Raw genomic sequence first — 61,197 nt, forward strand, 5'->3', positions numbered from 1 at the left:
TCGTTCCAGAGGGCAGGGGCACCCACAGAGAAGGCCCTCCCCCTGGGGGTCGCCAGCCGACACTGCTTGGCCGACGGCACCCTGAGGAGACCCACTCTGTGGGAGCGTACCGGTCTATGGGAGGGAATCTGTGGCAGAAGGCGGTCTCGGAGGTAGCCAGGTCCTATGCCATGGAGCGCTTTAAAGGTGGTAACTAACAGTCTCCTGCAACATTTCTTTTGAACCTACAAATATTCTCTTCTCTTGCTGAATGGTGCCCTTTCCCTGCTGCCATTTTTTTCTCCAATTCCTATTTCCCCAAATAGTTTGGTGTAGTGGGTAAGGCACCAGGGAGAAACTGGGAAATGTACGCACACAGCCAGCTGCCTAGCCTTGGGCTGGTCACCCTCCCTCAGCCCTAGGAAGAAGATAAGGGCAAACCACTTCTGAAAACTTGCCAAGAAAATTGCAGGGACTTATTCAGGCAGTTGCCAGGAGCCAAGGCTGCCTCGAAAGCACAACATGTTACTGTTCATTACTGATATTTAGAATACAGAGTTGGAAGGGACCTTGGAGCTCTTCTAGTCCAACCCCCTGCTCAAGCAGGAAACCCTATACTATTTCGGACAAATGGCTGTCCAATCTCTTCTTGAAAGCCTCCAGTGATGGGGCACCCACAACTTCTGAAGGCCAGTAATTCCACTGATTGTCCTCACTGACAGGAAATTTCTCCAAAGTTCTAGGTTGGATCTTTCCTTGATACGTTTCCATTGCTTATTGTCCTGCCTTCAGGCACTTTGGAGAATAGCTTGACTCCCTCTTCTTTGTGGCAGTCCCTGAGATATTGGAACACTGCTATCAAATCACATCATTGTGACATTTTGTTTTCATATCTTGTTATGCACATTTCCCTTTTTTTAAGATAATTATTTTTTTATTTGCAGAGTGCATTTGATAAATCAACTTATCTCCCAGTTGTTTTTTTTACAAATCTATAGGCCAATATTTCCAATACAGCCAGCAGGGGGCACTGGAACTCCAGGATCTTGGACTTACAGTACTACTGCTGTATGTGAGTTTAATAAGCATCAGAGTTTGTGTTCACCCTGCAAACCAATAATAATTATCTCATCTCCATCTGATGTCTATCTACCGTTCTAGCTTAGTTGGAGAGAAAGAGAGAAAAGGTCTATGTAAATAAAATTCAGAGAAAGTCTAAGTTAGGTGTCAATAACAACTCGATGGTACATAATCAAGAAAATTTCTTGGAAATGAGAAATTCAGCAGTGCATCCGATAGTAAACTAATTAGATTTTTAAGATCACAAAGATTCCAGTAATGGTGTTTCTAACCTCATAAATATTCAAAATGTCTTCATCACTCTCAGCATGGATGGATTTATGTTGGCTTATTGTGTTGGTATGTTTTTTGATCCCCCCTAATAAAATATGTTACGACTATAGCTAACAGAATAACAAAATTGAAAGGGATAATAACTACAGTTAAATGGCAATATCTCTGAAATATCCATTAATATTGCCATCAGTATTTTTTACTTTGGCTCCCCTGGTAGAAGCAGCATTAGCCAGATTGAGCTCAGCAAGCAGAAAGCAAGTCATTTGTTGACATTTTTCGTTCACTCCCAAGCAAAAATCTGACCCCTGGTCCATCCCATAATATGTATGAGATGACATCAGCGTATTTCAGTTCCATGACTGCATGAGCAAGAAATAAAACAAATGACTCGCACACCTGAAGCGAGAAAAGCCGTACCTCATAAATACCAGCCAAAAGGCCCATGGTTTAATGCAGTTTGCCAGCTAATGTTTTACAGGTAACCTGGACTCCAATTCCCATCCTCCACTACCATGGAAGAATGGTGTCCGTTCTAACACATCCAGATGTGCAAGGCTGGAAAAGGCTGCTTCAATTGACAGACTACAGCCAAGGTTCATACCTTGTTTAGATTCCCCCATTTTCTTCACAATTAAAAGGGAGACTGACTATCTTGTCTCAAATTCAACTCTGCTTTTTATCTACAGTATAATAAATACTCTAATTTCCTTGGCAAACCTATCGAGATAGCTTGCTTCAATTTTCTTTTCACTTCCCAGTTTAGCCACTGGTGATCTTCCATCCAAATCATGCTTGGCTTTTTCTGAGATCAACTAGGTCAGCTGGGAGTTGTAATCCACTCTCAAAAGTGAGGAAATATAATTGATACACACCAGGGTCTTTTCAACTTCTAAAGTTCCATTTTACTGAAGCAGAAGCCACTGCAGTCAACCAAAATCATTGGATAATACTCTTGCCTGGTGTTGGGCGGAACTAAGCTAAGCATAGGATTGAAAGATAGTGTTATTAAAATTGGGCCTTTATTTTCTCAAAATTATGATTTAAAAAACCCACAGCTTTATTTTGGATACTTGCTCCTTCTTACAGAAACATGCTGTGCTCAATGAGCAGACATGGCAAAATTTTACAAAAAAAAAAATATGGAATACAGAAAAGAGACGCTACAAAAACAGAATATGAACTATACCAAAGAACATACTAACAGTCTTTATTATGATTTTTATATTCCGTAGGCATCAACCATAACCCCAGGGCTCCTTTTACGTATCTTTCAGACATTGCATTTCATCTTTAAAATCAGAGTATCCAGATTATCATTAGGACACAGACATCTGTCCATTGCATCTCCAAGATCAGACTGAAGACAGGGAAGATTATTATCAAGTTTCAGAGAACGGCAGCAATAGAGAAGACAAGAACCTACAGTGTAGAGCAGGGGTAGTCAACCTTGGCTCTTTTATGACTCGTGGACTTCAACTCCCAGAATTCCTGAGCCAGAATGGCTCAGCTTGGAAACCTCTCTCTTTCCCCTCAGCATGGCTGGCTCAGGAATTCTGGGAGTTGAAGTCCACGAGTCATAAAAGAGCCAAGGTTGCCTACCCCTGGTGTAGAGGAAGGACGGCCCAGTCAAAACTGCCATCATAGATGCCAAGACTCAGTGCTTCAATTTAGGACCTCTGACCCAGGGATGGCCGAATTTACGTATGGTACTCAAAAACAATTTTTTCATCCCCAAGGACAGAGTTAAAGGAAAACATGCTGCTAGGCATTGCAGCCGAAACACATGCACTCGTTTTTAAAGTAAAATCATTAAAATGCAAAATGTGAACTGATTGAAGAGGAGCTAAAAATGCAAAATTTAATAGCTAATTTTTTTTTTAAAAAAATTCAAAATGAAAAAGTTCGAGCCTAGCGCTAGAAAGGGGTCATCTTGATCCCTTGGTAAAAGAGGATGTCCTAAAAGGGATATTTATGCCAGGAAGGCCAAGCCAGCCTACTTTTTTATTTTTATTTTTCAATTCTTCCATTGTTCCCCCGGGCAACAGTCTTAAGGCCTTGGTGTGCAAGGAGAGCCGTTCTGCTTCCCTATCACATTCTGCAGTAACACAAGGGCAGAGATAAAAACAAACAATCTTTCCAATTACTTTAAATCAAAATGGCTCAACACCCTGCTCTGATCTGGCAGGTTTAGAGATCTGTAATTTTTCTCTGGGTTATATGGATAAACTAAAAATTATGGACTCATTATATCCATCTCGTGTATCCCAACTGGGTATTTTACACCCATACGCCTCAGAAACACAGTCTGGGCTGGAAAACCTACTACCCACAGCAAAGGATGGGCACGTGTCCCATTAAAAGAGGCTGGTGGGAACGTGAAGATGGGGTCCTCCGTGTCTGCATCGGTAAAGGTCACACATTCCCCCACGTAGTCCAAGGACACTCGGATTCTTTGGGGGTGTTTGCTCAGGGACAAGGCCGTAACAGGGGAAGTGAGGGCCCAATGTTGGCCCTTCCACAGCCCCACAGCCCAGATCCCTTCCTCTGGGCTGAAGTCCATCATCCCCTTCTTCTTGGAAGGATCTCGGGTGACTCCCACTGCCCAGAATTCCCCATCGCCCACTTCCAATTCCCAAAAGTATCTCCCAGAGGTGAACCCATCACAGCCCAGAACCAGAGCCCTGGAATCCAATCTTTGGGGAGTGTCAGGGACATAATGTAAGGCAGGCAGCCTGTGCTGAGATTCTCCGTCTCCTGCATTTCTTTGGTCCAGGGGCAGAAGAGCACTTGAGAAATCCGGATCAAGAGTTGGAATTCCTGTGAGCAGAAAGAAGCAACATTTGTCAGCACCTCGATCTCCTTCCAGTACTGAGGCTTGCTTCTGTCTCAGCATCACTACATCTCTCTCTGTATCACTAGTAGCTATTCCTGGCAGCTTCCCCAAAATTCACGTACACTGCAACTCTACCTTGGCCTGAGATGCCCAGAAATCACATCAGCATGTAATCAGCAGGTTACCTGCATAAATCCCCCAGGCGGTTCAAAAATATGAATAAATAAATAAAAACAAGTAAAACTATTATCTACTGAGCCACAGAATCCCTGCATCTCGAGTTAAGGTGGTTCCAGGGTTGTGAGAGCTCTCTGCCAAGATCTTAAGAGAGCCATCAGGTGGAATTAGATGGATCAATAGGTTAAAGCAGTGATGGCGAACCTTTTAGAGACTGAGTGCCCAAACTGCAACCCAAAATCCACTTATGCATCATCGAGTGCCAGGTGGGCGTGGCCCATTGGGTGGGCGTGGCCCATTGGGTGGGCGTGGCCCATTGGGTGGGCGTGGCTGCGGTGGTAATGGCAGACTGGGTGGGACTAAAAAGTTCAATCAATCAATTCCAACTTTGCGAGATCTTTTTTTTTCCGCGAGAAGTTGAAATTGACTAATTGAACCTTTTTTTTTTTGCACACGGCGGCAGAGGCCTAAAGCGAAAAGGTTTTATAAAACCCAGCTGAAGGCCTAGGACTGGGGCGACGACGCACGTGCCCACAGAGAGGGCTCTGAGTGCCGCCTCTAGCACCCGTGCCATAGGTTCTCCACCACTGGGTTAAAGCAAAGGACAAGGGTTTGTTATGCCCAAGAGCCATACAACCGAGACTCTTGAGTATTACAATTAAAGAACAGCTACCTCACAGATTAGGGAAATAAAATCTCCAAAGAGTACTTTTCATTCACAAATCTGCCATATGTCTCAGATATGCAATCTTGCAGAGTTTTTTTTTAATTGTCTCATTCACACAGTTAAGAGAAAGAGGGGGGGGAATCAAGGCGCCAATCTGCTGATGACTAAAAATTAAAAGGAAGTTCTACACAACACTTTAAAAGAATTCAGAGTTTTTTTTTATAATCTCCAGCTTCAAACTGTTTCTAATCCTTGGATTTACAGTTTTGATTTTCTTTCCTTAATAAACTTGCAATCATTAGCCCTTTGGCAAAATACTCTACAAAATCATTGCGAATGCAAAACGAATAACTTGCTAAGACTTTCGCATTGATTAAGTTACACACAGTGCTGGAATAAAAGCAAGCCATGTTCCCACTCTGCATGAGCAATATATCCTCAGTAGCTGAAGCAGATTTCGTTGGAAACAAGGTAAAAACACAGAAACACTTACAAACCCAACAGAGGTTTCCCAAAAACTCACCTTTATCGTTCAGTGATCTCAGAGTTTCTGTTCTCTCGATGGCATATGTCACATTATCTAGAGAAAGCAGGCATTTGTCAAAAGTTAGCTCCTCAAACGTAGAGAAAACCGAGTTTACTGATTAACCAGTAAAACCAGAGAGACATGGTGGTGCAGTGGCTTAATGATGGTGGAACTGCCGGACAGAAATGGTCTGCATCCCGGCGGTTCAAGCCCGGCTCTGTAAGACAGGCGGAGCTCCTCTCACTCAATCCCTAGCCCCCTGCCCACCTAGCAATTCAAAAGCATGCAATATTGCGAGTAGATAAATAGGACTTCAGTGGAAAAAAACCAGCCACCTCACTGGGAAAAACTTAACTGCGTTCATGTATCCCGAAAGTGGAAGCCAGCTGTCAGCCCTGTCCCAGTTTGGGCATTTAGAAAGAAACAGCCTTGACTCCATTCGTAGGAAAAGGTATACTTTTACTAAAGCCAAGTGGTTACAGCGTAAGTAAAGCCAGGTCTGAATATTACCGCGTAAACCCAGTGATTTTTCCCTTCTCCCAGGCCCCCTTGGTTCATTTTGTTAAATGTCCGATGATATTCAAACTAGGTGTTTTGGTAACAGTTCTAAAGTTTGGCACCTTTTTGACGTGCGTTTGCATTCCATTCTCATGCCCGTGTCCTTGGATCTTTCACCTGTCACATGTTGGCATTCTGGATCCTGTCATTCCCCCTTTCTTATATACCCCCCTTTTCATGGCAGGATGCCATCAAAGTGAAGCAAGGCTGAGGAGGTATGATGACAGATCTGACACTGACACCTGGCGGAGCCCATAAGAGCCAGCAACCCGAGTGCAACTAGTTAATTAGTATAAAGCTAGTTTCCCTCTCCCCCACCCATAATGCACCAAGAATAGAGGTGCAAGCACAAAAAAACATGAACTAGCAATCTAGGCTGTCAGGACTGCACTATGTACCTAGCATGTGTAGATTTCCCTGACATTGTATGCCATACACCAGTGTTTCTCAACCTTGACAATTTTAAGGCATGTGGACTTCAACTCCCAGAATTCCACAGCCAGCATTGCTGGCTGTGGAATTCTGGGAGTTGAAGTCTACATGCCTTAAAATTGTCAAGGTTGAGAAACACTGCCATACACTAAATAAATAATTGGTTTACCTCCATCAATGGTCAATCTGTTAGTAAGGCATTATTTTATCTTCCAAAGAAAGTATACTCGACACAGCTTGCTTTTAGCAGAGTAGATCTGATAACTTGATTCCCTCACTCTAGCTGTCCATTGAATGGCTTCTAATAGCTGAATTTTATTTTCCCTCCATATTTATTTCCTCAGCACGTCCAGCTTAGAGAACCATTTTGATGTTATTCTTTTCCCACAGCAGCTTCTGCCTGCATCATATTCTGACTTAACCTTTCAACTTAACGCTTCCATTGGTCATGTCATTTTAATATATTGTGTGTATATATCAATGGTGGCGAACCTATGGCATGCGTGCCAGAGGTGGCACTCAGAGCCCTCTCTGTGGGCACGCGCGCCATGCCCGAGATGGCAACCGTCCCTCTTCAACCAGCCGCCTGCTAACTCGCCAAGGTCCCACGTGGCTGGATGCATCCCAGCACCCATGCGCTCGCTGACCTCTATGTGCGGGGGCCGATGGTCAGGCAGCCGCCGCCCCGGCCCCTGCCTCACCTTGCGACAATGGCACCCCTGCCCTGCCCTGCCTCACCTCACCCTGCAGGACGAGCCTCCTGCCCACCGCCCCACCTGCCAGAGTCCCCCTGGATCTCCTCCAATCCTGCCTGGCCCCCACGTGTCTCTCCCCACAAGCAACATTGAGGTGATCATACGCACCTTGGCCACACCCACCCAGTCTGCCATGACCACCACAGCTACAGCCACCCAGTGGGCCACGCCCGCCTGGCACCCGGTGATAAATAAGTGGGTTTTGCATTGCAGTTTGGGCACTCGGTCTCTAAAAGGTTCGCCATCACTGGTATATATTATCCTACTTATATATTATCCTACTTTTCCTTGCCCTCACTGCTTATCACATAATTTTAGAAGTAAAACAGGGTCTCCTCCTCTCTAAGCTGCCACTCAACACATTATGTCAAGATTTAAAGACCAGCCTATTTATAAATAAATAGCACACAAAATGTCTTAGGATGAGTATAGTCTCTAAAAAATTAACCAGACCCACATTATCCTGGGTTAGCAATTAGAGATTACTATTATTTAATCACTTTTGCATACCTTGAAATCTATTCATAGTTTTCTTCAGAACCACCCCTTTTCGTGACAACAGCTCCAGTCGGTCTCCCAGCTTGGATGTCGCCTCCTCAGCTGATGGGAACTGTTCTGCGGTGCATCTGAATTTTTTTAAAGAGCATATTTATACCACTTATGAAAAAAGTTCAAATTTGTCACGTTCTGCATTTTTCTTGTGCATTTCTTAAGGACTACACTGAGAAGAACATACTAGCCTAGTGTCCTAATCCAAGGAACGAAGCATTAGTGCATACCAGATTCTAGCATCTCACTTTTTATATATTTGCCTTTCTTGCTCCAGAAATGCTAACTCCCACTTCAAGTGTGCAAGCTGACATAATTGCTTCAGATGACAGGTTTTTGAGTGGTGCCAAATGACACCAGCAATAGAAACTACTGGACTTTTTCTGCAAAGCTCCAACATCTGTTTTGACAATATGTACCCTGGAGAATTAATAATACATTGTGCTCCGTTCATTAGCATTTAGTGTGGCGGCTCCAGTATTCTAAAAATAATTCTTCTTGCTTTGTCAGTTACCGTTTTTCTCTTCTTATGGCAGCTAAGCACTTGCACCCACTTTCCCTGCAAGATCAGAGCTACTCCCACTAATGTGACACACACCCCTCTGAAAGCACCTTGATTGCCCCAATTTTATCAGAGAATGTAAGAGCACCGAGCATGACCTCCCTTTTTTCTATAAGCCCAAGGATGGTGCTTTAGAATGGAAAACCCTCCCCGTGGAAAAGGGAAAGGAGGAGAACCGTACGTACCTGGCCAGGTTTTTTTTAATGTCCTAGAAGACAAAAAGAGAAAAGAAAAAAAAAAGGCACTAAGCACCACAATGCTCCACCCCTGCAGTCTATCGCTGGCTAATGGGGAGCATGCCTCAGCACCCTCGGTCTTGGGCTGCAGAGGACTCCGTGAGCGCTGTCCAAGGCATGACAGGTGGAAGCTTTGTTCTAGCCTCTGGTGCTTACAAGGCAGGGGGAAGTAGCCTGCCCCCCCAGTCACCCTCAGGCTCTTACCTGTGATCCCTGAGGTGGAACATCGGAGGTTTGCTTCAAGACAAGAGGTGGGGGATGCTCCGGTTACACACGGGAGCCTTCGGGCCACGTTGCTCTCCCTGGTGCTGTAACTGGTTCTCTGAGGAGAAGGGCTGCCCTAATTCTTTCAGCAGCCTTCTCCTCCCCGAACTGTCCGCCCACCCTTTCTGCCAGTGAGCAGGCTGGCTTTGCGCCCCCTCCGAGGCCTGCCCACCAGCTACACCTTGCTTTACCACCCACATGACCTCTAAGTGGGCTGTCTGGTAGGCACACCTAATGAAGAGGAGGGCACGGCTTTACTTCAGCCCAACCGGGGCAACTGCACCTTGCTTTGACAAGGCCAGGCCCAGAAGGAAGGACCGCCAAAGGGCCCCCGCCCCGCAATGCCCCGTGTCCCAGGATCACGGTGCCTCTTCACCATCACCCGTTGTGCCTCAGAGAGATTCTCTGCACGTCACAGGTTACCTAAAAATCTTGTCCTTGTTGCTTGTGATCAGAAAGCTGGTTGCAAAATAATTAAAAAACAAAACAAAACAAAACAAAACAAAAAAGGATTCTGTGCCAAGAGATCAAGTGCGCAGGAGGTGCTGCTCGATTTTTTTAAAAATAAACCAGCCTCACATCCTTGGAATAGCTACATATGATGTTCGCCACGGAGTGGACCACAGGAAGACCCTAAGGAGATCCCAGAAAATGCAGGCTTTTTTGCAGGCACACATACGGCACAACACCCTCCTGTTCCTTCTCCACAAAAGAAACCCCACTTGTCCTCTAGACACCCAAGTTACTTCCCCCCCCCCCACGCCCTTGTCTCTTTGAAGGCATGCACTCATCCGTCGGCCAAATGTTAGGAGCAACATCGAATTCCCATCCCGTCACTGCAGTGGCTGCAGCCCGAGAACCCAAACACCCTTGAGAGAACCCATATTAACAGGAGGACAGTACGTACTAGAGGTCTGCATGGCAGCCATACCCGATGGGTCCCGACATGAACCTGAAGGAATGGGGTCATCCAGGCCAGCTTCTCAACAGCCTTCAGGTCAGGCTGAGGGACCTGGAAGTACATCTGCCAACAGCAGAATGCTATGATGTCATAGCATTCTGCAATGGGAGGAGCTCCAGAGCTCCAACTCTTCCTTGTAAAAGTTCCAGGGGCACCACGCCACGAGAGCACAGACCAGACTAGTTAAGGTCCCCCTTCGTCTTCCCACGAAAAGGTCAACACTCTGCAAGGGTGGAAAAATGCTCCCACCCACAGCCACTGAGTTCATCTGGCTTCACCACAAAACAGCCACATCAACCAGAAAGGCCAATGCCAGCACCTGTGCAGAGTAGAAAGGGAAGGGGGCACACTTTTCAGAGAAGCCCCCATTACCTGTCTATGGCCTGTCCCCCCACTGTCGCCAATAGGTAGGTTTATTTATTTATTTTCCCCCATGAGGAATAAACAGTTGAATCCTTGTGCTGGTTCCAACAGGGATCACATCCAAGTTCATGTTTGACCAACTGTATCTAAAGGGCCAGGAATTCACAAACCTCACATCCAAAAAACCTTGGGAGCCCAATGCCAGGGCCTATGACTCATTGCTAAGCTCACCTCCAAGCCAGAAAGAGAGAGATCTTTTGAGATCGCAAAGTCTCACCTGCAAAAACTCACTCGCCGGTTGCTTGCACTTCACCTCCATCTCAGTGATGACATCGCCAAGACGAGAAAGTTCCTCTGAGATTTGGGTCATCATGTCGTCTTTCTGCTTCTCTATGTCTTTATCTAGCTCTTCCAGCTGGGTCAGCAGGCGTTCCTCCTGTTTTTTCAGGAACTGATGTAGCTGTTCAAATTCAGTGACGATGTCCTTCCTTTCAGTTTGAACCTTTTCCTGTAAAGAGGCAGGATGAGAAAGGAGTGAACCATCCCAATGAGGAACTGTAACCAGAAGATCGCTACAGGTGCAGAATGCAAAACTGATTGGTGTTATACAGCATTCTGGAATCGTGGGACCACCAGTTTGCAGCTTTCCTAGCCAGCTTCCAACAAGCAAGATGAATGGGGAAAAGAGGGATTCGCTTAATGACCATGTGCTTCACTTAACAACTGCAGTGATTCATTCAACAACTAGGTCGTAAAAATCGGGCACAACTCACTTAACAACAGCTTGCTTAGCAAGGAAAGTCTGGTCCCAACTGAGGACTTCTTGTAGGTGTTGCATAAGAGACAGTGCAGACACAGAAGAAATGGCCATAGAACACTTTGAAAAAAGGGAGAATCAAAACACACAAGGAGAATTTTTGGAGACGTGAGGGAAAGAGGAATTCAGAAAATCAAGCCCTACCTCTCTGCTCATGGTATGTAATGGCACCTACCGTGTATTCTTGGATTTTCTTTTCGCCTGTCAGCTTCTGACTCCACAAATCATTCTTTTCCTGCTTCAGGGATTCTAATTGTGCCTTAACCCGCTCCTGAATAAATAAAAATGGCTTGAGATAGGGGGGAGAAGATTAGAGGCAGTAGGATCTTGGACATTACAGCACAGGCAGCCTGCGTTCACCTAATATGCTAATCTTCGGCTAACTACATTACCTCGCTTGGCTAGTTCAGACAACAAACTAACCCGTAAATGAACCAAACCGGACTGCATACAAACTAGATTAGCCTTTCTCAACTGGGGTCCCTGAGAAGTTGCTAGGGGTTCAGCATGAGGTTGTAATTGACTTTGCAAGCCACACAATGCTAGCTGTAGATATTTATTGTATTTATATGTCAAATTTAGAAACTGCCCATCTCCCTCGTTGAGTGACTCTGGGTGATATATATATATATAATAATTTGTATGCAGGGAAACCTGAGACCTAAACATTATTTCAAGGGTCCTTCAGAATAAGAAGGTTGAGGAATACTATAGTGGATAATTGCAATATAGGTTAGAATGTTGTTGGGCCAATATTTCTGATTCACTACAAACAGTGTCATAATGCCTGTCCAAAAGAGATATGTATACAAAGTAGAATTCTGATGTCTTCTCAGTAATCCAGTTTGAATGCTCTTGGGGTTTTTTTTAGGCTTCATAACTGATGACAGCCATAAAGCTAAGTCTAGCTTTTTAAACAAAATTCAAGAGTCTTGGGCACTGATTCTATCTGTACCCAACCCCATAGTCCCAGATTACCAAAATCATACAATACACAAAACCTTGATATTGCACACCAGAGATCACAATGCTTCATTCAGCTGCAGATTTTATTTCATTACAGCTAAAAATAGAGAAGGCCCTAGTGCAAATGTTCTTTTAGAGCAGGGGTATCAAACTGCCGGCCCGTGGGCCAGATGGGTCATGCTGAAACTGCGCCCACCCCAGCTCCGGCAATGGGGAGAAAGTCGCGATATGCCACGACACGTCACGTGACGTGGCGAGTTTGACACCCCTGTTTTAGAGCCTAATGTTGGTGACAGTTGAATTTTCAAATGCTTGCATGGATTTGTGAAGCAAAAATTGGGTTTTTGTTTTTTTAAAAACCTTTCAAAACCTAGCGTACAGTTCTGGGATCCTCTGACAATCTTTCAGCTAGGTACTAAGCTCTAATGCTACTTAGCCTTTTCATGATCAGATAGTCAAATCAGATGCTGCTAACCTGTAAGAACATAGTGCAGCAAGCATAAATAAATAAAATAAAGCAAGAATTTCTCTTCTGAACCCGGTCATGTCAAAGAAACATAGAATAATATTAATAATTAATGATGCTGATGATAATAATAATAATAATAATAATAATAATAATAATAATAATAATAATAATAATAATAATAAGCTGAAATGGACCTTGGAGGTCATCTAGTCCACCCCCCTGCTCAGGCAGGAAACCCTATACCATTTCAGACAAATGGCTGTCCAGTCTCTTCTTAATGTTAAGCTCTATCAATAAATATGTGAGATTAAGCTACAAACAGAAGTATGATTATTTAAGATGTTGTGCATTCCATATAATAAACTGTTATGTATATGGTGTGTGTGTGTGTGGTGTGTGAGCTTTAAGTGCTATAAAAAGGGAACACTAGAGAAACATTGGTAGCTTGATAGGCAATTGCTGTCACTTTACTTGGCCCAAACAGTAGATCCTTTGATGAACATAATAAACAAGCAGGTCAAAAAAAAGATAAATAGCAATACAAGTAGTCATCAACTTACAACCATTCATTTAGTGACTGTTCAAAGTTACAATGGCACTGAAAAATGTGGCACATGACCATTTTCCAGACTTACTGTTGCAGCACCTCCATGGTCATGTGATCAACATTTGTATGTTGGCAACAAGCTCATATTTAGGACGGTTGCAGTGTCCCAGAGTCACCTTTTGCAACCTTTTGACAAACAAAGTCAATGGGAAAGCCAGATTCATTTAACAACCATACTAAATTAACAACTGCAGTAATTCACTTAACAACTGTGCTAAGAAAGGTCATAAAATGGGGCAAAACTCACTTAACTACTGTCTTACTTAGAAACAGAAACTTTGGGCTCAATTGTGGTTATAAGTTGAGGACTACTTATAGTGTCATGTCTTCCAGATCATTGCACAAACATGTGCAATGATCTGGAAGACAATTTCTGAGATTGCTGGGTACCCTTATTTATAACCCTGTTGTCAACACAGCAGATAGCTCGGTCAAATTAACACTTAAATGACCATATTATCAATTTACAATTCATTCAAACCCTGGTCACTTCATATTTAAATTACTGCAATGTGCTTTACATGGGAATGCCCTTAAAGACCATCTAGAAACTTCAGCTGGTTCAAAACACAGTGCTCTGAACAGTAATGGGGCGTTCTTGTCGGTACTGCTAGTGAGCTGCATTGCCTGCCAGTTGGCTTTTGAACACAATTCAAGGTGCTGGTTCTTAATTTTAAAACCTTGTGTGGCATAGGACCTGGTTTCCTGAGGGATCATTCTTCTCCCATTGTTTCTGGCTGGCTGGTACCTTTGAGTTGTGCATTACCTGGTACCTTCTATTAAATGTTGTCATTTTATGGCACCTAGGAAAGGTGCATTTTCTATCATGGTCAATAATTATTTTAGATAGCTTCTCCTAAAGACACAAATGGAACAGCCTGGGATTCTAAAAAGCCCTTAAAACCTAGCTTTGGTCCTAGGCTTGGGGTTGATATATAGGGGTAATGCTGTTTTCATAGTTGTTTTTAGTCTAGGTCAGTGTTTCTCAACCTTGACAATTTTAAGGCATGTGGACTTCAACTCCCAGAATTCCACAGCCAGCAATGCTGGCTGTGGAATTCTGGGAGTTGAAGCCCACATGCCTTAAAATTGTCAAGGTTGAGAAACACTGGTCTAGGTTGTCTTGTTTTATTTTATTTTAACCATTTTAATTTATCATTAAATTTGTAAGCTCAATCGAGTCCACTCAAATGGTGGCTCTATTAAATCATCATCACATTATGTTGGGAAAACATATTGTAAACTGGAAACCACAATCTGAACAGACACTGGTGCTTCTATTTGGCATTCCCGATCTGTAATTTTTCACAGCACCCAAAAAGACTAAAAACAAATTATTTTTTAAAAAACGAAGAGAGAAGGTCGTTCAGACGGAGGGCCCCCTGGCTCGCCCTTACCCTGTAATCCCGGGCTGCCCTCTCGACGTGGAAGATGGTGTGAGCGCGGTGCTCCTGGGATCGGTCGCAGTGCGCGCAGATCGGCGTTTGGTCTTCCTCGCAGAAGAACTGCAGCACGTCCTGGTGGATCTCGCACAGCCTCTCTCCGTTCCCATCTCCAGCCCCTCCGAGGGCGACGGGCGCCCTTTTCCCTGTTGGGGAGGCAATGGGGAGAGGGGCCGGGGGCGGCGTGGACGGGGCGGCCGGGGACGTCGGGGTCGGCGAGGGAGCAGGGAGCAGCGGAGGGGTCGGCGGCGTTGGGGCCCGAGGTGGCGGGGTGGCGGGCGTTGCAACGACGGGCGCCGGCGGCACGACGGTCGGGGCAGTCACCACCGGCGACGGCGCCGCGGGTGCTACTCCTACGCTCGGCGGGGCGACTACCGTGGCTACGGCCGCCGCCGCCGCCGCCGCGGCTCCGGGAAAGGAGTCGAGCCTCTGCCGCTTGGGCCTCTCCACCACCAGGTTGGCCAGCAGCGGCGGCGGCTTGATGGGCCGGAGGTTCCTTTTGCGGGCGCTGGCGCCGCACTCCAGGCAGGAGATGTTGATCTTCGGCTCGCCCAGGCGCTGCCCGATGCAGCCGGTGCAGAAGTTGTGCCCGCAAGGGAGGCACACCGGATCCGGGCAGTAGACGCGGCACAAGGAGCACCAGGTCTCGCTGGGGTAGCGCGGGCCGGCGGGGATCTCGGCGGGCGTCGTGCCGGGCGGGGGCGAGTCGGGCGGCGAAGGAGGAGAGAGCAGGCAAGGCGGGGCGGGCTGCAGCAGCGGCGGTGGGAGCGGGCCGCCGACCGACAGGCCCGGGTGCTGCGCGCCTCGCAGGCGGCTCCGGAGGAGCCTCTGCTGCAAGAGCTGCTCCGCCGTCATCCCGCCCAGGCCTCCGCTCATGGTGCCGGCCGACCGCGCACGATGCGCTCCGCTCGCGAAGACGGCGCGAGGCCCTTCCGGCGGGAGCCCCGATTGGCCGCGCTGCCTCGCGGAAGGGGCGCGGCTGACGCGACGCCGAGGTAGACGACGGGAGTCGTTAGGGCGGTAACGCTTCGCGCGCCGGAAGGGAGAGCAAAAGAACAGGAAGTCCCCTCTGGCTGGAATTTCATTTCCTGTTGCTTTAAGTCGCGCTGGCTGCTGGGGCTACCGGAAATTGCGTCCCCCAAACTAACGAGGCGGTTGTCCGCTTATTTGGATCGCAAACGAATTAGTTTCAATAAAGGGGACTATTTGGAGCTCAGAGTTGAAATGAGGGATTCTGGGTGTACTCTCTGCTTGCAGACGTTTCATTATCCAAATTCGGGTAACATCATTGGTGCTAGTAGGGAGTGGTGGTTGCTCTCACTTTGTAAGCCAGTGGCTTGCCCTGTCATAGAGTTTACTTTAGTATTGTAGGAAGTCAGCACACACACCCAGAGAAGGAAATATTTTGGGGGATATTTAAAAAAAGGCAGAATATTATATTTCTCCAAAGGAGTAATAGAAAATCTTAGGCAGAAACAGCCTAGTCTTCCCCAAGCAGAAACTCAGCAGGCCAGCTCTGTAGAAATGCAAATTTGATAATCCTGTTCAGAAAGATGGCCAGGAAAGTTTGAGCTGATGTTAGAAAAACAAAAGACTCCCAAGGACAGAATATAACCTTTAGGACGTAATAGGATTAACCCATCACCATTAGAATACCAAAAGCTCAGGTCAAAGTTCATTGCACAGGAACAGAAAGAACCTCAAATAAAAAACAATGGGAATAGAAACAACTCCAAACACAAAAGCCCAAGAAGGTATAAACACCCATCGTTCCCAGCTTCATTTTGTCAGCTTTTTCAAAATTGCATGATGTTGCTGCTGTTCTTCAATAAACTGAACCTTCTTTCCTAAGCAGCCTCCATTTTGTTTATTCCCAGCTTGGACTGGACCTGAATATTTTTCTTTCAAAGTGCATTGTGCAGCATTAGAGCGCTGGCTAATTATAATTGTGTTGTATCACTAAACTTGTATCACTAAATTCTAAACTTATAGCAACCCAAAATTGAGATTTACTACCCTTGACGTTTATGGTCTGTTTCACATATCCTGCTGTAAGGGTCAACAGCAACCCAAAGAACTTGAGGTTCCAAAAGGGCAAATCAGGAGACTCACACAGAGGCTTCCAAGAGAAACAGAACTTTATTTGGTCAAGTGAAGTTGCTGGGTGGAAAACTATCTGAAACACTGGCAGCTGAGTTCAGAAGTGCCATACACTGGTCAGTTAGGCACTTCTTTATATAGGCAGGCAATAACCAATCATAAGGACCTACACATAATATCAGCCAATCACATTTCATTCCTTTCCCACTCTTTTCCTTATCTCTGGGTCTGTGTATGTGTTCTTCCTGCCTTCACAAAATGGCGTCCCTAACGCAAGCACGGTTTACAGAAGCAAAATGTCGGTAATTAGGCTAACAACAAGAATACCCTTTTGTACAATCCCTACACTGCTAAGCAAAAATATGGTCTAATTTGTGATTTGTGTCCTAATATTTGTAAACTTTGAGTTATAGATTAAAATACAAACACAATTCACTGTTATTTTATAAACCATGAAGCAAATGGAAGAACAGCATTACTGTGATGGAATATAAATGTAATTAAGCTAGATATGTAGTATTGAACTTAGCTCAACTTTTATTCATAAAGGAATGATCCCGTTTCCTTGATGATTTTTCTGCAGAGCCAACAAAAAAATAGCACATGTTTTGGATGTTCTTTTCAGAGCAAAATCCTGAAATAGAAAGCTGGGTGGAACTTATGAATCGACTATCAGATGTATCAATTCAAGGGCAGGGCCTGATATTGTTCCCATAACACTTAAACCATATTGTACTGATGTATTGTAATTTCTAGTTTTGGTCTGGATATATATGTGAACCCAGCAAGTCAATTGTGACTTAAAACCTTCCTTATGCAACCATACTATAATGGAAGTGTTTAATACAGGGATCAGCAAATTTCATGTGATCTCCTGAAATCTCCATAGAGAGATTTCTGCGGAATCCTATTTAAGAACATCTACACTTGATTCTTGATCTGCTGAATTCTAATCTTAGTTCCAAATCAGTTAAGGGCATCCTTAATATTATTAATCAATACATGTACAAGAATGTTCATTTAAATAGATTTTAATGCAATGACACAACTTTTTCTGAATTGAACGTACAAATCTATTAACTCTTAATAAAGGAACGGCAACTTACAAAATGTCAAATTAGTCAATATAGATGAATCTAGAACTTATTTACAATGCTGTCAAATATAATTTTACCTATCAGTCCAAAAATATTTAAGTCATTCCCATATATTTCCCAATATAACAAACTTAGTTACAACTGCAACTTAATTCAACAAAATATACCTTATATTTTGTCCATTTCTAGCCAATGGATCTAAACTGCAATGCCTTTCTCAGCTAGTAACAAAATTATATCAAATTATGCTTGAGGCAGGAGCTACTTGAATAGGTTGATGAAGATTCTCAATCATCCAGGTAAAGTTGTTTAGAAGTTGAGTTATGGCAACTGGACCTTTCCTTGCTGGTTTGAAATGTTTTACTGCTTATCCAAGTAACTCCTTCAATCTGAGCAAATTGGTTATGGGGGCCCCATATATGTCATCCAGGTTTCGTTCCTCACCTAATCTGGATGGGCAGAGAGTCATTAGGATGTCAATATTCCTAAATCCTTTACTCTAGATGGGTTATTAAATGTGGCCTCCCTAGTGCCCCTGGTAGTGGTTTTAATCTTGGGGATTAATGAGAACAACATAAAAAATGGGAAACGGGTTGTGTCTTATACTTCTGCTGAGGAAAGAATTTTCCACTTTGGCATAAATGGATTCCTTCACTCCTCTTTCATCTTCCTTGTCCAAAATGTCAACAACTGTCCTCAAAACAGTGTCTTTTTTTCTTTTCAATGAAGGTATACTGCTGATTCTGGCCCTGTGGTGTTGCTTCTCCTGTGTTGGGCCATCCTCTTGTGTAAAGGTTGCTTGTTTGTAGAGCTCTGAACACTCTTCACTGCACTGGATTGCATACAATAAATTACTCTTCTTATGCTTTGGTGTCCATTCTTTAGGATGGACAAGCCTTTGTCTCAGTGTGTGGTGGGTTTGAAGAATACAAATATGTGGTGTTTTCCAAATATCCATTTTAACTACCGGTCATATAAATAAAATCAAGGATGACTTGAAAGAGCCTGGTTTCAAGATACGGTTTTTTTAAAAAAAAAACAGTTAACGTGTTGCTATCTTAAATATTCTGAAGCAAAACAAAGACAAATCAAAATACCGAGGATCTATTTCTAAATAAACGTTAACAGGAAAGATGATTAGCATAAGTAATACAAAATTGGATACTTGAGAAATATATATTTTAAAATGTATATTTTTCACTTATTACTAGGGCTTATATGCTAGTGCAATCAGTATGATTCTGAATGGCATATATTTCACAGTTGAGTAAACCAATTGAAACAAGGCTCAGAATATCCAACATTGCAAACCCCCCATAATATATTGTATTAATATTTCATTTGCAGTAAAAAAATAATAAAAGTGCAGAATAGTCTTTCAAATTATACATGTAGTCCTTGAGTTACAACTGTAATGGAGCCTGCCCATTAGAATTGAAGTCAGAAGATTGCTCTCCAATCTCTATCCCTTTTAAAAACTTTACCTTCACTCCAGGCTGAAGAATAGAGGAAAGAAGCAAGAAGGAAAGAAAATCTTCCTGCAACTTTTTCTCTTGACCTGGAGGGGAAAAAAACACTTCATCTCCAAAGGTTAGCCAATTACTGTAGAGACTTGTGCAACAAAATAAATACTGGGGTCTTTGCAAGCTTTAGCTATCCAACTGACTGACTGTAGAGCCTAGCAAGGACTTAAAGGCTCGTCTGTAGATTGTCCTTTACAGGCAATCAGATGGACAACTAAAGCTTGCACACAGCATTCTCGATTTTGTTGCACAAAATTTGGACATTAATATTTTTTTTTCTCTAACTGTGGGGTCCTGTTGCAGTGGGATGGGGGTGAAGCGATGTGGAGTGCTACAACATCCTCATAGTCTGCCATAAGGGCAAATGACCACAGGGGCACTGCAGCTATCATAACTTTGAAACAGGGATGTATGTAGTTTTGGGGTGGTGGTCGTAACTTTGAACCATCATCAAGGAGTGTGTGTGTATAGAAAGTTTAAAAAAAACAGATTAAAAGTCCTTATATGCTCCCTCCCCTCCTTTCTTGATCTCCTCTGTTGTCAGGATAACCCAGCTGCCAATTAAACAGCATCACTGGGCAGGAGGCAAGGAGAAGGGAAGACAAAATGGCTGCCTGGGAGCTCTGCCACCACAATCCTTGTAAGAAAGAGGCTGAATAAAGGTCCTGGAGCTATAACAGCAACCGAGACTACCAGGATTGCTGTCACTAAGTGATGTGGTGACATGACATTGCACTTTAAAACTGCATAGCTCATGGGTGTCAAACTCGATCGCATCACATGATGTATCATGACTTATCATGGTGTTTTTTGCCTTTATGGAGCTGGGGTGGGCGTGGCCTGCACATGACACATCTGGCCCATGGGCCGCCAGTTTGACACCCCTGGCAGAGCTTATCAACAGCAATTGCATAAATACAAACTGTCTAGATGCTGCAGAATGTTTAGCTGATTCTATGACATTCTACAAAGTTTTTTTTTATTTAAAAGAGTTGCTGGGCAACTCACAACAAATGCTGCTTCTTGCCAAGTACCATAACATAAATAATGGAATACTGCTCTCTGACTCCTTTCTAATTAGAAGTCCCAATAACTTACCATTTAATTAGTTTTGTTTTGGCTTAGCATGTTGTGTGAACTCATCCACCCTCCTACAGCAACAACCTCATTTTCCTCCCTTCTTCCTTACTATCATCATGATTAAGCAAACATGATTTAGTGCAATATGTATCCAAAGCAAACGTCAGAACTGAGTAGTAGAAATAACTATCTCCAATCTCATCAGCCTGGCTCCTGCTCTCCAAATCTTCTTTGGATTCTTTTAGTTTTTCTCTTCTTTTCCTTCCGAGCTTTCACGTGGATGGCAATCTTTTTCTGAACAGAGAGAAAATATTTGTTTAGGATGCGCTTAGATGTTTTTGCAAAGGCAGTTTGCAATTTCTGTATAATGTCTCAGTCTTGAACACCACACATTACTGAACACACTGAGTTCAGCAATATTGACATTCATAAAAGTGTACCTTGATCAGAGCTGAAAAAGTTCAACAGAAAAAATTCAACATAAGGTTTTGATTACCTCTTATTTGGGAAATTGTATTGATAACAGTATCTTCATTATAAAAGTAATGTGGTATCAGTTTGTGGCGTCAACCATTAGCCAATTGACATGCTATTAAGTGCTGTCCTTGGGGGGGGGGTTGTGCTGTTGATATGCCACTCTTAGGTGGAGTGTTTATAAATAGGGGGGAAGGGAAGTAAGCAAATGAAGCAAAACAGCACACTAGAAATTAAAGTAACCAAAAGTAACCAAAATTCAAAAGAACTGTCAAAAAGAAAAAGAAGAGTCAAAAGCAAGAATGGAATTTGAGAAAATATCTGAGACTTTACTCTCCCTTGTTCTCTTAAAGGTGAAGGCAAAGAAGGGAGAGGCACATTCAGACTAGTTAGTAAGATTGTGTGATTAGCATAATTAGCATTTACAACTTTAGTTTTCTGTCTGGGTTACTTCAAAGGGAGAACATTTTAAAGGAGATCCCACCAATCTTACAATAGGTCTCCATGCGGATTCAGTCTCACTTCCCTCCTACATACAGAAAAGGGCCAAAGACCGGCAGCACGGTGTGTTAACCACTAGACCAGTGCTTTGCATCCTTGCATGTGAGCTGGAGGACTGGAGGACTGAGGGAGTTCAAGTTCACCCATTGTTGCTACCGTTGCCAAACACCGTTCTGGGTCTTGGACCTCCTTTCGAGATGGAGCTGGGAAAGACCATCTGCTTGGACGAAGAGTGGGGCTCCCCCAGTCGACGGATCCCTTTACCTTGCAATCTTGGGCCGCCTCTTCGATGGGGAGCATGGGGTCAATTTTATGCACTCGGGATTCCCTGCAGATGACACGGACGGGCATCTCGTCCTCCTTGCATAAGAGTTTCAGCGGCTCCCGGTGTTTCTTGCAAAACCTGGCCGGCCAGCGAGGTGGCGGCCTTCTCCAGTCGGAGCTGCTTGGTCACTTCCACCACGTTGCCCAGCTCCCGGTTGGACTTGAAGCTCCTCTTGCGAGACCACCAAGGGGCACTTGGGTCAGGAGGGGTTCTCGCCTTCCGAGCGGCCCCAGCACTGGATGATGCCCGACTGGCAGAAATTATGCCCGCATTCGATGGGAAACGGCTCCTTGAAGTAGCTCAGGCAGATGGAGCAAGTGATAGCCCACTGCAGAGTTTCCAGGGGACTCCCGGTAGCCATGGCTGGAAAGGGAAGGGAGGCAGGGACGCTGGTTGCACTGGCCTCCTTCGCCGAGTATTTTCTTGCACGAGTGCGCGGCTCTGTTCCTGTGCAAAACGCTCCCAGCGCCAGACCGGACTTTTCCACTGGGCTTTGGGGAGGCTTGATCTGCGCGCCAGGAAGCGTCTGTCTGGGCGAGGACTCGAGGGGTTCCTTCCCCCACTAGAAAAGACCGGATTCCCGAGGAGGAAGGGAGAGGTGCCTGTCGGTCTGTTGCAACGCCGAGAAGATGGCATTATTTTTTACACTAGTGTACAGTATGGAGGAAGAAATGTGTTCCGTTTATAAGATTTTTTTCACCACCAATCCAGCTCTGCAGAAACAAGGGAGAATATTTAGAGAACCGCAGCGCGCATCCAAAATAGTTTAGACAAAGGGGAAGCACACTTACTTTCATTTTCCCTCACCGTCATAATATAATCGCCCCTCACCCCAAACACACCAATTCTGGTGTGCTGCCTCATTGTGGCTGTAATAGGAAATGTTCCTGGGAGTGATGTGTGAAGAACTTCAGTACATGCTAAGAGTCTTTATCCTCAGTAGGGTCACTCAAGGTGTGAAGCTCATCCAAGCTACCCAGCTTGAAGCAAGCAGGTGGCTATAACTGGGCAGCAGCACACAAACGACCACACGCGGTGACAGTGACAAAGTCATCAATTCATGAAGTGTGAAAGATGATGCTAAACCATTCCTGTATTTTTACCAAGAAAACCATATAGATAGAAAATATTGTCATGGAGAAATCTATGTGGTTATTAGCATATGAAAATGACCAGATGGCACATAAACAATATAACATAGATCACCATACATATTAACTGCCATTTTATGTAAAAACCTTCTTTTCCAAATGGTCCTTCGAAACAAGGTTTCATTTTTTGTTGCCTATATAACAGTGATGGCGAACCTTTTAGAGACTGAGTGCCCAAACTGCAACCCAAAACCCACTTATGCATCGTCGGGTGCCGGGTGGGTGTGGCCCATTGGGTGGGCGTGGCCCATTGGGTGGGCATGGCTGCGGTGGTAGCAGCAGACTGGGTGGGACTAAAAAGTTCAATCTTTGCAAGATCTTTTTTTTTTCCGCGAGAAGTTGAAATTGACTGATTGATTGAACCTTTTTTTTTTGTACATGGCAGCGGAAGTCTAAATCGAAAAGGTTTTATAAAACCCAGCTGAAGACCTAGGACTGGGGCGACGCCGCATGTGCCCACAGAGAGGGCTCTGAGTGCCGCCTCTGGCACCTGTGCCATAGGTTTGCCACCACTGCTATATAATGTGTTTATGTAGGCACATATGTTTGCATGTTTGTAAATATGTTCTCTGCTCCAATGGTTGATAATGCAAGTGATGTATATCATTTTGTATTAGTGAAAGTCAAGGAAAAAAAGTCAGTGAAAAGTTCACAAAGGAAATCTTGCTTTGCCACAGAAAAGACATTTGTAGTTTATTCCTCCAAATTTTTCACAAGACACCAAATCTCCTAATACAGGATTACAAGTATTGAAGCACCTGCTTTTTTAATGTTTATTTTATTTTAACATTTATGTAAAAGGACAATCAGAAAACAAAAGAAATGGAATAAAAAAAGATATTTAAAAGCCTTGTGAAACTGAACAAGAATTTTCAAATTAGATTAGTACTAACGTATATAAAAATAATCTTATACTGATATTAATAAAATCAAATCAGTAATTAGCAGAGGCAACTTATAAAAAGTCATCAATCAGAATAAACAACATGAGTTTCTATCATTAGAATCAGACAAAGTCAAGTATGTTGAAGCCTTATGTAAAGCACTTATTCTTCTGTCATTTTATTTGACTCCATTTATTATTTTCACCTTGTTTTTCAGTCCATAGGGTCCAAAGGCATCAGATAATGTTTACGACATCTTCTTTGACAAAATGATAAAGACCTATTACAACAAGGAACTGACGAAGGGACAAGACTACACAACTTTACAGGCTACCATATAATTAAAATCAGTTATTCTAATCCACTTCCTAGATTACAGTGAAGACATCATCCACGTTCAGTGTCATATACACAATAAGTTATCTCACTGATCTACACTAACTACATCTGGAGAACCACTTCCACTTTTTAGTACTTGCAACTATTAATGCAGACCAGAACTCCATTCAACATGCATAATTCTTCTTTTAAACTCCTCTTAAATTCAGATTTGATATAATGCGGGTGCATCTTCCTCAAAGGAAGCTCTTCAGCCATCCAGCGTCAGCTGAGCAAGCAACACCTTAAAAAAGGGGAAAATCCTCTCGCCAGCAAATGATGCTGAGGGGAAAAGGAAGATGGAATCTTTTGTATCGGCATTGAAGAATTCTACTTGTCCCCTTTCATAGTCCAGAAATACTCTGATTCTCCTGGGAGTACAAAGGAGCGGCAGAGCAGTTACAGGTGAGGTGAGAGCCTGGTATTGGCCAAAATCTCCTTGCAAGGCCCAAATCCCTTCCTCTGGGGTGAGTTTAAGTTCTATCTTCCTCCTCACAGAGCCCCTGGCTACTCCTATCGCCCAGATGCCTCCATCTTCCACATTGACTTCCCAATAGTGTCTCCCAGATGTGAATCCTTCACAACCCAGCACACAACAAGAGGACTTGAATCGCTTAGGGTTATGTGGCACATCAGTCCGAGTCACATCCCATCTTGCACTTTTTCGATCCTCAGAAATTATGACTTGGGGGTTTGCCGTGTCTTTGTCAAGGGTTATGTTAACTGCAGGGAGAAAGAGGGGAAGGATGAATGAGATCATTGAAATGAAAGCACTTGTTTGTTTGTTTTTATTAATTTTTCAAATTTTAACAACCAGCTAATTAGGAAGCAGCGTGGTGATAGGGTAATCAATAATCCAATAACAGAGTGATACATAGATATCTCAGTTTACATCAATAAAGGTTCCCTCTCTATTTCCCTTAGGTCAGTGATGGCGAACTTTTTAGAGACTTAGTGCCCAAACTGCAACCCAAAACCCACTTATGTATCGTCGGGTGCCTGGTGGGTGTGGCCCATTGGGTGTGTGTGGCCCATTGGGTGGGCGTGGTTTCAGTGGTAACGGCAGACTGGGTGGAACTAAAAAGTTCAATCAATCAATTCCAACTTTGCGAGATCTTTTTTCCCCATGAGAAGTTGAAATTGATTGATTGAACCTTTTTTTTTTTTGCACACAGCGGCAGATGCCTAAAGCGAAAAGGTTTTATAAAACCCAGCTGAAGGCCTAGGACTGGGGCAACGGTGCGCGTGCCCACAGAGAGGGCTTTGCGTGCCACTTGTGGCACGCATGCCATAGGTTCGCCACCACAGCCTTAGGTATTATATCACATTCCTATTAGTACATTTCTAGCTAAAGTTCAATCAATCTATACATTTATCAATAACATTTTAGTTATACATATCCAGGTCCTGTTTTTAGATTTTATTTAATTCCAGTTATCATATTCCAATTTAGCCTTTTATAAGCACTTGTTTTATCAAAACAATAATAATGCAAATAATCCTGTTAGGTAACAGCAGCTAAACACCTGTGACTGATCTTGGATTCCCTGTATTGAAGGTAAACCTACAGCACATCCAGGTTCATGCAATATTCACCCGGACAGAATATTGAGAATTTAAAATCAAAAGTAAAAGCATCAAGCTTAATCTGCTGCATTAAAGTAGCTAACATGTCAAATCTTTCTGTAACCAATAGCCATCATTTCCCTGCAGAGCCAAAGAAGCATAAACAAACTTTATTTCAAATGTCACATACTTACCCCATTCGGTTCCTAGTTCTGAGGGCAGAGTATCTAAAAAAAAAAAAAGATAAAGGGGGCATTTCATTTTGAAGAAGCTGTTAATTTTAAAAATGACTAAAATGTTAGAATTTGAGCACAAAGTCCCATGTGCTTGCAATGAATGACTGAAGACATTCCATTTTGGTAGTATCGAAGAGCAAAGTTTTCCAGGAAAAAAGCCTATACTGTTTTATTGTATTAAAACTTAGTTGACTTTGGCTAATCTTTAAACAGGGGCAGTGTGTCAACAGAAGACTATCAGAAATCCCAGGTTATAGACTATGCCAGGAAGTTGAAAAAGATATCCTAGAAAAAGGTAGTGCTAAACCACTCCATTATTTCTACCAAGAAAACAAACAAATATATCACTCTGTGATGAGCTTGATTTGAGAGAAACTATGTATATTCCAAAAAATACTGTTCAGAGATTTGGGTAATTTGTGATAATGGTGGTATTTTTAAAAATATTAAATTATTTTTTTAGTTGATTTAACTGATACATCTATTTTGCAAGTGGCAATATTGATTTAACATTAAACACATTTATAATATTTATTCAAATTAAAATCACAGATTTTTAGAGTGCTTCTCGAAGACTAATTTCCAGGATAATAAGCCAAAAGAAAAAAAAATGTAAATCACTGTAGAAACCTAAAAGGTTTATAAATAGAAATTACACATAACCAGAAAGAAATTGGCAGTAGTACCAGGAAATTGCATGGAAAGAAATGAATAAAATCCAAATATGTCATAGATTCTTATTATCATTCACCAGGAAGCTCTAGAGAAAAATAAATATACTGTTCTGTTTGAGCATTTTGTAATACTTTCAAAAGAAGTTTGAAGCCCGATTATTTCCCCCCTGTTGTTCTGTCCAATAGAAACTACAAAATACAGCTAGTGAGCGCTAACTAGATTGTAGTTAGGATATGACTGCAAAAAAAGAGGTGTCAACAGCTTCAAGGGACCTCCAAGGTTTCAAGAAATATACTACAGTGAAGTCAGAGTTTGACCAGAGAACCCTGAATGCCTACTTACATGTAGTCCTTGACTTATGACCACAATTGAGCCCAACATTTCTGTTCCCAAGGGAGACAGTTGTTAAGTGATATTTGTCCCATTTTATGACCTTTCTTGTCACAGTTGTTTAGTGAAGTAGGACAGTTGTTAAGTTACTGTAGTAACATGGTTGCTAAATGAATCTGGCTTCCCCATTGACTTTGCTTGTCAGAAGGTCGCAAAAGGTGATCCTATGATCCCAGGACGCTGCAACTGTCATAACTATGAACCAGTTGCCAAGCATCCAAATTTTGATCATGTGACCCTGGGGATGCTGCAACGGTTGTTGTGTGTGAAAACCAGTCTTAAGTCACTTTTTTCAATGCTGTTGTAACTTTGAACGGTCACTAAACAAATGGTTGTAAGCCAAGCACTACCTATAGCTATCTGAAGGTAGCAGAGGAAAAGGCAGAAAAACTGGAGGAAACATCATAGAGAATCCTAAAAAAGTAAAGCCAGCTGGTTGGGGGAATCCTACATATGTAACATTGTTTTGCTGCTGAGTATAATTGTAATTCATATAGCAGATTTTTTTTTTGTACCTTTGAGATTCTTCAGCATTTCTGCAAGCACCGTATTTTTCTCCGAAAACTCTTCTAGTCTCTTTTCCATCTTGAGTGGCATCCCCTCTGGGACTTGGAAGGGCTCCTTATCAAACCTAGAAAGAGAAGGATCAGATCATTTTTCCCTCATGGTGCTGATGTCTATGGAGATTAAGATGGTTAATATTGTCAGTAAAGGTTGCATGACTCTTGTTTAGAAAAAGAGAATTTTTTCTGAAGTGAGTCGAGCTGCTTTACTAACAGTATTAATATTCTAATATTCTAATGACAGTCTTTTCTTTTGCAACCCTACAGGATCTACAAACCTGTGAACCAAGTTTTAATAAATGAACTGCCCCACCTTATTAACAGATGCTGTACATCAATTAACATCATCAATACTTTTTTGGGGGATGACCAGCAGTCTAGATCCAAGGAATTGGATTGACTATAAATTAAATTGATGCCCATATCAATGTACTGTTTGCTTTCTAATTTTTTTTTTACCATCCTATCACTGGCTTGGATCCAGAACATTTAAAGATTTATATGCTACCTTTTTCAAGCAGTTTCCCCCCTACCCCACATTGACACATTGATTTGGTATGGTGGGTTAATCGTGGTTAATGGGAGTCCCAGTAGTAAAGGCAGTGCATTTATTTATTGAATTTGTTAAGGCACTACTACGGGTAGTCCTCAAGTTACAACCATAATTAAGCCTTGAATTCTGGTCATAAGTTGTTGCGATTGTAAGTTGAGGCATCATGTGACTGGGTCTGATTTGGGGGGGTGACAGTCATTAAGCAAATCTATATTACCCAATGGACATTATTTCCCAGAAACCAAAAATAAACACCAGAAACGGGCAAAAACAGTCAAAAACCAGTCACATGACTACAAGAAGCTGCAAACAGCCATAAAGATGAACCAGTAGCCAAACACCCAATGCAATCATATGATGCAGGGGATGTGGTATGCAGCCATTTTAACTCCAAAATCAGATCATAAATAGCTTTTGGGGGGTGTCCATCATATCTTTCTACAGTTACTAAGCAACTGGTTGTAAATAGAGGACTTATAAATCTAGATTCAATGCATTATTGAAGCTGGTTTTACAACAGTAGAATTTTGAGGCACTATATAGATCCGGGCAAACTGTTGTTGGATTCGGCTATTATCTATAGTTTTTACCAATTAGTTAGGCTCTGTTTTTTTCATTTCTTGTTGCACAAGGGCAAAATATGTCCGTTACTTTTTTAAAAAAAACCCAAATCAGGAGTCTGGCAGCACCTTTTCAGACTAGTACGATTTATTAAAAGGCATAAGCTTTCATGAATGTAACTCACTTCATCAATTGGATGGAGTGGCTAAATCAGTGTTTCTCACCCGTAACAACTTTAAGATGTGTGAGGAATTCTGGGAATTGCAGTCCGTACATCTTAAAGTTGCCAAGGTTGAGAAACACTTAACTAAATTAATATGGATTTAAATTAGGGAGAGGGGAAAAAAAGACAGTGTTGTTATGCAAATGCAGGTTGCAAGTACCTTATTGATTATTGAAATGGGTTATAAATCGATTGTATATGTTAAGATCTGAGATTGCCTGAAAGCTTTTGATATATGTGACCCATAATCTCCTACTCAATTATGCTGATGGAGTTTGTTTCAGAACAGCTCTGGGAGGTTAAAATGCACTGCTATAGTTTTGCACTGGTTTGTACACCAGAGTCAAACATGCATTTTATTCGTTCTTTTGCACAATCTGGCCTGTTTATTCTACACAGATGATGATACTTATCAAATAGAAAGAGCATGTGATAGTACCCTAATCCTGTCTTTAAAGTTATTTGGGGCTAGTGATGGTGCTATTGATATAAATATGGGTGCTAAATAGATGTTTCGATCTAGTTCCCAAGTTGATGCCATTTTCCTGCTGTTTCTGTTTGCCTGTGAAAAAATGCTTCAGGCAGAATAGTAGTTTGTTTGCAAGTATGAGCTGTCACCCAAGGCCTAAGAAAGTGCCATATCTTTGCCCAGTGTGGGCTGTAGCTTATTTATTTGTTGGTTTGTTTACTTACTTTATTTACTAGATTTTTATCCCATCTTTATTACTTTATAAGTAACTCAAGGCAGTGAACATGCACAATACTTTTTTTCCCTTATTTTCCTCACAAAAACAATCCCTATGAGGGGGATTGAGCTGAGAAAGAAAGACTGGTCCAAAGTCACCCAGCTGACTTTCATGCCTAAGGCGGGACTAGAACTCCCAGGCTCCTGGTTTCTAGACTGGCATATAATAATAATAATAATAATAATAATAATAATAATAATAATAATAATAATAATAATAATAATAATAATAATAATAATAATAATAATAATAATAATAATAATAATAATAATAAAGTTGGAAGGGACCTTAGAGGTCATCGAGTCCAACCCCCTGCTCAGGCAGAAACCCTACACCACTTCAGACAAATGGCTGTCCAGTCTCTTCTTAAAAACTTCCAGTTTTGGAGCATTCACCGCTTCTGGAGGCAGGTTGTTCCACTGGTTAATTGTTCTAACTGTCAGGAAGTTTAACCATTGCACCATGAAAAGGAACAGTAAATAATTTCTATGTCTTTCAACTAATAACTTCCTATCTCATGCTATGCTGTTCTTCTATATTTTGGCACAAAGTAGAAACTGACACTACTGTATTTTGAAAGAGGCAGACTTTGTCTCTGTATTGCTAGCACTTAAAGGGGGGAAAAATATTCCAAACAATAGAGACTCTTCTTCCTGATTATCCATCATAATGACATTTATAGTTGCTGTGGGTAGAATTGGTGTTTTTCTCAGTTAATCTACATAACGCATCCTTTTTCATGTCTCTTTCATCTGTGGCATTGTATCATTTCTTCATGGCTCAGTGCATCATTTTGTACCTAGGAAATTTATTAGTGAATATGTGGATAACACATGGTCCTCCCTTGTTTCCTGTGTGTCCTGCTTTTTCACCTATTTTTTACTTTCTGCCCAAATGGCGGCATATACACTGCTATTAGTATGAAATTGAATTGTAGTCTTAATTAGGATTGTTAGGACGTTGATTAGAACTGTGTGGACATGCTCTCAAAATGACCAGCAAAACTTCCCTCTCTCCAAAATTTACTCATCTAGGCCCGAGTACTGTATAGCAACTAGAAATGTTTGACAAGAATTCTCTGAAATGCCATCCTGGTTATCTACCTCCCAGTTTCTGGTTATCTTTTTTCCCCATATTACAGTAAGAAAAACTTCCTCTTGTGCAGCATGAGGAGCTTAGAGACATCCTTCAATGGAGTTAGCAGAAGCAAAGAAGCAAAATAGGATAGCCATAGCAAATTCAAAATGGCGACTCCAGAGATAGAACTTGTACTTTGAAAGCTCAAACTCCCAGGTTATTCTAGACCAGGGGTAGGCAACCTTGGCTCTTTTATGACTCATGGACTTCAACTCCCAGAATTCCTGAGCCAGCACCATGAGTCATAAAAGAGCCAAGGTTGCCTACTCCTGTTCTAGACTCTGTTCTTAAAACACTTGTGGCTGATCAACAGAATCTCTACCTAGTTACAGTAGTCAGAACTGACAAGAAGGACCCATCTTTGTGCCTCTGCACCAAGATCCTTTGCTAACCTGTTTTTCAGAACATATCCTAACAATGCTGCCTTCCATCTCATTTCAGTCCACCATGAAGGCAGTTGATATCTTATCTAACTGTTCCCATTTTAGTTTTCCTCTTTCCAATGTAAGACTTGCTATAGCAATAGCGTCCAATGCTTCACTGCTTATGTTGGTGATGGTAGACTCATGAGCTGGGATCTGCCTAGCTCCTCTTGGCCATTCTAGGCTGCTGCAGACATATGTTCTCCCCTCTGGCCACTGCTCTTCATGGACCTTTGGGCCACAGTGTAGAAGAGGGCAGAAGCCACAGAGGCATCTGCTCCCTTACTGCCTGACTGGGCTTTACAGAGACCTCTTACATAATACTGTGTTTCCCTGGAAGAGTTCTAGGCCATTTTAAAGACTACTGATTTTTGCAAGAGTACTAAAGTTGTGTTTAAAAAATGGACTAGCCTATTGGTTAATTTAAAGGAAAAGGATTTCTACCAGCTGGTTTTGTCCCAAATGAATGTGTTACAGGTTTTCTGCTACTTCTGCTGATAAGGGATTGCACACAGGTTTTATTGTATGTGTGGCAGGGAGAGCTCCATGGCCTACTTCAGAGGGCTGATGGTACACAGTCTCTTGCTGCACTTTGTGGCACTTATTAACCTGGGACACTGGTGGGGTGAAATTGTCAGAGACTTCTGCCTTCGGCTTGAGCGACAGGTCAGACACAGGGGCTGCTGGCCACAATCAGGTACCAACCTCCCTTCCCTTTGCACTCCTTACTGATTGCACCCTCCTGCTTCGCCTGACAGACGGACAGGCTGCATGCACAGCACACGGCATAGATCAAAGTGAGAGGCTACTCTCTCTTGATGTTCCCCACATCCCTCTGTTTGCCCCGTGACCTGTTAGTGAGTTACTTTTGAATATGGGTCTAGAGCTCTTCTAGAAGACAGCTAAGCCATTATCCAAGCAATAGCCCGGGTATCAGGTCATGTAGAAAGGGAAGGAGCTTATGGCAAAATGGAAATTCACTCCCCCGCAGTGCATGTGCAATCTATCAGACAGACAATTTTGGAGACACTGGTTTAGTGCCCTACCAGAAATAGCTGAAAGTGATAGGATACATATGTAGAGAAAATCTACTGCAATGGCCTATCACTCAGGAAGCTTGAAAAGCAGCTAAATCTTCTATCCCAGGAATCTGTCCAAGCCCACTCATCACATGTTAAGAATACGGTGGCCACTTTCCCTTAAATTGTCCCACATGAAAACTCTTTAAAGGCAGAAATAGCCACCAACCACATCACTGAGGCAGATTTTTTTTTTTTTGCCAGGCTAGATTTCTGCTGGTCAAGGACCATGCCTATGACCATGCCTGTAAAGAACAGCCTTTGTATAAGTCAGAGGTCTTCAAACTTGGCCCTTTTATGACTTGTGGACTTCAGCTTCCAGAATTCCTCAGCCAGCGTGCCTGGGTGAGGAATTCTGGGAGTTGAAGTCCACAAGTCATAAAAGGGCCAAGTTTGGAGACCCCTGGTATAGGTCAACGTCTAATGCAGAAGCCAAAAGCTTTCAAAGGCAAACTATCTGCCCCCCAAAAAGCAAGGGCACCTTTGAGGAAAATGTGCCTCTAGTTGCGAGTGTGAAGCCACATACCTGCACAATGTGCTTCTGATATCCTAGAGAAAGAGAAGTGTGGGTGGGGAGAGAAAGACAGGAACTCTGCATGACAATGAATATAACAGTTGATTCTCATTAGAGCCACTATATCTGAAGAACAGAGAAAGTATATTTGAGAAACTGATGCAACCGCTTTTAGGTTGTCCTCTAATCATTATAAGGAAAAGGACCCCCATGGAAAAATGAATGAATCGGAATGAAAGCATAGGATAATACACAGTTCTAGGGTTGGTGATCATGGGGGGACTTGTAGAGCAAATTTTAGCAAAAAATACATCTAACAATATTGTTCGCTATTTCTATAGTATGTTCTCAGATGGTATGAAATGTTAAATGCATACAATTTTGAACTCCCAACAACACATCAATACAAAATATTATACTGCTTTGCGGGTCAGGAAGGAAGGATGAGGTGAAACATCAAAAGTTAGTCTCAACAACAGTCATGTTCTAACTTTTTTCATTCGACATTATTGATGTTACACATTTAAGCATCCAAGGAGTGTGCATGCACAAAAAGAGGTTTCGCCAGAGAGTATCTGCAATGGACTGACATTGATTGGTAAGTAAAGATAGGGGAATTTTTGAAATCAAAACAATCCCCAGTTCCATTTCTGATCTGAAATATTAGCAATGAGTTACACAGCAGGGTTTCTGTAACTTATTCTCTCCAAGAATACAGATATACTAATAATAAACAAACACAAAGGATTAAAAGCTTTTGCTTTCGGGTTATTAGCAGATTTTTTTGTAAAAAATACTTAATGAGGATTTGGGGTAAAAAAACACTGCATACAAAATGGTAGTCAAGACAGAATGAGATTCAACTTCTGTTGCTTAGGGATTTGGGTGGGTTAGGAAGGAGACGGGATAGTCACGGAGGTGCCTATTTCTGTCTGTGCTTTTAGAATATAGATTTTTTTTTAATTTCCAAAAGTATTTCTTTGTGGACTTTTCTGTAGGAACTGAGAAATAACCTCTTCAAATCGAATCACAGCCTATATCAAAAACCATTCCTTCAAGTGGAATTCTCTATTTACTTCTTTATATAGTAGAATCGTAGAACATATAGATTGAAAGGGAGCTTGAGATCATCTAGTCCAGGGGTAGGCAACCTTGGCTCTTTTATGACTCATGGACTTCATCTCCCAGAATTCCTGAGCCAGCCATGCTGAGGGGAAAGGGAGAGGTTTCCAAGCTGAGCCATGCTGGCTCAGGAATTCTGGGAGTTGAAGTCTACGAATCATAAAAGAACCAAGATTGCCTACCCGTGATCTAGTCAAACCCCAATCCCAGGGCAGGAATCTGCAATTACAGTATCTCTGACAAATGGCCATCCTGCCTGTTTTAACACCTCCGGTGAAGAGGGTCCACCCAGTCACACAGGGCAGTTATGTAAGGCTTCCTCACAATGTATCTGGCACACCTTCTTTTCAAGGTTCCCCTCTGAAGCCCACCCCTCTCACCTGAAGGAATTCACTGTCTGGCTGCTCCAGCTTCTCTTCTATCTCATCAATCAGGATAGTAAGAGCAACAATTTCATCAGAAACCTTCGTGTCATATATTTTCTGATGCTTGACAATCTCCCTTTCCATCTCCTTCAGCTGAGCCAGCAGAAGCTTCTCCTGTTCATCCAAAAAGTGGTGCATTTGCTCAAATTCCATCACCACCTTTTGCCTCTCGGTGTCTGTTTGATTCTGTAGTGTAATAGGGAGATGGATGTGAGAAAAGGGCAGGGAAAGGCTTTCAGGAGATAAGCAGTCACTGGATGCCCGGATGCAATTTCCTAAAATAAGAGGCAAGGATCTGAGTTATTGGGCCTTGAACCCAGCTTGTCAAGATGGACAAAGCAGCTGGTCAGGCCAGGTCACAGTCAGGATGAGAGACAGCCCAAAACTCCAAGAATTGTACTGTTTTCTTTTTAAATGTTTTCTTAAGTTTTATTATAAGATAAAAATATAGAAGAAAGAAAAGTTTTTAAAAAACGGGGAAAAGGAAAAAAGTGCAAAGAGAGAAGCAAATGATAATGACTTCCAATTTTCTTTGGTGCAGGAGATTACAAAAATATGTAACTTCAAACTTTTGCTTTATATTTCACGGTATTTCAAGCCATTTCTTTAATTGCAAAACCTAAAATCAAAGTTTTACTTTTTTACAGTTTCAAGCAAAAAGTCCAAAAGTGGTTTCCGAGTAGAAACAAAACTAGATTAAATTCTTTTCTTTAATTAAAAGTCAATTTCACCATCTTTGCTAACTCTGCCACCCTTTCCATCCACTCTTTCCACCCACTCAGAAGTTCTGGGTACTCCAATACTGGAGGTTTTTAAGAAGAGATTGGACAATCATTTGTCTAAAATAGTATAGAGCAGTGATGGCGAACCTTTTAGAGACTGAGTGCCCAAACCCCCACACCTCCCACACTGTCCCTGCCCCGCAGGCCATCCACCGCCTCCACAGCCTACCACAGATCGCCCAGGTGGCCCAGCAGCACCATGGTGGCCACGCCCTCTGCCCGCAGCATCATCTGAACATGACGGGGCGCAAGGGCAGAGTCTTGTCCCCGCTGCCTGGCTGCCATGTCCTTGGCTGCGCTGTTCTGCGTGGGCCACACCCGGGGGCGACTCTCCTCTAAGGGTGCTTCTGGTGAGGAGGGGGCCGTGGGAGGAGGCAGGGCTGGGGTGATGGTGCCATAGGTTCACCACCACTGGTATAGAGTTTCTTGCTCTTGAGCAATGGGTTGGACGAGAAGACCTCCAAAGTCCCTTCCAACTCTGTTATTGTTATTCTTCCATTGTGGGAATTAGTGTCTTTCCATCAAACTGTACTGTTTCCAAAACATAAAGAATTCAAGGGAAAGGAAACCTGGTGTTACATAAACAGAACAACAAGCTTCTGGGGTGGGGGAGGGAGAAACAGAGTAGAGAAAGAGCATTTGGGGAGGAGGGAGGGGAGAATTTAAGCATCCAGCAAGCCCCTGAAATCTGACAACACAGTCTATATACTAACCAGAGATTCCTGATGTCTAACCTCTCCAGCCATTTTTAGTCGAAGAAGTTTCTCTAGTTCTTCCTTCAGTTTCTGCAGACGGCATTCAATTTCTTTCTAAAGAAAGAGAATCTGAGTTTTAAATATTTAGTTATAATTAATTGTCCCCTTTCCTCCTCAGATTTGTACCTAGCTGTACCTGGCTGAAAATGTTATGCAAAGTAGAACTTGTTTAATAGGTGGCTCAGAGACCATCAGATAATCACTCGTGGTGAGTTTGTGACTGTGCATCACATGAGGAATTAGGTGGTTGAGCATGGGAAAGATTTCTACAACTTCAAGAAGCAGCTTGAAAGAAATGTCAAGGGCAAAAAGGTGGGGTTATCTGAAAAAGCAACATTGGACAATACCTGAATATTGCACTGAATGAAGTGGGGTTATGACACATCTTTCTTTGCAAGGGAAATCTAAAATGCCAGCCTGTCTTGAGCCATACCTAGAGGGGCCTCTTATTTAAAATATATGGGTAGTCCTTGACTTACAACCACAACTGAGCCCAAAATCACATCACCTCATGACATTGCAACCATCATAAATACATGCCAGATGCTGAGCATCCAGATTTTGATATGTGACCATGGGGATGCTGCAATGGTAGTTAAATGTGAAAAACAGCCATAAGTCACTTTTTTCCGTGCACTGTAACTTTGAACGGTCACTAAACAGTTGTAGGTCGAGGACTACCTGTAATTTCTTATCTGTAATTAACAAAGGGATCAGTATTTTTTTTCCACTGGAAGTGGCAAACCTAGCTGTTAAAATATTACAAGAGTTGTTTCAGGCTTCTAACACATGCTAAAAAGATCGAGGCAGGATACAGGCAGGAGAAATAGGGGCAGAGTTCAGATGAAGATTTTGCTCTCCCCCAGCCTCCAGGGATTTTAAACGTGACCTGGAGATGCCCGGAAGGAGAGCAGGCGCGCGCAAACGTTGCGCGGGGCAGAGGGCGGGCGCGCGCGCCTCCTGATACCTTGTAGTCCTGGGCGGCCTCTTCGATGGGGAAGACCGTGTGGCTCCGGTGGGCTCGCGCCTCTCTGCAGATACAACAAATGAGGCTTTCTTCTTCGCTGCAAAAGAGCTTCAGCGCCTCCTGATGCTTTTCGCACAGCGGCCTCCCCTCCTCTCCTTCTTGCCCGGCGGCGCCTTGCAAGGCGTGCAAGCTCAGCCGCCTGGTGATTTCCACCACGTTTCCCAGCTCCCGGTTGGGTCTCAAATTCCTCTGCAGGGCAATTTCCCGGCATTGCGGGCAGGAGAAATTGGTGCTCTGGTCCTTCCAGCACTGGGTGATGCAGGCGCGGCAAAAGCTGTGGCCGCAAGGAATGGAAACCGGGTCTCGGAAATACTCCAGGCACACGGAGCAAGTGGCTTCCTTGTGCAGGCTTTCCACCGGGTTCTCCATGGCGACCGAGTGGTCCCCTTCTCCTTGTCCCGGATCAACTGTACCGGTAGCTCTAGCTGCAGATGAACAGAGCTATGGAAAGAATGGCTCTGATCTGCGCGCTCCGCCCGCCGGAGAAACGTCACCTTCTCTGTGCTGCCGCCGAAGGGGACTTGGTCAGGCCGTCTATTTACCCTGATTTCCAAAATCGGGATCGATTTGGGTTGGGAGGGACACCAGGTGGCAGAAGGCGCAAGCTGCTGCAGTTGCTTCCCCCCCCCCCCTTGAGTTCAGTCAGGCGCGTCTGGAACAAGGCCCGAAGCCTGCAAAGCATCTCTTTGCGGAAACTCTCGCAGCGCCCGCCTCAGCTCCGCACGGCCGATGCGAGGGGCTCGCAGCGCCAATGAAGCAGCCGCGCTGCCGAGGTCTGGGGTGGGCTGACCCCTCTGTTCGAGCCCCCGGAGGAAGAGCTTGGTCGACGTCAAGCCGCTACCCAGTTAGGCGGCTGCGCGTTCCCGTCCTCCATCCCGGCTGCCTGCTAGAAAATGGGGATGGGGCGGTGGTGGTGATGAAGAGACTGGCCAATTGCATTCAGAACAGAACAGAATAATAGAGATGGAAGGGACCTTGGAGGTCTTCTAGTCCACCCCCCTGCACAAGCAGGAAACCCTATGCCATTCCAGACAATTGGCAGTCCGGTCTGTTGCTAAAAGCCTCCAGTGATGGAGCACCTACAACTTCTGAAGGCAAGCTGTTCCACTGATTAATTATTCTCACTATTAGGAAATTTTGTCCTTAGTTCTAGGTTCCTTCATTCCTTCCTCAGATGCGGGAGGGGCAACTGGGGGAGTCTGCTCTCAGCATTGCCAATTCTTCTTCTTCTTGTGCCATATCCGTTATCGGACGTTGGCGATCATGTTGGCGATCCTGTTTTTATCAGCAGCCACACGAAAAAGTGCTGCTGAGTTTTGTCCAAACCAATCCCTTAGATTTCGAAGCCACGATGTTCTTCTTCTGCCTGGACCTCGTTTGCCTTCAATCTTTCCCTGGAGGATTAAATGGAGTATGCCGTATTTTTCTGGATGTAGCATCACATGTCCGAAATATTCTAATTTTCGTTTTTTAATTGTTTCGTTTTTTAATTGTTTGTTTAATTGATTTCCCTTGGCTTTCCCAGGCGACTTATCACCTCCTCATTTCTGATCTTGTCAACCCAGCTTATACATGACAGCCGCCTGTAAATCCACATTTCAAATGCTTCTAGTCTCTTCAGGTGGCCTTCTGTCTGAGACCAACTCTCTACTCCATAGAGCAGGATAGAAAAAATATAGCATCTGACAAGCCTGATTTTCAGTCTTAGGCTTATGTCCTGACTGCAGAAGACCTTTTTCATTTTGAAGAATGCTTTTTCTATCCTTGTTTTTACTTCAGTGGTCATGTCCCAATTGCCAATAGGGGGACAGGATGAGGTCTATAGTTGTTGGAGAAAAATCTGTGGGGGGGGGGAATTCTGTTCCATCCCATTTGCAACTGACAGGTTTTCTCTCCCTTCCCATGTTGGGGTTCATTTTGACTACTCAAGCAGTTCTACAGTTCTTCAGTCTCCCAACACTTGAATAGTGGTTAACATGTTGGCCTAGAACCAGGAGACTGAGTTCTACTCCTGCCTTAGGCATGACAACAGATTGGGTGATTTTGAGCCAGTAAGTTATTCTCTTCCTCTCAGGCCAGTCTACCTCACAGTGTTGTGGGGAAAATAGGAGAAGGAAAGACTGATGTATGTTTGCTGCCTTGAGTTATTTATAAAAAAAATATAAATATTTATAAGTAAATAAAGGCCTTGCAAAGCCAGATCAAGCACATCGATACATTCAAGCAAATACTCCATTGGCAAGATACACACAAAGCAGTGTATTTATAGTCAAGCCTCAAGAATATACAAAATTATTAATGTGATTGGTTAGAAATTAGTTATAAAAAGACCGTGTTTTAAAATAGACCCAAGTTGCTATGCTGTACCCACTAAATGTTGAAGCACAACTTTAGCAAGCTCTGCCTAACTTTATCTTGAAGCATAACCATAAACAGAATATTGAAAGTGTTCTGATGTGTCTATTTGCTTTTAGTTTTGCTAAATATTTACTTAAAGCACTTATTACTAGAGGAGTGGCTTAAATCCTTTCATATTTCCTCTTTAGCCAGGAATCTGGAGTTCTGCCAATCAGCCCCAACAAAACCTCTTATAGAATAGGGAGGACCCACCCTGACTTCTGATACATGAATCACCTTTTCCAGCACTTCCTGATACTTCTGTTCAATTATTTCTTTTTGGGTTCTTGTTTGAGCCCATAATACATGGCTTGCACTTTCCATGGCAGATTTTAACTTTTTTAACTATTTTTCTCTCTCTTTTTTTTTCCATGTGAAGTTCTGATGTCTTCTGCAGTCGGGTTAATTCAGAAGTTTTGTTAATGTTGTTCTTGTTTGTGTAAACCTTGAGGACAAAAGAATCTTTATTTTTTTAGTGAAAGCAGTGAGAACATAGCACGGTTTTCCCAGAGGGATATCCAGCAACAGCAGCAGAAAGAAACAGTGTTTAGCACAGACAGTCATCATGTCCACAGTGGAACCGATAAGAAGACTTAAAGAAGAACTGTTCTGCTTCATTTGCTCAGACAGTTTCCGTGATCCAGTCTCCATACACTGTGGGCACACCTTCTGCCGAGCTTGCATTACTCAATATTGGGTTTCCATTAAAAAAAATATTTCCAGTGTTCTCAGTGTAAAGCAATCAGCTCGAAAAGAATCCTAAAGCCCAACCGAGAGCTGAGAAACATTGCCAGAATTGTCTCAAAGCTGAACAAAAAAACCAAAGAAAAAGAAAAGACAAAAGAGGATATGCCAGAAGCACCAGGAACCACTGAAACTTTTCTGTAAAAATGATCAAATGGCAATCTGCGTGGTGTGTGACAAATCAAAAGAGCACAAGGACCATACAGTGTTTCCTGTGGAGGTAAGATCACGCAATGTTAGGTGGCATATTCCTTGCTGTGAGAGCTAAAATGTAGGCCACTTTTCATGCATTCTTCATTTGTTGTCTGCCATGTTTGGTATACTAGCTTCGTGGCTTTCTGCAGACGGGGGGAAAAAATAGAAGTTGGTTGGTCGGCAATTAGTAATGGTTATGTGATCATACTTCGGGTGCTTGGCAGCCCACCCGCACTTATGACCACAGTGGTGCACCAATTCCTTTCCCCCATCCACTTATCTTTCACTCATCCTTGCACTTTTGGTCACCCTGCACAGTGGTACTCCTTGAAGGCTGAAGTAAAGGCCCAGGCAATCTCAGCCAGCTTCCACATTTGTCACCCAGGGCATCTACTTTAGCTCCAGATGCTGTGAGCTCCTTGGGATTCAATGATGAAGACATTTATCCATGGCAAACGTTGTATTGACAGGTAAAGGAGAATATCCAAAACATCCAGTTTTGGTCACCACGATGTAAAAAAGATGTTGAGACTCTAGAAAGAGTGCAGAGAAGAACAACAAAGATGATTGGGGGACTGGAGGCTAAAACATATAAGGAACGGTTGCTGGAATTGGGCATGTCCAGTTTAATGAAGAGAAGGACGAGGGGTGACATGATAGCAGTGTCCCAATATCTCAGGGGCTGCCACAAAGAAGAGGGAGTCAAGCTATTCTCCAAAGCGCCTGAAGGCAGGACAAGAAGCAACGGATGGAAACTAATCAAGGAGAGAAGCAGCCTAGAACTAAGGAGAAACTTCCTGACAGAGTCAATTAACCAGTGAAACAACCTGCCTCCAGAAGCTGTGAATGCTCCAACACTAGAAGTTTTTAAGAAGAGACTGGACAGCCATTTGTCTGAAATGGTATACGGTTTCCTGCCTGAGCAGGGGGTTGGACTAGATGGCCTCCAAGGTCCCTTCCAACTTTATTGTTGTTATTATTATTTCTTTCAAAGTAGAACAGCTGAGGATGATGTTAAGGCTGTCTTAGTTCTGTGTTGGGGATGAGACAAAAGCTACAACATATGAATGTGGCAGAAAAAGCAATAATCAAGACCTATTTTTGCAGGGACATATATAATACCCTAAGAAAGGGGCACATGACTGTTAAATAGAGCACAGGGTGAGTTCTGCGCTGGGTTTTTTTCTTTACATTTTCTTGGTATCTGACTAGAGATCTCAGTGCTGTGTTTTTTTCCACACACGGGAAACTTAAAAAATTAGCCAGAATGTCTGTTTAATGCTATGTGATAACAGTCTTCAAAAAAAAAACAAAGCAAGCAAATAAAGCCTGTGCGTGTGATCTACAGCAGGCCCTTTTTTGGTTTTATTATCATTTTTGCTGCCAAAAGTTTCTTCAAATGATCTTGGGGATTCTATAATGTAAACCAAATTTTCCCATAGTTGCTTTTGGTCTTCAACAATCTCCCAGGTATTGCGCAATCCCAGCTGGTGGATTTCAAGAGCTGAACTTCAGTACAGGCTTGACTATTCATAGTTAAAGGCCATGATTTATGTCTTAACAAGTTTATAGTTTCCATATTATTTTTGAAAGTTGAACATTGAGGGTGATTAAGTCTGGAGTGCAGATATATTGCATGAGTGGCTGGGTTAATCTTAAAAGTGCTGAATGGAAGACTCGGCTCAGGAATAATTAGCTGGATTAAGATGCTCCACATAGGGAGGGTAAGGGGGCTTGTTAAAGATTCATTTTGTAGGTATCTGAGGCCGCAAGGTATACTAAGTCAAAATACTAATCTTTTTTTTTAGCAAGAATTCCAGGACCAACTAATATCTTTGAAGAAAAAAAGAGAAAAACTTCTTAAACTTCAGGCAATGAATGTAGCGAAGAACAAAAAAGCCCTGGTACGTTCTTCAATTTATCTACTACCAGAGGGGAATTTGCCCTCAATCTGTCTTTCAGAGCAGTAACCATGTTTCCCTGCTGGAATGTATTGCAGAATACAATCAGCGGTGAGATGCAGAAAATGTCATTGGCCTTTCAGCGGATTTATCAATTCCTTGAGGAACAGAAGCAACTGCTGCTGGACCAGTGGAAGTCACTCCAGACAGCAGTTAAGGAACAGGAAGTTCGTACTGCCACAATTTCAGAGGAAATTTCTTGCCTGGATAGCCTTATCACTATGGCAGAAGGAAGAGGGCCAACAGTAGAGCTTGAGTTTTTACAGGTTAGAAAGTTGACATTATTTTCTTCTGGGGTAAATGATCGTTATCTTACCAAAGATGTGGTGGGAGAATAGCTCTTGAAATCTAGAGCAGGGCTTTTCAACCAGTGGTACGGGTACCACCTGTGGTACATTGGCACCTGGCAGGTGGTACGCGACCATCCTAGAAAAATGGTAGCGGGGGAGGGGAATGAGCTGAACCGGTGGCAGCACCGCACAAGCCTGAGCGAGAGATGGCTGGAGCTGCAGGGCTGTCAGGGCTCAGCGGAAGCGCCAGGATCGGCGCTTCTTTGGGGCTGTCAGGGCTCAGTGGATGCACCAAGATCAGTGCCAGGCTCCAGCTGGAGCTCAGCACTGATCCTGGCACTTCTGCTGAGCCCAGAAGAAGCGCCCATCAGCTGGAATGTTGCAGCATCTCCAGGGTCTTGTGATTTACATTGCTTGGCAACTGATTCATATTTATGACGGTCACAGTGTCCCAGGGTCATGTGAAGTGACCAAAACCTGCTGCAACCACCCAGCAGACGGGGGGAATAAAAACCAAACACCCCCCTGGCAGGTGTCTTGCTCAGCTGTGGCTTGGGGGGCACTTTTTTCAGTGCCATTGTAACTTCGAACGGTCACTAAGCGAACTGTTGTAAGTCGAGGACTACCTGTACTTTATCACTTTTTTTCCTTTTGGGGGGGGTCATCAAGTTTTTGACACCTTGCTAGGCGACTGGTGGTACTCGGATGTTGCCATATCCTAAAAGTGGTACCATGGGTGAACAGGTTGAAAAGCCCTGGACTAGAGAACCAAGAAACAGACAGTCCTTGTTTTATGGGAGATCTCTCTTTCCCAAACTAGTCCCACTAGATTTATTGGTTTTGCATATTCCTAGCACCATGACCAGGAAGGTGCATTGGGGGAGGCAAAGATAGATAAAAATAGCTTAACAAAGTCATTGTTTCCCATGTGGGATACCTGTGAGAGAGGCTTACAAAGTGATATATGTCAGGAACAACTCAAAGAAGCAGTGCAAGATCTGAAGAAGTGGAGAGACCTGGCCCATAGAATCGCCAAGGATCAGACGTGACTAAATAGATAACATCATCATCATATGATAGAAAAAAAAGTCGGCTTCCTCTCCCATATTTCTAAGGCAAGGCTGGATTCACACATTGTTTTGACTTATGGTTGTGGTTTTAAAATTATGATTGACACAGTTATGACTTATTCTACAAACCATGGTTAAAACCAGACAGTTAATGTGCTATGTGCTAATGAAAATAGACAGTGGTCTTTGAAAGGGCATCATTCCCATAATAGAAAAAGCATCAGAAAAGCTTGTGGCAGTGTTTCTCAGCCTTGGCAATTGTAAGATGGGTGGGCTTCAACTTTCATAATTCCCGACCAAGCATTGAAGAGTTGAGGTCCATCCGTCTGTCAAATTTGAAAACACTGGCTTAGGGGAAGGTGAGAAAAAACTCAAAGGAGACTTTGCAGACTCCATAACCACAGCATGCTGAAGGTCTGTTAAAAGGGAAATGAGATGCCAAGTCCTGCGGGAAAATAAAACATCTTGGAAGAGAACTAGAGGCTCCAAATTAGGTAGCAAGATTTTGTTGTAGACTCTGTATTACATAATGCTAAAATACTTCTTATCTTCCTTTCCCAGAAGATGCAGGCTGCATCAATGAGGTATTTGACTTTTTATCTTCTGATTAGGGCTGGATTATCTAAGAAATGCATAAAATAGAAACTAAAATGAAAGCTGATGAGCAAAACAGTGGTGCCATCAGCTCATTAAAAGATCCATTCCTTCTTAAGTATAATAAGATAGAAGCTGTTCTCCTGTTGTTGAAACTAATCAAGGAGAGAAGCAACCTAGAACTAAGGAGAAATTTCCTGACAGAACAATTAATCAGTGGAACAACTTGCCTTCAGAAATTGTGAATGCTCCAACACTGGAGGTTTTTAAGAAGAGACTGGGCAATCATTTGTCTGAAATGTTATAGGGTTTCCTGCCTGAGCAGGGGGTTGGACTAGAAGACCTCCAAGGTCCCTTCCAATTCTGATATTCTCTTATTCTGTTGTGAGATGGTTAACACAAGCAGCTGAACTATTGCAGTCTACAACTCTCCTTTCCGCAGTTCACAAAGGCCCCTGTGATCAAGCATGCACAACATTGATGGCTACCATTTTGAGATGGGGAAATCAAATGAAAACTAGAGTGTAAATCCATGTGCAAAAATTGTGTAGCTGGCTAAACCTTCCCTAAAACCCAGCTCCTCGTCTGTACTTTGGCCCAACTTAGCATTCAGCTATCTCCAAATATTCCATAATATCTTTGACCAAGCAGCAAGTTTATCCCTTGATACTTTATGACTTCCTGATATACGTTAGGGCAAAAATGATAGGAATGGTCTATATGGGCCTCTTTCAGCTTAAAATCATCCACCTGATCTCCATATAAATGTTTTGTCAACGCTGCTAATATTGAATATTCTTGCTTTGACAAAATATGCAGAACTGTCTGGTACTTTTAGAGTTAATTCAGATGAGAATGAGGGAGGAGAGAAAAGCCCTTCAAACTAATTGGAGAACGTAAATCATGACAGCAAAATAAGGGAGGGGAAATGCTAGCAAAAGTAACTGCTGGGGGGGTGGAGATTTCAGATCTTAGCATCCTTTCATCATGCCGTGCCAACATTTTGTCACATGAATAAAAAGACTTTTTAGGATAAAATGCCTGGAAGTTCTTTGAAGTGTTTCATTAGTCGGAACCTTGACATGTTTCCTTCCTATTTTAGGCAAACTAAATGCCAAGAGTTAGATGGTCTTCTTCCTGAAGTGGAAAAAGGGCTTGCTAATCAAACAAGACAAAATGAGGTTGTCACACATACTCTGAGGGAATTCGAAGGTATGAGCTTAGCTGATAATGTTTAAATATACATTTAGGAACAAGTTTTTAAACAGAGAGATCCCTTCCATGCTGTTGGAACAGAAAGGAAGCTTACATGCAGGCTCCTAAAAGTACTGATTTGTTTTGCTGTATTCTAGTTCCTGTTTCTGAAGATAGCATTTATTTTTGGAAAGAGGTGAGTCCTGCCTTTCTATCATGAGAAGCTTTCAAAGCAGCCTGAAGCACTACATTAAAACAGCAGCTAGGGCAAGAGAGAAAATGGGAAACAGAGAAGGTGAATAACAGCAATCCAAGCAATACAACAAGCTTCTATTAAGGTTGTTTTATAATAATAATAATAATAGTAAAGTTGGAAGGGACCTTGGAGGTCATCTAGTCCAACCCCCTGCTCAGGCAGGAAACCCTATACCATTTCGGACAAATGGCTGTCCAGTCTCTTCTTAAAGACTTCCAGTGTTGGAGCATTCACCGCTTCTGGAGGCAGGTTGTTCCACTGGTTAATTGTTCTCACTGTCAGGAAGTTTCTTCTTAGTTCTAGGTTGCTTCTCTCCTTGATTAGTTTCCACCCGTTGCTCCTTGTCCTGCCTTCAGGCGCTTTGGAGAATAGCTTGACTCCCTCTTCTTTGTGGCAGCCCCTGAGATATTGGAACACTGCTATCATGTCCCCCCTCATCCTTCTCTTCGTTAAAGTAGACATACCTAATTCCAGCAACCGTTCCTTACATGTTTTAGCCTCCAGTCCCCTAATCATCTTTGTTGCTCTTCCCTGTACACTTTCTAGAGTCTCAACATCTTTTTTACATCGCGGTGACCAAAACTGGATGCAGTATTCCAAGTGTGGCCTTACCAAGGCATTGTAAAGTGGTATTAATACTTCACGTGATCTTGATTCTATCCCTCTGTTAATGCAGCCTAGCACTGTGTTGGCCTTTTTGGCAGCTGCAGCACACTGCTGGCTCATATTTAGGTGATTGTCTACACATCTGATTGTTTTCAGTCAGAGCAGAAAATATTGTCTGGGTCTGTGCATTTTTTTAAGCCACAACGTAGTTTAACACATGAATACCCACCAATAATGACTATTAAGGTCCAGTAGTTAGGGCACCAGGCTAGAAACCAGGAGACTGAGTTCTAGTCCTGCCTTAAGTATGAAAGCTGACTGGGTGACTTTGGGCTAGTATCCCTCCTGCACAGGGTTGTGGAGAAAATAGGAGGAAAAAAGAGTATTAGGTATGTTAGCCACCTTGAATTACGATGTAAAAAAGATGTTGAGACTCTAGAAAGAGTACAGAGAAGAGCAACAAAGATGATCAGGGGATTGGAGGCTAAAACATATAAGGAACTGTTGCTGGAATTGGGTATGTCTAGTTTAATGAAGAGAAGGATGAGGGGGGACATGATAGCAGTGTTCCAGTATCTCAGGGGTTGCCACAAAGAAGAGGGAGTCAAGCTATTCTCCAAAGCGCCTGAAGGCAGCACAAGAAGCAACGGATGGAAACTAACCAAGGAGAGAAACAACCTTGAACTAAGGAGAAACTTCCTGACAGTCAGAACAATTAACCAGTGGAACAACCTGCCTCCAGAAGCTGTGAATGCTCCAACACTGGAAGTTTTTAAGAACAGACTGGACAGCCATTTGTCTGAAATGGTATAGGGTTTCCTGCCTGAGCAGGGGGTTGGACTAGATGACCTCCAAGGTCCCTTCCAACTTTATTATTATTATTATTTATAAAAATAATAAAGGTGAAATATAAATTCAGTAAACTATGGTTTGAAAACCATAACTTAGTCATTGTGGGCAAACTTTTTTCTGTCAAGGCTTATCCAGCAATCATCTACTGCAGTGGTCCCCAACCTTTTGGGCTCCAGGGACCGGTTCTGTGAAGAGAGGTTTTTCCGTGGACTGGAGGGTGCGTGGTTTCATGTGCTGCCTGCACCCCGCAGATGGGGCTTTGCTTGTTTGCGGGCCCGGTTTCTGGCATGCCGTGGACCGGTTGGGGACCCCTGATCTAGTGCTAGGTACCTGATGCCCACAGTCTGACCTCCCCCACCTCACTTTTTCCCCCTGTTCCTCTGCTTGTATTTCCCCCATCCTTGTGAGAAATTGAGACCTCTTACCCAGTAGAGCAGTGGTTCTCAACCTTTTTAATGCCGCGACCCCAACCGGTCGTAAGTCGAGACTAAACCGGTCGTAAGTCGAGGACTAAACCAGTTGTAAGTCGAGGACTAAACTGGTCGTAAGTCGAGGACTACCCAACCGGTCGTAAGTCGAGGACTTTCCCTGCCCGGGAGTGCCGCACATGCGTGGTTCCGCCCCCTGTGCCGGCCGAGGCGTAGCTGGCAAGCGGCAGAGACGGAGCAGGCCGACCACCAGCTGGCCCAGCCCAAGGGAGGTAAGGCACCCGCCGGAAAAGGGGGAAAAAATGGCGGACAAAAAAAATGGCGGACAAAAAAAATGGCAGACAGCCTTGCTTGGCGACCCCCATGAAATGGTCGATCGACCCCAAATGGGGTCCCGACCCACAGGTTGAGAACCACTGCAGTAGAGGAAGTGCTGTACTGCAGAGTGCTTTTGAAGTCAGGTAAAATCAGCAGATAGCTTAACCCGTTTCTCACTGTTCAACTTGCTTATCAGTGGCGTTATTGTCAGAAAAACAATTTACCTGTGACTATAATTAATTTGGTCAGCTAAGCATCAAGCTTAGCTTGCTTGTTTTAATTAGCAATAATTTGGATTCAACTGCAAAAAAACATGATTTAGAGCTGTGTTTCTCAACCTCCGCAACTTTAAATTGTGTGGACTTCAATCCCCAGAATTCCACAGCTTAACTGCCAAAGTTGAGAAAAACAGTTTTAATGAAGTAAAGACTAGGATAGAGAACGCTCAAACAGCATTGTTCAAAATGAAAAAGGTCTTCTGCAGTCACGACATAAGCCTAAGACTGAAAATCAGGCTTGTCAGATGCTATATTTTTTCTATCCTGCTCTATGGAGTAGAGAGTTGGTCTCTGACAGAAGGCCACCTGAAGAGACCAGAAGCATTTGAAATGTGAATTTACAGGCGGCTGTCACGTATAAGCTGGGTTGACAGGATCAGAAATGAGGAGGTGATAAGCCGCCTGGGAAAGCCAAGGAAAATCATCAAAACAATTAAAAAAACGAAAATTAGAATATTTCGGACATGTGATGCGCCACACAGAAAAATACGGCATACTCCATTTAATCCTCCAGGGAAAGATGGAAGGCGAACGAGGTCCAGGCAGAAGAAGAACATAATGGCTTCAAAATCTAAGGGACTGGTTTGGACAAAACTCAGCAGCACTTTTTCGTGTGGCTGCTGATAAAAACAGGATCGCCAACATGGTCGCCAACGTCCAATAATGGATATGGCACAAGAAGAAGAAGAATGTTTCTCACTTAAACGCACACAGTCCATCTTTTCTCAGGATTGCACAGGATTAGAATTGACTTTCTGTAGCTGGTGTATAACCTGGGGAAGAAATGTGTGCAATGTGGTGTTGCAGGTGTGCCCCTTATGTGCTCCAAAGCATATTTTTGCCTTCAAATGAGGAGCACTGCACTGCCCCTCTCCTAGCTAATATTGTTGTGATGTCAGAACTTTTTTTTTGCAAAATCATAACTGATTTTTTTTTTCTATAGCTACTCTATCTTCTGAACTACAGAGAGATCCTTGTAAGTTTCCAGCAAATTATGGGAAAAAAACTAAGAGTGGTAGTAAGTTTTTCCTCTACTATACTGTTCTATACTGGGGAGGAACTAATAACTACCTACCACAGTGGTTCTCAACCTTTTTAATGCCGTGACCCCAACCGGTCATAAGTCGAGGACTAAACCGGTCGTAAGTCGAGGACTAAACCGGTCGTAAGTCGAGGACTACCCAACCGGTCGTAAGTTGAGGACTTTCCCTGCCCGGGAGCGCCGCACATGCGTGGTTCCGCCCCCTGCGCCGGCCAAGGCGTAGCTGGCAAGCGGCAGAGGCGGAGCAGGCTGACCACCAGCTGGCCCAGCCCAAGGGAAGTAAGGCACCCGCCGGAAAAGGGGAAAAAATGGCAGACAAAAAAAATGGCGGACAGCCTTGCTTGGCGACCCCCGTGAAATGGTCAATCGACCCCAAATGGGGTCCCGACCCACAGGTTGAGAACCACTGACCTACCAAGTGAACAATAGATTTGCTTAATGACCACAGTGGTCACTTAATGACTGTGGCAGTTTCTTTATGACCAGAGCATTTGCTTAATGACCACCATAAAGGTAGTAAAAATGGGTCTGGTCATGTGGTGACCTGCTTTACAACCATCCTGACTTACAACTGCAGTGGGCAAGCTTCACTACAGTTGTAAGTCAAGGACTACCTGTTTATCAGAAGGACAGGATGCTTTGGTTTTTGTGAGTAGCTTAATAAGAACCATGAATGCCAGTAAAAAATGTGTGTTTGCTATACTATAGACACAGAGGTACCCTAGCAAGCAAACCAAATTTACACGCCAAAATGAAGAATAGTATTCTCTATCAGATGCATGAAGAGCAGCAATGTGTGGAAAAGGATGTAACCAGAATTAAAGGAGGTCATGTTTATGTAGTTAGATTTGACCTGGATTAATGGAAGGGGGAGAAGGTAAGGAACTGCAGTGGACAGAGATGGAAGAGAGTGTAGAAAAGGAATGCAAACTCCACATGGCATCAGGAAGGGCATCCGACCAATAAATGTTCAGCTCCATTCAGTCGCCCAGACTCTACCCTGAATTAAGGGATTACAGGGTTGTAAAAAGGGAGATAGGTAGGTAGGTAGGTAGGTAGACAGACAGACAGACAGACAGATTTCATACGTACATATACATATACAAATACATATAGATCTAGATATTTACATTGCTAGAAGGGAATAGAGATTACTGTCTACTTATATACTAGGTTCTTACTTTGTCAGTGTTAGTTAGAGGCTGTTGTTTACTGTTAGCTTGCTTGTCTGACTTGGTACTTTCTTCATTGGGGTATTGTTTACTTCCTGTTTGTTGATGTCTGCAGATGTAATTACCTGAGTGTTAATCATGGTGTTAATCTCTGATCAGCTGGGTGTTCATTGCTAGCAGGGTGGTGTTTTGCTCTTTTTGTATCCTTTTTGGTTTTTTGACTGTCTCTTTTGAATGGTATGCGGACGTTGTGTGTGTCTATGTTCCTATTGATAATTGATTTGTCCGAGTGCCAGGCTTCCAGGAATTCTCTAGCCTTTTGAGACCTTTTAGCTTGGTACATTATATATATTATATAGATATATTGATCCCCTATCCCTGTGTACTCTTGGATTTTTTTTTGTTTCCACGAGACATTCTACCATTTGGCAGGAAGAAGGAAGATTCCAGCTCTCTTAATACAATTTATCTTCCAGCAAAAAAGAGGAAATTGAAAGACCGAATAGCCGATGATGCTTTTGATTGTAGCCCAGAGAGTGGAATGTGTCTCTCATCATCTGAGCAGCCTGATAAAAGGGCACCAGCAGGAGACAGTAAGTGCATCACAAGGGTTTCCACCTGTATTTTGTGTTTTGCCCGGCTTTCTCAGCTTTTATTTTAAAAAAAAACCCACACAAAAACAAATGTACCTCTGATATAAACAATGGGTACAAAGGCTAAGTTCTCCATTTTTGTTATGCGCTCTCCCGTTATCATTTTAGTGTGATTGCATATGGTAATTACATCTGCAGACATCAGCAACTGATACTATTATGGAAAGCTGGTATAAAGGAAAAAAAATTATCTCCTTAAACATTGGTACCAGAGTCTGCAGGAAAAAAGTCGTAATAATCAGCTTCAGCAGGGTCTCGGGTGCTGTGAAATAAATCCTCAAGATTCTACCCACTTTCTAATGCTCTTTTTTCCTCCTCTCGTCTAGCTAAGAAGAAAAAATCATGTTCACTATTCTAGGTGGAATTATGTACAAATTATGGTAGCGATACCTCAGCAGAAGCAACACATCCACTGCATTAGCTTCTGTATTATATAAAAAATGTTTCACATCTGTGTCAGATTGCCTGTTTTCTCCTTTCAAACAACTTTGCTATCAAACATCAATAAGAGAGTGAAAAGAAGATCAGTATATAAAATGTTTGGGTTTGTCTTGTGCTTTTGGATTCTTTCCCTACTTGCATTTAACATGACACAGTTTTTTCCAGCAATCTTTTTTTCAGCCACATATTTATAATATTCTGTTTATCTGATCCCCAAGCAGTTTAAAGTTGCCCTGAGCTTTTAGTGTTAAAGTAGCCTTTAAATTAAATTTGTGTATTGGTTTGTGGTATAAATGCTAATAGGTTAAAAAATTATTAGTCTCAAATATGAGATAGGAGACATAAAGAGGAAAAAAGAGGAAATACTAAGTGTGGAAATAAAAGAAATCTTGGCTATTAAATTTGAGATTCTAAGATACTGGAGAATTACTAGAAAAGTAAGAATATTACTTCGTATTATTAATTGGTTGATGCAGACGGTGAGAATCATGTATAGATCAGAGGTATATCTGGAACTTTAGACTTTGGGGAACCATGATAGAAATTGGGGTCATTTAAAATTTGGAAATGAAAAAGATTAAACGTTAAATTTAAAATATTAATGGAAAATTAAAATTAAGAAAAATTTATTAGGTCACTGACTGTCTAAAAGATGGAATGTTAAATTAATTAAGATATATATAAACTGAAGATTATTGATGAATGTTAGAAAGTTATTTTCTGTTTGATAGAATAAGAATTGTGTTAGTTTGAATATGAGACAGTATATATTAAGGGGGAAAGAGAGGGAATTAGTTGTCGTAATACTTTGAGATTTGTATTGATGATATTTAAATGTAATGGAATTATTGTACTCAGCTACCACGTTGCTTTTCAAATATGCAAATGTAATATTAGAAAATTAATAAAAAAAATAAAAAAATAAAAATAAAGTAGCCTTTTGTCCTTTAAGCACAACAGGAGCTGTGGCACTTTTGCTGTGGTGGCAGTCTGATCTATTTCACCAGTCACTCATTTGGTGTTAGAGCCAGGCTTAGAAGTTGATTTAGTCAAGCACTTACAGGTAGGCCTCAACATACGACCATTTCTTTAGTGACTGTTCAAAGTTACAGTGACACTGAAAGAATGGACTTCTGACTTTGCACTTAACGACTGTCACAGTTTCCCCACAGTTACATGATCAAAATTCATATACTTGGCAACTAGCGTGTATTTACCTCATTCGCAATGTCCCAGGATCACTTATTTACCACTTTTGGTGACCTTTCCAGCTAGCTTCTGAAAAGCAAAAAGCAAATGGGAGAAGCTGGATTCACTTAACGACTGCACGATTCACTTAATGACCACGACAAAAAGGGCTTAAAATTGGGTGAGACTCACTTAACACCTGCCTTACTTAAGTGATGAAAGTCCCAATTGTGGTTGTAAGCCAAGGGCTACCTGTGCTAGCCACATTAGGCTGATGCAGGCATGTCCCTTCCCCTCCACTCCTGATGCGTCTTCCAGGTTATTCTCCTCTGGACAGTGGGAGAGTCCCATTCTGTCATCACCTGTTAGATCTCTAAGCCAATCCTCAGTTCAGAAACAAGGATCAGTCTAAACAGCATCAACCCTCCTTGGGATGGACGTTGCACATTGCAGCTATCTCTCTCTGCTGCATTACAGGTAATCCTTGATTTACAACAGGGGTGTCAAACTCAATTTTACTGAGGGACGCATCAGCATTGCGGTTGCCCTGGGGGTGTGTGGCCAGAGTGGGTGCAGCCTACTGGGTGGGCGTGGATGGAGTGGGTGTGGCCTACTGGGTGGATGTGGCCAGTTCTACATCATTCGCGTCAAGGGTGCCTATGGGGGCCTGGGAAGGAGTGGGACAGATCTGAGGATCTCTGGCAGAAGGGGGTGGGACCGGGGCATGTGCCAAGGTATGGTCCACCGGGGAAAGTGCCAAGATGGCCACCACAAAATTGTACATTAGCTCCCGGCTGGCCTGGGCCAGGGCCAAGGCAGCGGGGGCCATTCCCTCACTGTTTCCAGGATGGCTTCGCGGGCCACATGAAACCACTTCGCGAGCCGCATCCGGCCCCCGGGCCTTGTGTTTGACATGTCTGATTTACAACCACAATTGAGCCCAACATTTCTGTTGCTGAGATATTTGTTAAGTGAATTTTGACCTATTTTACATTCTTTCTTGCCACAGTTGTTCAGTAAATCACTGCAGTTGTTAAGTTACTACTACGGTTGTTAAGTGAATCTGGCTTTCCCATTGACTTTGCATATTAGAAGGTTGCAAAAGGTGATCACATAACCCTAGGACACTGCAACCGTCATAAATATGAGTCAGTTGCCAAGCATCTGCAATTTTGATCCTGTAACCATGGGGATGGCTGCAACAGTCATAAATGTGAAAAGTGGTCATAAGTCACTATTTTCAGTGCCGTTGTAACTTTGAATAGCCACTAAATGAATTGTTGTAAGTTGAGGACTATCCTTGTTATACAACTCTTCCCAAACCTGTCAAGTCTTATCCAAGCAGCTTTTGAGCATAGGTTTACCACTACTTTGAAATAGCATTAAAATTGTGTATAAAAGTGGCTTTAGCTTGGTGCGTGTTTTGTGCAGTCACTTGTACTGAGTTTAGTGATGTTTCAGAATACTGCTAATCCAGTATAGCACTTTTCCAAGTAGTGCTCAACCAATATCCCAATGAAAGTTTGTTTTTGTATAGTCGGTGAAAAACCATAACAAATTTGACCATTGCAGAAGCAAAGGACTGATAGAAACAAGGGCTCCTGTTCAAAATGGGAGTCTGTTATATAGAGTAGAATAAGAAAGAAGCATAAAAACATTTAAATATTGTTTCTTTATACATGTCTTTTTCTTAAAGCACTGTAGTCAATACAATTCTTTCATTATGGCTCATCAGTTTTTCTTCAATAAAGATTATTATGACTTTTGAGGAAATTGTCTAATTGGTTCATGTCCTACTTATCAGATGAGTCAGGTGTCAAGTATCTGCAGTTTTGATCCTGTAACCATGGGGATGCTGCAACAGTCATAAATGTGAAAAATGGTCATAAGTCACTATTTTCAGATGATCTCAAAAAAGCCTAGTGGACTTGCTGAAATTTCCTTGGTCTATACAACTGTTGTTCAGTGAATGGTGGCACTTAGCTAACCTCCGAAAAGCTAAACTGGGTTGAACATGAATAGGAGACTACAAGGAAATTCCTAGGCTGGATAATTGAAAAATTGTGATAAAAGGCATTACAGCTTCATAGTTTTGTGAAGAAAACAGTCAACAGAAATCCAATCCAATGCTACCTTGCTGCACAACTGAAAAAAAAAATACCCAAGTCACTTCTGCTTTTGCATGTGATCCCTTAATGCATCTGCTCTGATTTTTTTTCCTCCTCTTACAATGAACATCCATATTCACTGAATGCATTTAGGTCTCATTTGGCTATTCAGGTTAATTTATCCTAAACCCTTTGTGCTTTAACAAACCTTGCAGTTCTTGCGATATAATGTATGTGGGTGGGTGTATATCTTGCCATTATTATGTAGGAGTTAAGAAAATGCATTTCTAATTCCACATTCCCACTTAATTTTTTTAAGAAAAACTCTAAGCAGGAATCTGTTTACTGTTCTATGTTGTGCAAAAATGCACAACATTCTATATCAGGATCACTGCCCCAAAGTAAAGGACCCACTGATGATTTAAATAAATAAAAAGTCAGAAAGTCGGTTTATCATTCTGCTTTCAGCAAAGTTAGCGCTCCTGCAGCTCCTTGACAACAAGCCAGTTGGGCTACATTTCTGGGCCTAACTCAAATTACAAGCTTGAATTCCTTCTTGCCACAAAATGAGTGAGCTTGGAATCAGTTCAACTTCCTTCTCACAGCCTGCAGGGAGTTGTTTCAAGCATGCCCTGGAGACACCTTCCCAACAAACCCTAGAGAATGGAAGAAATACTGCAGTGACACATCCAGGCAGAAAGAGAAATTGTGGCTTCTCCCTCAGAGAAAAACATGAAGACAAGTTTTCTGAGACACCTGAGTGAGCAGGTTTTATCTTCCCTGCCAGGAAAGTTTCAAAAACCTTATTTATTAAATTCATATGCTGCCCGTCTTGCTATCAGAATGACTCTAATCCATCCACTATGGGGACATTTTCTGCCAAGGTTGCGTTGTCCAGTACAAGTACTCCTTGTTTAGTGACTGCCTCATTTAGCAACCGCTGAAGTTGCAATGGTGATGAAAAATTAACTTTACAACCAATTCTCACATTTATGACTTCTGCAGATCTGTCTGAAGATCATAAACATAGTTGTGGCTTCACTTAGCAACTGCTTCACATAATGACCAAGTAGCCAATCCCAATTGTGGTTGCTAAATAATTTTACTTGGAGTAATTAGTGACCAATATTGCTTGCCCCAATATGGAGAACTCATCCAGGAGACGAGCTATTCAGAGAAGACTTGTGGAATTAGTGATGGATCTGAACCTCAAAGCAGCCCAAGAAGTAGATCAGGAGTGTGAGTCACTTGGAATTTCTGAAAGTCTTCTGTAAGGAAGATCAAATTCCCATCTACCTGTTGTGCAACATAATCAAGGAACATTTGGTATCATTTCGTCCTTCCCATACAGGAAGCTGCTCAAGATTTCAAGGTAAATTTATTATTCTCCACTGACAATTCCTAAGAATGATCAAGGAATGCCTAAAAGAGGGGACACTTTCAGAAAGTCCAGCCAGTTTGGTACTAATTTTATTAGTTCTTTAGAGTATACCACCAAATCCTTTGTAATGATTTACTATCATTTCATGAGCATGACTATTTACAGTGGTGCTTAAATGTGGACCTTTTGAATTTTCAATATTTCTGTCTATGGAGAGTCTCAGTCATCCAAAACATGGTTGTCCCAAAGATGCTTTTTCCAAACTGGACTTTCTTGGTTTTTCTTTTAAAAAACATTTTGCTTCTCATCCAAGGAGCTTCTTCAGGTTCTAACCAACTGGTGGGGAATAAAAGGATTTATATTCATTGCAATCTGGTCATTAGCACTCTGAGGACTGGTCTTTAGCTCTCTGAGCTATCCATTCCCCATCATTCAGTTAGAACTGAAGAAGCTTCTTGGATGAGAAAAAAAAATAATTTCAAAGGAAAAACCAAGAAAGTCCACTTACCTTTTGGAAAAAGCATTCTTAGGATTTCAATACTTCAGCATAAATATGATCTAAAATGCGCTGTTTTCCACATCCGTCCTAAAATAAGGAAAATCCAATTAAACAAATGAGTCAAAAACATTATATTTTATGTATCACTTTGTAATGTAATATTTATTGAGGAAGAAGATCCAGAGCTATATATAGTATCTATGGATGGCAAAAGTACACGTTTGCTGTCAATAACTGGCGTGCCTAGCTCAGGCAGCAGTTATTGCAACTAAACATTTCTGATAACTGTTAACCAGTCCTCTACATTGGCCTGGAGGAGGAATTTTACACCAATCCTCCTTCAACTTGGGGATGTTAGTGCACTTCTTCACATGAATTATGCAAAGGCAAGATGGTGATAATCACCAGGCCAGGGGTAGGCAACCTTGGTTCTTTTATGATTCGTGGACTTCAACTCCCAGAATTCCTGAGCCAGCCATGCTGAGGGGAAAGGGAGAGGTTTCCAAGCTGAGCCATGCTGGCTCAGGAATTCTGGGAGTTGAAGTCCACGAGTCATAAAAGAGCCAAGGTTGCCTACCCCTGCGCCAGGCAGTCCCCATATTGTTGCAGTGCCCAACTCTGTTCCCCAGACAGGAGCGGATCTCTCATTTCCTCCTGGTTCTTCAGGTCTTCCAACAGTGCACAGGTCATCTCTGTAACTAAGTGCATCCACATCACTGCCAGACACCCTCATCTTTTCTTCCACTTTTCTTTAGCAATACAGGTAGTCCTCGACTTATGACCACAACTGAGCCCGAAATTTCACTGCAGCCGTCATAAATATGAGTCAGTTGCCAAATGGCTGAATTTCGATCACATGACCATAGGGATGCTGCAATAGTCATAAGAGTGAAAACGGTCATGTCACTTTTTTCAATGCTGTTGTTAACTTTGGTCACTAAACGAACTGTTATAAGTCGAGGACTACCTGTACAGCCTTTTCCAGAGAACTGGGTCTTCGCATAACAAGTCCAAAGTAGGATGTTGTCACTCACACAACCCTAATCAGGCACCTAACTAACAATACTATTTTAAAATGTCTAGTGCAAAATCTACAACTAGCGGAGTTTCAGAAGAGAAGGAAAGACAGCACTGATGCTCAGATGAGACCATCAGGAAAACCCAGGACATCAGGAAAAAAAAAACAGTGGCAAAGTACTCCTATATTGTCACCAAGAAAATTACTTGAGCATTTCCATAAAGTTATCCAAAGTTGTCCTTGATTTAAAGAGGGTTTTTACAATAAAATGGAGATTTGTGCCAGCTTAAAAACTACTGTGCATCACAACAAAACAGGATTTAAGCATAATTTATTCAACATAATTGGATGGATTCACCATATTGGAAGTCATAAACTATGGTATCTAAGGACATAGTAGCCAAGTACACCAGAAAGCAGGCATCTAGCACCTGTGGCCTAGAAAAGATTTCAGCAGGTGCAGCTTGCCGCATCAACTAAGCCAGCAGAAATCTCGTCTTCTACAGCTGTTGTAAAGTCACAGATGCCCTGTTTTTGCATGCGTTGAGTCCCTCGGCTTGAGAATAAATTCCTTTAAAATGAAAATCAAGTTGTCCTTTATAAGCCTGTAGCACTATTGTAGGAGAAGCTGCTACGTATTAAATAGAAAATCTTTCGTGCAGAACTCAAAACGGGCTTTAGCAGCGGACTCCGAGAAGCGTGTTACCTAGCGGTCTTCAAACTTGGCCCTTTTATGACTTGTGGACTTCAACTCCCAGAATTCTTCAGCCAGGCACGCTGGCTGAGGAATTCTGGGAGTTGAAGTCCACAAGTCATAAAAGGGCCAAGTTTGAAGAGCCCTGGTGTTACCCATCTGCACAACACAAGGCTGGAGAGAGTTGAGTTCCCAAGGCGCCGATAGGAAAGTCGTCGGTGAGGGTGCACTGCCATTTTAGTCACCCTTCACAATCACATTCAATCTGCAGACATCCCCACCGCGTGCCGTCTCTAACAGCGTTCACACGGAGACGGGGGCTAATATTTGGCACCGCTTTCCGTGGCGTTCACACACACACACACACACCCAGAGGCTCCCATCCACCAATCAGACGCGAGAGACTTGGAAAACAACTCCTCCCATCGCCCAGGTTGGTTGGTTGGAGGAAAGCGAAAGTTAGCTAGGAAATTTTGGGCGTTTTGAATGCGAAGCAGCTCTCTCCGCCCGCCCCCCCCCCGGAGTGTTGGGGAGGAATTGGGTTGCCCCACGGCCGGAGGTGGAGGTGGACGCCCCTGCCCAGCTGTTGCTCGTCCAGACCATGGGGGATCTGGGGAGACCCGCCTCTCCTGTTCAGAACGTCCCTGAAAAACAGATCTCCGAGTCGAGAACGTCGGAAGGGCTGCATCTGCAAGCCATCGCAGGGTGGACGGGAGAGGCCCTCTGTGAAAAGCATCGCGAGCCCCTCAAGGTTTTCTGCTGGGAGGACTGTGCCTTCATCTGCTTGGTATGCGACAAATCCAAGAAGCACCGGGGTCACTTGGTACTTCCGGTCGAGGAGGCAGCTGAAGATTACAGGGTAACGAAATAATTTTTGCTGGCCTAGGTGAGGCCGACCTGCTACTCTTCACTCTTTGAAGGGGTGGACTTCTGCCCTGCTTGCACAAGCTTTGGAGCCCCCCCCCCGAGCCTGTGCATTGATTGGATACTTCTAAAAACCTGGCTTTGCACAATATGCTTAATTCCAAAACGTGTTGAACAGCACTATTACAGTGGCCATATAAGTATATGCTATACAGCCCAACCACCTTATTGTGACTTAATGTGATGGTGAAGGCAGCAGCTGGATTTCCCAGGACTGACTGTATGCCAGGTACTGTGCAAACCCAGCCTAATTATCCTAGGTTTTTCCCCTGAGAAACCTAGACTGATACCCTAGAATCTGTTCCTTCAGTCAGTCCCCCAATAAAGTCAGTTGCCCAAATCCTGTGGGGTCAAATGTGTATGTTCTGTATATGCCTTCCCCCACAAGATGATCTCCAGTAATGTAAGAATCAGTTTCTATCATTCCCTCATCCCTGTAGTAAATAGAAGTTGCACTTTGACACATCCACAAGGCTTCCTTGAAGAGAGTCTTTCACGTGAAAAGAATTCATCGGATCGTAGCTTTGGGGCTGATGCTCAAATCAGTCTTGACTCATGGTAGTTTCTTGGACACATCCATGTAGCTTTCTTGACAACAGTATGGAAGTGGCGTGCCATTGGCAGGGATTCTGGTAATCTTCCACTCAGTGCCAAAAAAATCTCTCCCTGCTTAACTTTTGAATCCAGACAAGATTCAAAATGTTTTTATAACAAAGCACACCATTTGTAAGAGTCATGATTTATTCTCTTAGATCTAATCTTTCCTCTGAGGGCTGACAGGAGCAGTAAGATTTATCTTTCATTTTATTGTCCCAACGACAGCTCAGTTAGGTAAGCTGAAGTGTCAGACTGTGGCATGGGTGACTGAGGGAAAAAAAGGAAAGAAGGTCTTCCCAAGATCAATGCAGACGAATGTAGCCGAAAATCAGGAGTCCTGTAGCACTTTTTCAGATGAACACATTTTATCAAATGGTATAATTTAATGAGCTACAGTTCACTTCAGCAGATGCACGGGATGTTTCCAGTTTAATGCATCTGCATAACCACTTCAACTTCTCCTCTCCTTCCTCCCATTCCAATCAAAATCCTACCTCAGTCTAGCATAGTGTTTCTCAACCTCAACAACTTTAAGATGTGTGGACTTCATGTTGACTGGGGAATTCTGAGAGTTGAGGTTCACACATCTTAAAAGTTGCTGAAACACTGGTCTAGCATAACCCTGTTAGGGTGCATGGAATTCCATGTTGAATATATTTGGCATATAGTTGCATCTGATTTACTTGACGTTATTTGTTTATTTCATTGCACTTTTGAACTTGCTCTTTTATATTGTGTGCCAAGCAAAGTCAGTTTAGAGTTTGGTGGTGCCCAAATCAAATCAATAAAATAGCCTAAACGAGAATGCAGAGCTGTGCCAACAGTCTTGTATTTTTCCAAAAAGCTAAGCAGGATCAGACTTGGTTAGTAAATAGTAGTAGTAGTAGTAGTAGTAGTAGTAGTAGTAGTAGTAGTAGTAGTAGTAGTAGTAGTAGTAATAATAATAATAATAATAATAATAATAATAATAATAATAATAATAATAATAATAATAATAATAATAATAAAAAAGTTGGAAGGGACCTTGGAGGTCATCGAGTCCAACCCCCTGCTCAGGCAGGAAACCCTACACCATTTCGGACAGATGGCTGTCCAGTCTCTTCTTAAAAACTTCCAGTGTTGGAGCATTCACAGCTTCTGGAGGCAGGTTGTTCCATTGGTTAATTGTTCTGACTGTCAGGAAGTTTCTCCTTAGTTCTAGGTTGCTTCTCTCCTTGATTAGTTTCCATCCGTTGCTTCTTGTCCTGCACTGAGGCGCCTTGGAGAATAGTTTGACTCCCTCTTCTTTGTGGCAGCCCCTGAGATATTGGAACACTGCTATCATGTCCCCCCTTGTCCTTCTCTTCGTTAAACTAGATATACCCAATTCCAGCAACCATTCCTCAGATGTTTTAGCCTCCAGTCCCCTAATCATCTTTGTTGCTCTTCTCTGTACTCTTTCTAGAGTCTCAGCATCTTTTTTACATCGTGGTGACCAAAACTGGATGCC

General features: G+C 42.8%; 3 protein-coding genes and 1 pseudogene across 4 annotated transcripts in view; 2 read left to right on the plus strand and 2 right to left on the minus strand.

Annotated features, from left to right (window-relative positions):
• Nucleotides 1-3,457: 3,457 nt before the first annotated feature.
• Nucleotides 3,458-21,980, minus strand: LOC107289634 (annotated as a pseudogene).
• A 1,688-nt stretch (nucleotides 21,981-23,668) lies between these two features.
• On the minus strand, nucleotides 23,669-39,044 carry LOC107289617 (zinc finger protein RFP-like). The gene is made up of 8 exons (XM_015818408.2): nucleotides 38,996-39,044; nucleotides 36,749-37,233; nucleotides 35,740-35,835; nucleotides 34,200-34,430; nucleotides 32,710-32,732; nucleotides 27,415-27,530; nucleotides 25,793-25,825; nucleotides 23,669-24,755 (listed from the first exon to the last, which is right to left on the minus strand). The coding sequence occupies exons 1-8, from the start codon at nucleotides 39,042-39,044 to the stop codon at nucleotides 24,244-24,246; spliced, it is 1,545 nt and encodes a 514-aa protein (XP_015673894.2). The 3' UTR covers nucleotides 23,669-24,243.
• A 2,955-nt stretch (nucleotides 39,045-41,999) lies between these two features.
• LOC107289621 lies at nucleotides 42,000-51,945 on the plus strand. 2 transcript variants are annotated; one of them, XM_029284579.1, is made up of 7 exons: nucleotides 42,000-42,048; nucleotides 42,144-42,371; nucleotides 44,027-44,049; nucleotides 45,162-45,271; nucleotides 48,935-49,009; nucleotides 50,682-50,798; nucleotides 51,185-51,945. In XM_029284579.1, the coding sequence occupies exons 1-7, from the start codon at nucleotides 42,019-42,021 to the stop codon at nucleotides 51,214-51,216; spliced, it is 615 nt and encodes a 204-aa protein (XP_029140412.1). In that variant the 5' UTR covers nucleotides 42,000-42,018; the 3' UTR covers nucleotides 51,217-51,945. The 2 variants fall into 2 exon arrangements, with proteins under 2 accessions (XP_029140412.1, XP_029140413.1); XM_029284580.1 differs by having other exon boundaries at nucleotides 48,935-48,967; nucleotides 50,682-51,945.
• Nucleotides 51,946-58,720: 6,775 nt separating this feature from the next.
• LOC107289619 (zinc finger protein RFP-like) overlaps nucleotides 58,721-61,197 on the plus strand; it is a 13,374-nt gene continuing 10,897 nt past the window's right edge. Inside the window, exon 1 of the mRNA XM_015818410.2 lies at nucleotides 58,721-59,046. Within this exon, the coding sequence (XP_015673896.1) occupies nucleotides 58,789-59,046 (258 nt within the window). The 5' untranslated portion in view covers nucleotides 58,721-58,788. The remainder of the gene's footprint in view (nucleotides 59,047-61,197) is intronic.

Source organism: Protobothrops mucrosquamatus, unplaced genomic scaffold (genome assembly GCF_001527695.2).
Source record: "Protobothrops mucrosquamatus isolate PMUCROS unplaced genomic scaffold, P.Mucros_1.0 scaffold738, whole genome shotgun sequence".
NCBI classification, from domain to species: Eukaryota; Metazoa; Chordata; class Lepidosauria; order Squamata; family Viperidae; genus Protobothrops; species Protobothrops mucrosquamatus.

What these genes read in the sequence shown, in the direction of transcription:
- LOC107289617 (XM_015818408.2), bottom strand. Translation starts at nt 39,044, where the DNA reads ATGGAGTATTTGCTTGAATGTATCGATGTGCTTGATCTGGCTTTGCAA. An exon ending in CAGACAGTGAATTCCTTCAG is followed by an intron (nt 32,733 to 34,199) that starts GTGAGAGGGGTG and finishes CTCTTTCTCTAG; the next exon opens with GATATCAGAAGCACATTGTG. An exon ending in AGAACTAGGAACCGAATGGG is followed by an intron (nt 24,756 to 25,792) that starts GTAAGTATGTGA and finishes TTCTCCCTGCAG; the next exon opens with TTAACATAACCCTTGACAAA.
- LOC107289621 (XM_029284579.1), top strand. Translation starts at nt 42,019, where the DNA reads ATGAATGTAGCGAAGAACAAAAAAGCCCTG. An exon ending in CGAAGAACAAAAAAGCCCTG is followed by an intron (nt 42,049 to 42,143) that starts GTACGTTCTTCA and finishes AATGTATTGCAG; the next exon opens with AATACAATCAGCGGTGAGAT. An exon ending in GAAAAAAACTAAGAGTGGTA is followed by an intron (nt 49,010 to 50,681) that starts GTAAGTTTTTCC and finishes TTTATCTTCCAG; the next exon opens with CAAAAAAGAGGAAATTGAAA.